We start from the raw sequence: 72,089 nt of genomic DNA on the forward strand, positions 1-72,089 counted from the left end.
CTCTTAGAAGAACATACCTCCCAAAATTTTAAAGAAGGAAAAGCTTATATATATATATATATAAATAATGGTAAAAATGATGAAGGCATGGAATATGACTGTAAAGACAAAAATTTTTTAAAAATTCTAAAAAAGGAATTGATAAGATAAGTTGGTTGGAGAAAGAAAAAAAAAGTGGAGAGAATTTGCTCAGGCTGGAGACTAGAACAAAGCCCTGTGCTAGATTTAGGGTATATTTAGATCTATTAGAAGAAATTGAATCCCAAAAATTTTTAGATGAAAAAACAGTATATGTATACAAAAAATAAAGTTAGATACAATGAACGATAAAATATGATTATAATAATGAAGGTTTATAAGGTTTTTTTTAAAAAAAGGTATTGTTAAGATAAACTAGTTAAAAAACATTAGAAGAGGAAAAGGGAAAAGTAAAAAAAATAAGAAAAAAATAAAATTAAAAAAATTTTTTTAATTAACTTTGCAAGACTAAAGAATCATGGGGAGAAAGCCATGAATTTCAGGCTTTGCTTTCCCTTCCTCTGGAATTCCACTGTTCTCCTTGATCAGTGAGCTTGGTCTTGGCTGGATGTTCTTGCTGATCTTCTGGGGGATGGGCCTGTTGTAGTGATTCTCAAATGTCTTTGCCTGAGGCAGAATTCCACCAGGAATTCCACCTTGCCCAGGGCAATGCTAAGTAATCTGCACAGTTTTGGTCTCAGGAGCTTTTGTTCCCTGAACATATTTCGTAGAGCTCTGGAGGATGGGAATGGAAATGGTGGCATCCTAATCTCCAGCCGGGAGGAGGCAGGAGCTCAGGGACCCACCTTGGAGCTCAGTGTGCCCTTGGAGAAAAGCGGTCAATCACTCCTGTCTCCCTAGTCTCTGGCCATGCTCTGGGCTCACCTGGCCTGTGATCGAGTGTTGCGGTCTCTGGCACACAACCCCATTTGGAGTCTCCAAACCCAGCAGATTCTTGCCCTGCCACTCTTCCAGTGGAGAAAGGTGTGTCTCCCCAAATCTTCCACTTGTGGAGTCCCTGATCAATGAGCAGTGGCCTGACTCTGCTGTGGATCAGAGTTTAAGGCAAGCTCGAGCTGAGAGCTCACTCCTCCGCTCCATCTCTGTAGTCGGCTTCCCTGCTCTGCTACCTGCGAGTTCTGCTATACTCAGACACCCCCAATCCTTCTGTGACTATGCAGGACTTGGGACCACACTGTCCCTGCGAGGGCTCCACCACCACATAGCCTCTGGAGCGATGTCCCTCAGTGGAGCAGACTTCTAAATGTTCGGATTTTGTGCTCTGTTGCTCTGCTGCTTGCCGGGAGCTGGCTCCTCCCCGCCGTGGTCTATCTTCCTGTCACTTTGGATTCACTTCTCCGCCCGTCCTACCTTTCAGAAAGTGGTCTATTTTCTGTTTCCAGAATTGTTGCATTTCTTCTCTTCAATCTCCTATTGGGTTTGTAAGTGTTCGGAATTGTTTGGTAACTATCTAGCTGAACTCCTGCGACCTGATATCATCTCCGTCTTCTACTACTCCACCATCTTGACTCTCCCATTCTGTACTACAAGTTTTTTTCTTTTTTAATATCTTTTACCAGCTATGGTTTCTGCCTCTAATCTGGTCAATAAATTTCTATTTCCAAAATGGATTTTTTCCTCACTTTTAAATATATTTTTATTTTTTTATTTCTCATAATTCTCTAAAGGAAGTAGGTGTTCAATAAATGCTTGTTGAATATATTTGGACAAAATAAACAGAAATATTAGTATTCTATGTGTCTGTAGCACTTTTAAAATTGTTAAAGCTCTTTGTATTAAGGAATTCATTTGATTCTCACAGCATCTTTTTTAACAAAGGAGGGCTAGCTTTGTTAACATTTGACAGATGAGAAACCCAAGGCACAGAGACAGTAAATGAGTTGCTCCAAGTAACATATTTTATTGGGAATATAAATGAACACAGCTATTGTGTAATTTTACCATGTTTATTTCTTACCTTTCTTCCTCCCTTTTTACTTTCCTTCATTCTTCTCTATCTAGAATCTTAAAAATATTATTACTTTTGTCTCAGTGAGTCCAATGATAGGAATCCACCCTAAGGAAGTAATCTGAAATAGAGGAGTTTTTATGGAGGGATGCTCATCACAATGTTACTTGTAATAGTGAAAATGTGGAAACAGCTTAAAATATCCAACTACAGGGAAGTAGTTAAGTACTAATGGTACAGCTGTACAATAGAATATTTTATTTTTAATAATTTGATGTATTTTTTTCAGATTGTTTTTCTCTTCATATGTATATATGGTTAGCAATAGTAACTCAATATTGTGCCAGCACAGGATAGCGATTTAGATAAATGGAATAGAATTGAGAATCCATAAAATTACCTTAATATTTATAATGAATTGATGTTTGACAAGGGAGCCATGACCATTTTCTGGTAAAGAATATTCTTTTCAACCAATAGTGATAAACAGCTGGATATCCGCATACAAAAGAATGAACTTAGACCCCCTACATTACACCGTTCATAAAAGCTAACTCATAATGGATCATAGATTTAAATGTAAGAGCTGAAAGTATGAAACTCTTAGAAGACATAGGAGTAAATGTTTGTGACCCTTGGTTAGGTGGTGTTTTGTTGCATATGATACCAAAAACACCAGCCATAAGAGGAAAAGACAATCCACAGACTGGAAGAAAATATTTGTGGAGTCATATATATTACAAGGAACTTATATATAGAACATACAAAGAACTCTCAAAATTCAATGATAAAAAATATGAATAATGCATATAGAAATGGCTAATAAACACACGAAAAGATGTTCAATGTTCAATATCATTAGTAAAAAAAAAAAAGAAATACAAATCAAAGTCACAGAGTTGCTTCATACATAGTGGAATGGCTATAATAAGAAAGATAGACAATAAGTATTGGTGAAGATATGAAAAAATTGGAAACCTTATACATTGCTGGTACATATGTAGAATGGTGCAGCCTCTATGGAAAACACTTTGATAGCTTTTCAAAATGTTAAACACAGTTTAAACATAGGATTTAGCAATTCTCTCCCTGTTACCTACTCAAGATAGATGAAAACCTATGTCCACACAAAATCTTGCACATGACCATGTTATTCATAATAACTAAGAAATGTAAAGAAGTCAAATGTCCATCAACTGATGAATGGATAAACAAAGTGGTATATCCATGCAATAGAATATTATTCAGTCATAAAAGGAATAAATTGCTGGTGATAAAAGTGTTCCAAAATTAGAATGTGGTGATAGTTGCACAACTCTGAAAATATACCAAAACCTATGGAACTGTACTTCAAATGGGCGAACTTTATGGCATGTAAATTGTATCTTATTAAAGCTGTTAATGATAGGATAATACATGCTTTCTATAAATGATTTTATTCAACTACCAATTTATTGTTGATATATTTCATGTTAATAAATATATTTCTACATTAAAAAAATCTTTATTCCCTAGTAAATATAGAAATAACACACATTCATTGGGAAAAAAAAGCTTTAAAGAATACAGAAATGTCAAACACAGAAAATCAAAATTTTCACATAGTCTTATTATTTCCTTAGAATTCTATTAATAGTTAATACAACAGTGTAGCTAATCACTGCTTAGTATTCTGTTGTATGGCTGTACCATAATTTACTGAGTTAATCCCATGTTATATTTATTTAGCAGTAAATTAGAAATATTTTCTAATAAATCACCCTGCTATTAAACATCTTTGTACATACATGGTGGTGCAATTGTTGTTATCTTTAGAATAAATTCCTACAAGTGTATTTCCTGGTTAAAGTGCATGTGTATATTTTTAAAGATTTTATTTATTTATTTGACAGAGAGAGAGAGATCACAAGTAGACAGAGAGGCAGGCAGAGAGAGAGGGGAGAAGCAGGCTCCCTGCTGAGCAGAGAGCTCAGCAAAGCAGAGAGCAAAGAGCTCTGGGGCTCTATTCCAGGACCCTGAGACCAAAAACTAAGCTGAAGGCAGAGGCTTAACCCTCTGAGCCAACCAGGCACCCCATGTATATGTATTTTTAAGGTTTTAAAAATATATACTACTAAATTTTAGCCCCCCATTATACTAATTTGCACATTAATCACCAATGTTTGTGGATTATCTTTTCTCTTGTATTTTTTCCCAGCCTGGGTTGTTATTTTTTTCTTAAAACATTTTTAATTTCATATGTGAAAATGGTGTGTTATTTAATTTGAAATTATTTTTGATTACTAGTTAATTTGTATCCTTTTATGAATTATCCGTTTAACCCTTTGTTCACTTAAAAAATGAAAGTGTTTGTTTTTCTTTAAGATTATATCCAATACAATAATATGCAGCCAATAAAAATGTTTTATGAAGAATTTTAATTCTTCTTTTCAATGTTAAATAAAATACAGGATAGAATATTGTATGTATTTTATCAGCTCAATGATATAAAATATACTATACATTGGACATACTAAAAAATGAAATCATCTCTAGATGGTAAGTTTAGATACTTTTTTTCTTTAAATCTTGTATTATTCTTATTTTCTACAATGAGCATATATTACTTTGATAATTAAAGAAAATGTTTTTCTTTTTTCTTTCAAAGCAGAGCTAGTTTGTGGCAGAACCAGGACCAGACTTTTCATGTCCCCTTGCCCTCTTCCTTGTGCATCTAGAAAGGTATGGTCAGAGGTAGATGGAGAGCCAAGGGAGGGGAAGGAGAGCTAAGAGTTTCATGGAGAGTGTCAAAGGAAGATAATCTTATTCTTAGGAGATGCATGTTAAAAAAACCTAGAATTCAAATGGAATGATATCTGCAACTTAGAAAACATGTGTTGGAGTATTTAGAGTGTCATGATGTCTAGAGAGAAACCAGGAGGGGTAGAAGTTGACAGGGGGAGGCAGAAGGGGGAGACGAAGGAGGGATGATGAAAACGTAGTGAAATGTTAATCTTTGAAGCTAAGTAAAAGCTATATGGCTGCTTATTGTAGTAGTCTTTAAACTTATATATTTTAAATTTTGTAAGGAACTTGGGGAAATAGGAAAAATAGGAGGAGGTAATTACCTTGTAAATGTTTCAGAGAAATAAGTTAGGATGAGTCCTGAGAAGAAGCATTTGAATGTAGGGACCAGGAGGCCACAGGAGATCTTAAAGAAATAATGATTTCAGAAGGGTTGAGTGGGAGGGGACAAAGTCAGACTGCAAAGGTTGGCAAATTGAGTGAGAGGTAAGATAAGGCAGTAGAGTCTATCGTTGGGACTGCAATTCTGAGAAATTGGACAATGGAAAAAAAGAGAGATGTGAAACTGGCTTGAGAAGCAATAGAATTATGGAAATTTTCTAACATCGTTATTAATTTTCACTTTGCATGGATACCTATTGATATATGACCTTTTATATCCCCTCTGCACATAGGCCTTTCCTGATGTATTAAATGATGAATTAGGGAACCAATAAAAAGAAGTAAAATGATAATATGCACAATGCTACCATCTAGAGTGTTCACGGAAAATCACACCCAGTGTTTGTTATTCATTCGGGAGGCTAGTTTAGAGTCTCTGGGTTCACGCATATGTTTGTGTGTTTTTTGCTTTGTGTTAGACATGTAGAAGGGTGCAAAGTACTCTTAGTCTAGTCCGTTGTTTGTGGACTGATAGTTTGATCCTGAGTGAAACATATAAAATTTCTGTGAAATCTTAAAATTTGATTTCAAACTAGGAGAGATATTTTGGCAATACTTTACCTCAGTAGTGTTTTGGAAATGAAATAAAACATTTAGAAGGAGAAGAGGAGGTCAAAAACAACCCTAAGTTCAAGAATTAAGGGGGTTATTGTGTTTAGCTGGGAGAAAGTTGAAATTGCACTTGAAATTTCTTTTATTCTCCAGAAGGCTTCATCAATCTTTACAGCTAGTCTGAAGCCAAGTGTTACTGGATAATGGTGAAGGTGCACATATGGGAAATCACTCTTGGGGAACAGTAGACAAGAGTAATTTAGGGTAGGCAGGCCTGAGCTCTTGACATGTGTGTAGGATTTCAACTATCGAAGATGTGCGTGGACAGCAAAAGTTCCAGGCAGAGGGAACAGAGACAATCAAAGACACAAAAGCACAAGGCACGTTTAGAGAACAGAGGTCAGTCCTAGAGTAGAGCTGTACTCTAACCTAGAGTAGAGAACAGGCTACGGTATGAAATGCATTAGGGAAAGGAGTGGGAGAGAAGGTGGGAAAGGAGATGGATTGGCACTTATATGCATCTCCTCTCTCTTCAACCAGAGGATTTACTCCTAAGAATATGGAGGGGGTGTCCTTGTTTTCTGTTCCTTTCTAAGGGCCTGACACTTGGCTAGGTACACAGTAAGGGTACACTTATAGCTCCTTAGAGTTTGGCTGTCAGAACTAAGAATGAGGGTGGATGCTGAGATTTAGCTACTAAAAACATGATTATGGTGCTTGAAATTGGGCAAGTCAAACTCCCAACTAACAACCAGAGCAGCACTTCTCAGGCTTTAATATGAATCACCTAAGGATCTTGCTTATGTGCACAGTCTGACTCCATTCAGCAGGCTGACATGGGGCCTGTGAGCTTGCATTTCTAATAATCTCTCAGTGATGTCTGTGTTGCTAGTCGGGGAACCAAACATTGAGTAGCAAGGATTTGAAGACTTTCCACCCCCAATTCCTTGACCTTTGCAGACTCCACACTCCTAAATCATTGAGCACAACTAAAGATTCTTCACTTAGTGTAGCTGATGGAAAAGCTCAAATTTAAAGTACCTTGTGAAGATTTTCTGCCACTAGAGTTGTTGAGGTGTATTGGTACTGATGTCATCTACTTCATGCCATTAGAAACATTTTTTTAGATGATTCTGGGCACTGGGGTGGCTAGTCAGTTAAGCGTTTGTCTCTTGATTTCCACTCTGGTCATGATCTCAGGCTTGTGAGATTGAGCCCTGCCTTGGGCTCCATGCTTGGTGAGTGGGGAGTCTGCTAGAGATTCTCTCTCTTCTCCCTTTGCCCCTCTCCCCTGCTTGCATGTGTGGGTGCTCTTTCTCTCTCAAATAAATAAATCTTTTAAAAAAATAGATGAAGGAGAGGAGAAGTGATTTGGGGGAAATCGGAGGGGGAGATGAGCCATGAGAGACTGTGGACTCTGAGAAACAAACTGAGGGTTATGGAGGGGAGGGACATGGGGGGATGGGAGAGCCTGCTGGTGCTTTTTAAGGAGGGCATGTATTGCATGCATCACTGGGTGTGGTGCAAAAACAATGAATCTTGAAACATTGACTAAATTAAATTAAAAATAAATAGATGCATATGGTTCTACGTGGTTGGACTCAGAGTGTAATTGAGTCCATTTTTGAAAAGGGTAAGCCGTTTTTCTCCAAGTACACTTATTTATTGATTGAACATCCCTTCTGTCTATATTTCATGTCTGTTTCCCCCTTAATAATCACAAGCCTATGTTTCTCAGTCTAATAGCTCACACAGGGACAGTCAAACTCTAGTCACTGCTATTTTGAAAATGATTATTGTTATATAAATAAATATGGCTGCAACAATGTAAGCTGTGCTTTTTCTCGGTGCTTTTTATTTTTATTTTCCTCATCCTTTGAGCAGGCTAAGCTGTACAAGCTTAATATTGACTCTTATTGAGTCTTCTTTCCCATCCTGCAAGATGGCCAGTGAAAAAGCTGAGAAGCCAGATACTAAGGAGAAGAAACCTGAAGCCAAGAAGGCTATGCTGGTGGCAAAGTTAAGGAGGGTAAGCTCAAGGCTAAAATGCCAAAGAAGGGGAAGCTCCACTGCAGTAGAAACCCTGTCTAGTCAGAGGAATTAGCAGATAATCCCCATCAGTTATGCATTCTAGAAAGGCCATGTACAAAAGGAAGTATTCAACAGCTAAATCCAGGGTTGAAAAGAAGAAAGAGAAGGTTCTTGTTACTATCACAAAACCAGTTCATTGTGATAAGAAATGGCATTAGGGAATTTGGGTAAATTGGAAGGGGAGGTGAACCATGTGAGACTATGGACTCTGAAAAACAATCTGAGGGGTTTGAAGTGGCGGGGGGGTGGTGGGAGGTTGGGGTACCAGGTGGTGGGTATTATAGAGGGCACGGCTTGCATGGAGCACTGGGTGTGGTGAAAAAATAATGAATAATGTTTTTCTGAAAATAAATAAATTGGAAAAAAAAAGAAAGAAATGACGTTAGCGTAGTTAAACTTCCCCCAAATGCCTACGTATTACCCTACTGAAGATGTACCCTGAAACTGTTGAGCCATGGCAAAAAACCTTTCAGTCAGCATGTGAGAAAACTTTGAACTAGCCTCACTCCTGGCCATTTTGATAGTCCTCACTGGGTGCCACAAAGGCAAGATTGTGGTTTTCCTGAAGCAATGGAGCAGTGGCTTGTTACTTGTGCCATGGCTTGTTACTTGTGACTGGATGTCTGGCCCTCAATTGAGTTCCTTTACATACAAAAATTCATCATTGCCACCTCCACCAAAATTGATACCAGCAATGTGAAAAATCCCAACATCTCACTGATGCTTATTTCAAGAAGAAGAGGACTTGTAAACCCAGACACCAGGAAGGTGAGATCTTCAACACTGAGAAGGAGAAATATGAGATTACAGAACAGTGCAAGATTGATCAGAAAGCTGTGAACTTACAAATTCTGTCAGTAGTCAAAGCTGTTCTTCAGCTTTAGGGCTACCTCTGCTCTGTGTTTTCTTCCACAAATGGAATTAATCCTCACAAATTGGTATTCTAAATTTCTTACAAGAAACCACAATTTGTATGGAGTCACAAAAAGCCCCAAATAGTTAAAGCAATTCTGAAAAATGAAAAACAAAACTGGAGGCATCATGATTCCAGATTTCAAGCTCTATTATAAAACTGCAGTCATCAAGACAGTATGGTATGGTATTGGCAAAAAGAGACACAAAGATCAGTGGAATAGAAAAAAGAATCCAGAAATGGACCCACAACTATATGGCCAGCTAATCTTCAACAAAGCAGAAAAGAATGTCCAATGGAAAAAAGACAGTCTCTTCAACAAATGGTGTTGGGAAAACTGGAGAGCCACATGCAGAAGACTAAAGCTGAACCACTTTCTTACACCATGCAAAAAAAGAAATAAAAAATGAATGACAGACCTAAATGTGAGACAGGAAACCATCAAATCCAAGAGGAGAACACAGGCGAAACCTCTTTGACCTTGGCTATAGCAACTTCTTACTAGACACGTCTCTAGAGGCAAGGGTAACAGAAGCAAAAATGAACTATTGGGACTTCATCAAGATAAAAAACTCCTGCACAGTGAAGAAACAATCAATAAAACTAAAAGGGAGACTACAGAATGGGAGAACATATTTGCAAACAACCTATCTGGTAAAAGGTTAATATCCAAAGTCAATAAAGAACATTTCAAACTCAACACCCAATAAAACCAAATAATCCAGTTAAGAAATGGGCAGCAGAATACTGTTATGCTGAAAATAAATTTAAAAAATTAAAAAAAGAGAAATGGGCAGTAAACATGAATAGACACCTTCCAAAGAAGACACCCAGATGACTAACAGACACATAAAAAGATGCTCAACATCACTGAAATACAAATCAAAACCACAATGAGATACTACCCCACACCGTCAGAATGCTAAAAATAACAATACAAGAAACAACAGGTGTTGGTGAGGTTGCAGAGAAAAGGGAACCCTTGTGAAGTGTTAGTGCAGCCACTCTGGAGAACAGTATGGAGGTGTCTCAAAAAGTTCAAAATAGAACTACTGTATAATCTAGCAATTGTACTACTAGATATTTACCCAAAGGATACAAAAATACAGATTCAAAGGGGTACATGCATCCTGATGTTTATAGCAGCAAGGTCAACAATAACCAAACTAGAGAGAGCCCACATGTCCATCAACTGATGAATGAATAAAGAAGATGTGATATATACATATATATGTATATATGTAACACTGTATATTTATTAATAATATATATATGTATTACTCAGTCCAAAAAAATTGAAATCTTGCCATTTGCAATGACATGGATGGAGCTAAAGTGTATTACATTAAGTGAGATAGTCAAAGAAAGACAAATACCATATGATCTCATTCATATGTGGAATTTTTAAAAAAGATTTATTTATTTATTTATTTGACAGACAGAGATCACAAGTAGGCAGAGAGGCAGGCAGAGAGACAGGAGGAAGCAGGCTCCCTGCTGAGCAGAGAGCCCCATGCGGGGCTTGATCCCAGGACGCTGGGATCATGACCTGAGCCAAAGGTAGACGCTTTAACCCACTGAGCCACCCAGGTGCCCCTCATATGTGGAATTTAAGGAACAAAACAGATGAACATGTGGGAAGTGGGAAAAGAAAAAAGAGAGGGAAACAAACCATAAGAGACTCTCTTAACAATAGAAAACAAACAGGGTTGTTGGAGGGAGGTAGGGGATGGGCTAGATGGGTGATAGGTTTTAAACAGGGCACTTGTGAAGAGCACTGGGTGTTGTAAGTGATGAATCACTGAATTCTTTTTTTATAAAAGATTTTATTTATTTATTTGAGAGAGAGAGAGAGCATGCGCATGAGAATGGGGAGTGCCAGAGGGAGGAGCAGATTCCCCACTGAGCAGGGAACCTGATGAGGGGACTCAATCCTGGGACTCCAGGATCATGAGCTGAAGGCAGTCATTTAACTGACTGAGTCACCCGGGTGCCCCAAATCACTCCAGAAACCAATATTGCACTGTATGTCAACTAACTAACATTTAAAATAAATAAATACTTTTCAAAGAACCTAATTAAATAACTGACCCATTAAAAAATATTGATTCTTAAAAAAATATTTTAAAATATTGATTCTTATCACTGAGAATGCCAGGATTGGTAAGAGTGGTCTACATGATGAAAATGAAAGTTATGGTAAATTGTTGCACATATCAATTGACTTCCAGTTAACTATACAACACCACATAGCCACATTTCAGCTGTGCTGAAGGGAGAAAAGCCTAAGTACGTGATTATAGTCTTATCGAAAAAGATGTCAGTCTTTAGGATAAGATCAGAATTTTTTCTCCAAAACATATATATATGGGAAACTTAGGCCTAACAGTGAGATATTCATACAGTCTGAAATCCGCAAGCAAACAGAGGCTATCAATTTGACCTTCTACCTGAACCCTTGTCTATTCTCTTCTCTCAGTGTTTGGGATACCAATCTGCTGAGATATTCAGTATGAATTTACAATTCCTCATCCACCTAAATTTAATCTCTGAGAACAGCAAGATCTGTTCAGCAACCTTTAACCACCTGGAGGACCACTTTCAAGTGTAGCTGAGGGAAGAGATTTTCTGTTGATATATACATGTATGTAGTTTTATATATTAAAATTAAAAGCATAGGAGAAAATGAGTGAATTTTGCTTTTGCATTTAAATCAATTTTTCCTTAAAGGCTAGAGCAATTGTCACACTTTCTTTTCTGCCTAAAGGGTGTAGACTGCCCTAATCACTAGCACAGCCACCTAAAACCACACCAGTTTTCTGTGAGGAGGAACTGAGCTTTTACTAAGAAGTTTCCCAAAGTGTCCTAGTGCGCTTTCTCTGTAAGTTCAAGTCTAGAGGAAGTCAACTAAAACAAGGACCTTCTGATTCCTGGCTATTTTTAAATTCCATTTTCATTTGAATGAGGATTCCAAGTGAATGTTAATCCTCCTTCTTTCCTCTCTTTCTGCCTTCCTTTTTTCTTTTTTTGATTCCACATACACACATCTAAAAATTACAAAAGAGCTTCTATGTTGAAAAAAATTCAAATGTGATAGAAGCGAAGTTTCACCATCCCCCCATTTTTAATTGCCACAATAAATTTGGTTAATATCCATCACATTACATAGTTACATTTTTTTGTGTGTTTGTGATGAGAACTTTTAAGATGTACTCTGTTAGCAACTTTCAAATATACAATACAGTGTTAACTATTGTCACCATGCTATACATGACATTCCCAAAACTTATTTATCTTATAACTGGAAGTTTGTACCCTTTGACTCCCTTCACCCATTTCCCCCACCCTTATCCCCCACTTCTGGCAACCACCAATCTGTTCTGCTTAATCCCACTCTTCAGAGGTAACAGTTGTTAACAGATTGGTATAAATTCAGAATTTTAATATGCATACATAAAGGTATACAATCAGATCTATAAATTATATTGATTCATAAAAATTGGATGATATTTTGTATACATTTCTATGTTTTCTTATTTATCAATATGTCATGACTACTTTTCTACATAAATACTTAGAGATTTCCCTCACTGCATGATTCTGTAGTATCCCATTGTCAATCTATTTAACCAGTCCCCATTAACAGAAATTTCATTTATTCTAGTTTTTTTCCTCTATGAATTTATGCCACAACAAATATACTTGTACAACACAAAGGTTTTTTGGTAACATAAATTATTAGAAATAGTAATCCTGGGTCAAAATGTCTACATATTTAAATGTTGATAGATTTTGTCAAATTTCCTTTTAAAAAGAGTGCTCCAGTTTAAACTCTCATACCAACATATAAGAGAGCCCATTTCCTAGAACCCTTACCAATACTGTGTATTTTAATTCTTCAATTTTTTTGCTGGTTTGAAAATTTCTTTTGCCCATTCCTTGTTGTTTTAATGTGTATTTCATTTACAGTTGGTAGGACCTATTTCCACCAGAAATTACAGAGGGAAAACAAGACAGCTTTTGTGGCAGAGCTCTGATAACGAGAAAGGCATGTCACCTATACTTATGCAGAAAAATAAAAAGATGTGTTTCTTTTTATTAGAAGGACAAATATACCTTTTTAAATAATAAAGGCTGAAAGGAAAGTAGAATGCCTCACTCTGTAAAAGATACACAGATAGGCTTCACACTATATTTCAGAGACACTAGAGAAATTGAACAGAGGAAAACATAGAAGAAATAAGGCTGCTGAGGAAACTAGCAGTATACTTCCAACCATTCATCTATTTGTTCATTAATTGAAAAACAGTCAATAAATATTTTTGAGTACCTACAATATGCTAATCCCTGGTGGTGAAAAAGATCTTAGTCTCTGGAGTAAGATCGACTGGGTTTGAATTTTGACTCCATCTCTTACACTGTGATCTAAAGGACACAACTTAATGTCCTTGTGCTGCAGTTTCCTGACCGGTAAAATGGGTATAATAAAAGTATGTACTACATAGGAATGTTGAAAGGATTAAATGAGATTAATGCAAGTAAGGTTCTATGCACAGAGTGAGTACCTAATAAGAGTTATAGTTCCTGACAAATGGATTTTTGCTTCCAACCCCAAATCAATTCTGGAGATAGAAGCCAGAGGGAAGTCTGCAGGGAAAATAACAACCACTGCAACAGTACCACTGTGAAAAGCCCTGGAGATACTGAAAGTGGCCTTGAACTGATGTGTGTAAAAGGTAGATGGTTGTAGCCTAGTGCAAGGAATGGCCAGAGGCATTGGTGATGGGATAGGGCAGAACACAACTTCTATATTATGCAGCCATCAGAAAGGATGAATACCCAACTTTTGTATTAACATGAACGGGACTGGAGGAGATTATGCTGAGTGAAATAAGTCAAGCAGAGAAAGTCAATTATATGGTTTAGTTTACTTGTGGAGCATAAGGAATAACATGGAATACATTAGGAGAAGGAAAGAAAAAGTGAATTCGGGGGAAATTGGAGGGGGACATGAAAGATGAGAGACTGTGGATTCTAGGATACAAACTGAGGGTTATGGAGGGGAGGGATGTGGGGGGATGGGTGAGCCTGGTGGTGGGTTTTAAGGAGGGCACGTATTGCATGGAGCACTGGCTGTGGTGCATAAACAATGAATCTTGGAACACTGAAAAAAATAAAGACGTTAAAAAAAATGAACACAACTTCTAGAGCCCTATTTCTTTTGCTCCCTTGTGGAACCTTAGTATAATTACTGCTTATCTCATTCATTGCAGAAATCCAGAGCAATAGCCCAAATAGCCTGTGTCAGCAGACTATGAGTAGATGGGCAATGCAAAAGTCTTACTCATGTGAGTTGATGAGTATAAGGATGGACTAATGGGTTGTCCTCTGACATTCATTTCTCCATTTCCACACACCCCCACCACAAATTCTTAGAACTGTTGGTTTGCAACTCAAGGTGACTGACCAGACAAGTTGCCTCATAAGGTGTGAAAGATATAGGAGTAACAGTAGTTCTGTGGTATCTGGGACTCTTGACTGGGACTAGACTAGGGCCTGGCCTTTGGCCCTTTTTTGATATACATTTATTAGATGCAGTAGATGATACCCCCAGGAAACAAGAATAAGCATACCTAGACTTCCAAGAAGGATGAATGACTACTATAGAAAAGGACAACAGTTTGAAAATATATACCATTCAATGCAGAATTATTGGAATGGATGGGCTAATAATTTAAAATATACAAAGTAAATATAGTTAAAGATTTAAGGTAATAAGTAATATGAAATAAGATAATTTAAAGGATCAATGGAAAATATTAGCCATAAAATATATATTGATCTACATATTTACCATTTCTGACACTCTTCATTCCTTTGTATGACCTCATTCTCCATTTCATAACATTTTACTTCAGCCTAAAAATATTCCCTTATCATTTCTTTTCAAATATATTTTTATTTTAGAATAGATTCAGATTTATAAAAAGTTGCAAAGAGAGTATGGAGAGTTTACATATACCTTGCATTCTGTTTACCCCACTGTTAACCTTTTACATCAGTTTGGTACATTTGTCACAACTAATAAACTAATATTGATACATTATTGATAATTAAAATTTATACTTTTTTTGTTTCCTTAGTTTTTAATCTAATGCTTTTTTTTTTCATTCCCAGAAACACATTCAAGCTACCACATTACATTTAGCTATCATGTCTTTTAGGTCCCTCTTGGTTGTGATTGTTTCTCAGACTTTATTTTTTTGTTTGTTTGTCAAATGACTTTGACAGTTTTGAGGAATATTGGTCAGGTATTTTGTAGATTGTCCCCCATTTGAATTTGTATGGTGTTTTTCTCATGATTAGACTGGGTTATGTATTTTTGGGAGGAAGTCACAAAGTGCCCTTCTTGTCACATCATATCATGGGTACATGCTATCAGCATGATTTATCACTGATGATATGAACCTTGATTATCTGTCTCAGGTTGTGTTTGTCAGGTTTCTCCACTATAAAGTTATTCTTTCTCCTTTTTCCATACTGTTATCTTTAGAAGGAAGTTATTTTCTGCAGCCCAGCTTTGAAGAGTGGGGAATTATGCTTCACCTCTTTGATGGGAGACTACATAAATTATTTGGAATTCTTTTATACGGGAGGTTTATTATGGGTATATCATCATCTATTTATTTATTTTCTATATCTTTTACTTACACCAATATGGACTTATAGATACTTATTTTATGTTTTGGGTTATAATCTAATACTACTTTATTTTCTTTCTCACATCACTTCAACTTTGGCCACTGGGAGCTCTTTCAATTGATTGCTGTGTCTCTTTGACATGACCTCATCATTTTTTTTTTTAACACTTCCTTACTTTCTGGTATTACAAGATGCTCCAGGCTCATTTTGTCTATTTCCATTTTCAGCCTTTGAGTCTGTCATTTCTCCAAGGAGCCCTGGTTCCTTTTATTGCAGAATGATATTAGAAACCAAGATCTGGGTACTGGGTATAGCATTTCTTTTTGTGTAGGTTTCCTGGTGACAAATTCTTTCAGCTTTTTTTTTTTTGCCTGATAAAGTTATTTATTTGGTCTTTATTTTTGGAGTCCCCCTGACTTCAATATAGAATTCTTCTCTGGCCTATATTTATTCTGACAAGAAGTACTCATTTTTATCTTTATTCCTGTATATATAAGGTATTCTTTTTCTTCCTCCAGCTGCATTTAGGAAACTTTTTTTCCCTGTATCAATTATAGCATCTTGATTATTATGTGGCTATACATGGCTTTCTTTGTCCTTATACTGCTTGGGTTTGTGGAAATTTTTTGAATCTGTGAACTCACAGTTATTATCAAATCAGAAAACTTTCAGCCATTATTTCTTCAAATATTTTCTCTGAACTTCCATCCTGGGACTCTAATTACTTCTAGGTTAGACTACTTGATATTGACTCACATGTCACTGAGGCCTTGTTCATCTTTTTTCACTTTCCACCCCTTCTTGTGCTTCAATTTGGATAGTTTCCACTGCTGCATCTAAAAATGTACTCATTTTCTACAACATCTAATTTGCTGTCAATCCTACTCAGTGAAATTTCCATTTCAAATATTATATTTTCACCTCTAATACTTTCATTTGTTCTTTCTTATAGTTTCCATTTCTTTCCTCATTATGACAATATTTTCTTTAAACTTTGACCTTTCCTTCAACTTTTTTTTTAAAGATTTTATTTATTTATTTGACAGAGAGAGATCACAAGTAGACGGAGAGGCAGGCAGAGAGACAGAGATAGAGGGAAGCAGGCTCCCTGCTGAGCAGAGAGCCCGACGCGGGGACTCGATCCCAGGACCCTGAGATCATGACCCGAGCCTAAGGCAGCGGCCCAACCCACTGAGCCACCCGGGCACTACTTTAATAGGTATTCTAAATTTTTCATCTGCTAATTCCATCCTCTCTATAATTTCTGTGTCTTTTTATGTAGTCTGATATTTCTCCTGGATATGGGTCATATTTTCTCACATCTTCACATGTATAATAGTTGTTTATTAGATGCTGGATATTGTGAATGTTTTGTTGTTGAGTGAGTGCCTGGATTTTACTGTTTTACTTTAAAGAATGTTGAGTTTTATTTTGGGAGGTAGTTAAATCACTTCCAGATCAGCTTTAAGCTTTCAAGGCTTGTTTGTAAGTTTTGTTACGGCAGGCCTAGGATATCCTTACTATAGGGCTAGGTTAGCTCTACTACTAATATGTGATCATTCTGGGGTCTCTACTTATATGTCTGGGTACTCTACAACATTTCTCTGCTCTGGCTGGCTGGAATGCAAACACTTAGACCTGTATGAGCTCTGGGAATTGTCTACCTTACAGCTCCCCAGCAGTTGTTCTTTGCCTATTCTCACTGGAATTTCACACTCTGCATGCACAACTCAGCATGTATCAAAGAATAAATGTAATCCCTGTGCCAATTTCTATAGTTCTTTCTTTGTATAGCTCTCCTCTCTAGTACTCTGCTCCACTAATTATAGCTGCCTCAGTCTCACTGAATTTTGATCTCTGACCAAATCAGCAAGATCACTCTGTTCTGCTTAGGCTTCCCATCCCTATGTTGTTGTCCAAAATTGCTTCTAGGCAGCAAGCTGAGACAATCATAGAGATTACCTCATTTGTTTCTCTTTCAAAAATCACAGTCCTGGGGCACCTGGGTGGCTCAGTGGGTTAAAGCCTCTGCCTTCAGCTCAGGTCATGATCCCAGGGTTCTGGGATCGAGCCCCGCGTCAGGCTCTCTGCTCCGCGGGGAGCCTGCTTCCTCCTCTCTCTCTGCCTGCCTCTCTGCCTACTGGTGATTTCTCTCTGTCAGATAAATAAAATCTTAAAAAAAAAATCACAGTCCTGCATTGCCTGTTGTCTATTGTCTGAAAAAAATTGTCTCCTATATTTTGTTTAGTTTTCTAGTTATTTGTGGTAGGAGGGCAAGTCCAGTGACAGTTACTCTATCATGAATGTAAGTGGAAATTCTGTTCATAAAAATGTAATAATTAAAATAAAAAATATGACTGATGGAATCAATACCAAGATAAATTTAGCTAAAGAACAAATTAGTGAGTTAAAGATAAAATTGAAGAACTTTCCCAGAAGGTAGTAGGAAAGGATAAAGAAATAGAAAATGTAAAAGAAAAGCTATAGGATATGGAAAATGAAAGTAAAATACCAACATCAAATAAAAGGAGTCCAAGAAATAGACAAAATAAAAAATAGGAAGAAGTAGCTACTTTAAGAAATAATGGAAATAAATTTTCTGGAATTGAAAAATAATGAAAGACTTCATGTAGTAGAGTCATAGAGTGTCAAATAGGAGAGAAAAGGAAAACCTATACTAGATACTCTATAGTGAACATTAAGAGCATCACAGAGAAAATTCTGAGTGTCCTGAAAGAACAAATAGTGCATCTACAAAGGATCAAAAATCAGGCTGATCTCAGGCTTTTCAATAACAGCATTCATTGTAAGAAGAAAATGAAGTGTCATTGGGGGAGATTAATAGGTGAGCTTCAGAGAAAAAGCCTGGAAGGGAGGGGAAACCAGAGGAAGAACTAAATTAATTGGTAAATGATTAAAAGCCTTCACAGCTATAGTTTAATGGTACAAAAGTTCTTGTGCATGTCTTCCAGGACAGAAAATTAGGCATGATTTTCCTGCACTGGGTGATCTTTCTTCTCTGGAGTTGAAAAGAATAATTTCATCTTGCATTTGTATTAAATTTTATACATTTAAAATTATATTAGTATTTACTACCACATTTGAACTTTTTTGGAACAGAAAGCTCAAGTGGTACTGTGTTCAAATAGCACTGTTTGCCTTATTGTATAGACTATTAAGGGAAAACCCATTAAAGTCATGCCATGGATTGCTCAAAGAGCCAAACCTAAACCCCTACATCTCTAACTCCCAAATTTCTGCTGTTTCTTCAGCATAGTGAAGGAGCATGAAATCTCAGTTGAGCTGGGTGGATTGTGAACTAATTTGTCAAATGGACCTTGCTTGGCCCTTTTGGGAAGGAGTGGGCATTCTTAAATGAAAAAGTAATTGTGCCATCCATGAGAAGGCTGTATTTGGCTTGTGTATCATGATTGCCCTGAGATATGATCCAATAATGAAAAAGCATCTCTTTTCCCACTTGGAGTTCTTGTTAGTAATTTATGTGGATAAGGTTTTATTGGGATAATTATTGTGAATGCAGCACACATGAGGAGTGGTTCCAATTGCATTTTAGAGCATAAATGTATGATAATGAATTTCATGGCCACTCATACAAATCTCCTGGTCTTGAAAGCTACCAGCAGGAGAAACATTACTGTCTTGTCAGAGAAATGACAGAGAGGAAGAAACCCTTTTTATAATTTTTCCTTCCTAAATATGAAGTGTCTCTTTCCCATGGAGCTCATAAAGGCCTTTCATGTTGTCAGCTATACATAAGCATTCTTTTTACCAACTATGCTAAGGTTCTAAAAGTTCCAGTGAAGGAACAAAGAGATCATAATTTCTCAGAAGCTGATGGAAAACTACAATATCAACACCTCCTAATTAGGAGGGGAATAGAATCATGAATGCAACAGTGTGTCAGCTCTGTAGCTAGTCTCCTCTTTGGTAGGGTGATGAGCTTCAGAAAGCCTGTTTCATCGATGTAGAATGTGGTCTCCTGCTTTGTGCTTATGCTTTTATTTTTGTCTCCATTTGAAAGATGTACTCTGTGAGAATCTGGAAACCCTTGTCTTCACTAGACACACATACTTATACACATACACACACTCCCTCTCTAACAGAATCCTCATGCTATGAAAGCACAGCCCTTGCATAGACCATTGAAAATTAAAACAGAAATAAGGATGGATGGGGTCTGAACTGTATGTTAGAAAATTTCATAGTCCTATGTATCAAAATTGTAAACAAAACAAATACAAAACCTGATCTAATAGGGAAATCTAAAATGGGAGTTCCAGAGTGCCCTTCCAAAGATTAGGAGCCACTCAACTTGCCCCTAGAAGGTGCCCCAGAAGAACCCTGCTCAGAAGAATGCTCCCACATAACTCCACCCAATCTCATTCAGAGAATAAATGCTCCAGAACATCCCAGAAGATGCCAAGGAAGATGGTGGCAATCGACTGGGAGATAGTGGGCACAAGACCCAAGGGGCATGTCAGTTCCTTGGCTTGATGTAGCATTGTCAGCTACCACGGAGATAAGCTTTGTGATGAGTACATTCTCCCCCTGCCCCCACCCATTTCTAGACTACTGGACCAGATAGAGGGTCATCTGGAAGTAGTACATGATGAATGCCCTGAGCCAAATCTTAAAGATACTCACAGGGAAGACAGAGGGGGCATGCCACCTACAACTTTAAAGCCCTTCAATACTTCCACTCCAAGTCTCTGACCCACAACCCCTTCCATATCTGCCCCCTCCCCAACCAGAAGGCTGACTGCATGAAGAATGTCATCATGCCTCTGAAATGTCTCACCAAGAAGCTTCTGAACCAGGACATGCAGACTGGGAAAAAGTGGACATTCTTCTGTGGAAGATGCTCAAGCCACCATGGAGCTGTACAGCTTGGCTGAAGTGAAATGGGAACAGCACCTGGCCCACAATCCCCCAAAAGACAAGCAGCAGTGGGGACACTGGTGATGTGGGGAGGCAGAGGGAGCATTGCACCCAGGAGAAACAGGGCTGTGGACCAGTGGACAGCTCTAATAGCTCCACTCCTTTGCAAGCTTGAGGTGTGAGGGAGAGAGAGGCTCCACCCTAGACTTAATTTCCATTGAGATTTCACCTCAGGTATTGTTTTCTGTGTCTGATTAAGTATCCTATGGAAGCAGTAAGCCTCTATGTCAGACTCAGCCCTATACTGTTTATGTCTTAAATGGTGCCAAACACAGATCCTAGGGTGCTTTGCTCCAGTCAGGACTTTTGACTCTCAAGGGGCAGGGCATACTGGGAAATGCAGTTTCTCCAACTGCCTTATCAGTAGGGTGCCTGATGTCTCATTTTATGCCTTTTGTTCTAAGTAATTAGCAGCACCTTTTCAGTCTCAAAAGTACCTGGTTGGTTGATCACACTCTGCATCACAGACACTGCTTTTGGCTCAGAGTCTCCACCTAGTCTGTTTTGGGATATCACCTATTCTTCTCACCTTGACTTACAGAAGAACCATCCCTGGTAAGGTTCAGTTCTCCTTCATGTTACAAGGCAGTAAAGGTAAGAGAGCATGATTTGGAAATCAGCTTCTCTGGTTTAGGAAAACAGTCTGTTTCCTAAAGTAACAGAGGATTTATTTAATTTTCATCCTACTTGGTAGGTTAAAAAAGAATTTAAAGTGTTTTCATGGTTTTTGGTCTTTTATTTTGCTAAACCAAACCTCTAAAAACTCAAATTATTCCCTTGATAAATTTTTATAATGGAAAATAAAGTGAAATAAAATAAAATAAAATGGAGCTGCTAATTTAAAAGGTAATTAAAGTAGGCCAAAGAAAATGAGTCATATGCACAGGTGAGTCTGAAAATCTTTTAGGAATAACTAATTTATATGTTAATACCCTTTGCAATTTTAAGATTTGAATTTTATTCTGCTTTACACTTGCAGCAGTGTTTTTTATTTCAATCAGGACCCTTTGGGTATATAATTTATTACTGGGGGATTTAGAAGAAAATGTAAAACTCTTGCAGAATCTGGTAGCACCAGCTGAATTTTGTACTCTTCTTTTTAAACTCCAGAGTTGCTTACTTGAGTTACATGCTGGATTGCCTTTGGTAAGACACTGTAGTTGGCAAAGTTAGCTTTTGGGCCCCCTCCCCCAGCTATCTTACTGTCTCTAATGTTCTCTTTGTGTTATCTGTCCTCCTCCTTCCTTGCCTTCACCCCAACCTTCCCCTCACATCTGGTACTGCCTGTTCTCTTTCTTCCTTCCTATTAAAATCTGTTCTGAGGAGTCACTCTAATATCAATCATTTATGACTTAGTACGGAATCAACTTTCCTCCCTTTCATACAAAGCATCCTGCTAAGCTTATCTCCACTTATGGAATTAAAGACTTTGCCTCTTATTTAAGAGGTTTCACATTTCATCCAGCTTGTAGGGAAGGTAGATTTTTGGCCATCAGACCTTAGGTATTTCAGGAATTGTTGGGTGATTGCACCACTTCAAATACTTTACAGTGGCTAGTACACCTACTAGCAGTTCAGTGAGAATTTGCTAATTGGATAAGTGGTTATCTATTCCCCCTACCAATGAGGCTTTGGCCATTAGGTCTTTTCTTTGGATTTTCAATGTGTCCAGATTGGTATTGTGGGGCTTGGGCACATTGTGCATCCTGATATTACGCTGGAGTTTGATAATGAAGAAGGTTACAATATTTGAGAAGATTGAATATTGAAGGATAATTCAAATGAGCAGTCACAGGACAGAATCAGAAAGTTAAACAGACATATATGAACCTTTGAGAATTGAAAACTGTTGAAATTGCTGGAAGATTAGATCATACTAGTCATTTGTTGTAAACCTGCTTGGCCTATACCTTCAAAGAACAATTTATTTCCTGACTGTCAGTCAACTTTGCCTTGATTAGAGGGAGCAGGATCTGAGGAGGTCAGAGTCTGGGCTCTGGAATCATTTTTGATGATTTTTTTTTTTTTTTGCCTGAAACACAGCAGGAAAAGCAAATGCAAGGTAGAGAGGAGATTTACATGTTTTTCCTTATTGCTCACATTAAGCTTATATTTCCATTTAAAATCTTTTCTCAGAAAGCTCTTGGAAAAATTGGCCTCTGAAGCAAGCATTATTTAGAGTTTGGAATGTGGCTTTCTGGCAAGGTGTAGGTTTGAATGTGATTAGCAGACAAGCCCTGTGCTGGGCCTCTTGGCTTCTGCTGGCTGGCATTCATCCATATACCACCCAACCTTTTCTGTGCTACTGCTAGAAATGTCCCTGCTACCGTTCATTCTCTAGTACATTCCCAAACCTTCCTTAATTGTCATCTCAGAGTGGCCCACCTTCTATGCATACAAATCAATCATTGTAATTTTCCCTAAGAAATCCTGGGACGAGGAAGTGGTGGTTGAGCTGGATGAGAATATTTCTGCTCCAATCACCAAGCCTGTCTTACTGATGTAGGGACAATTTCTACCAGATTTGGGGGAGGAAATGAGGAGAAAAAAAGGAATACTTTGCTTTCCCCTTGACAGAGGTAATTTCCTTAACTGCTATGCAACTTTTCATTCTCAACCTCTTACACTCCCATTCCTAAGAAAACCCCCGAGTTGCTCTCTTTTTTGGCCTCATATTGGTTTTCAATAGATTAAGTTTACAACTGTTAATAAGCTAGGGCTTTTGCTCCAGGGCTGTCAAACTAGCCCTTTTCAAGTCTGTAAAATTTGTTTAACAATTAAAATATGAAATCCCATATTTTCCTATTTCATTTCATTATAATATTTCATATTAATATATGAAATCCAATATATTCATGTAAGTAGCTCTTCCTTTCATGTTTATGCCTAGCTATAACTGGAGATGCTCTTAAACTACAAGCTTTTCATTAAGTAGAAAATATAATTATTGAGGGGAAGGGCAAGATGCTCCTAGTGACCTAAAGAATCCCTTTAATGACAGCTTCTCTCAAATGAGAGCAAGAATTATACTGATTCTGAACAATATGAGGGTGGGACAATAAAATCAGGAAAATTTTTAGAGTAACATCACTGCCCTAATAAGTAGTTTTCTGCTGTGAAAGCTTGTAAGCCCTTTATTTAAGGCTTATTTGGAAGTATAAAAGCCATTGCATTCTAGGCTCAGTAAGGCAAAATGATAATGGTGAATAATCTTTAAGATCTTTCTGTAAGAAGAAAGCTTACTGGAATTCTAAAAATTTTGCAACATCATTTGAAATAAAATTTCATTTAATATAGTTCAAAATCTCATTCCAATGAGCTTCAAATAAGTATCCAAGTGAGTAATACAACGTTCTTTAGTATATGTGCTGCTGAAGCAAGCACTAATACAACTTTCTTTAACCATACTCTTAATTATCTGAACGTTTTTCTAAATTATATTTTTGCAGAAAGAGGTGTATCAATAGATAATCGTGTTCTAGTCTTTTAAAAATAGTATTTCTAGTACATTGTGGGTTCACTTTGAGTTAAACACAATCTCTAAGTCTTTTATAGCTACATCACTGGTCTGGGCTGATGCCATTGATAGTTGGAAAGATGACTCCGAGACCCAGCAATATCTTCAATCTTCAAATATTAAATTTTGTTCACTAATGTAACTTACTATACTCTACTCAGTAAGGCAGGAAATTGAACTCATAGGATTTCCAGCCATAAATTGTGAAAAATAATAGGGTTTCAGTTTAACCCCTAGGTACCCAGACAAAAAACAGCCACAATATTCTATTCTAAGACCCAATGAAAAAAGGATTGGCCATGATGATGCATTACTGCATTGAAAGTTGCCAAAAATGATTGTCCATGGCTTGGAAATGGTTTTGTTTTATAGTAAATTTGTGGTATTAGAAACTGATCTGGAGTGTTTGTTGTTACTTACTATATGCTGCCACCCACACCAGTCAGTGACAGTAACATGGTAAATGCTTTAAAATAATTTTTTGTCTAAAAAGAAGAGTTAGCTGTATCCTATATATTTTCTTAGAGATATATTTAGGGAGTGATGTACTTACTCTTAAGATGCTGATCCCAGGGGCGCCTGGGTGGCTAAGTGGGTCATGATCTCAGGGTCCTGGGATCGAGTCCTGCATCGGGCTCTCTGCTCAGCAGGGAGCCTTCTTCCTCCTCTCTCTCTCTCTCTCTGCCTGCCTCTCTGCCTACTTGTGATTTCTCTCTGTCAAATAAATAAATAAAATCTTTAAAAAAAAGATACTGATCCCACACTCTGGGCCACAGAAAGGGCTGGTATTGCTTTTTCTGTTCATAAGTCTTGGAAGGGATCACATGGTGCCCTGTATCAACACACAGTAGCCATGGCTGAGTAGAAATGGCACCATGGCATGATAAAACAAAGAGGTCTGGAGATAGTGTACATGGTCTTCAAGGGCTGTAAAATAGATCTTAAGTTCTCATGTGCCCTGGTGGAGAACACTAGAGTAAAGAAATTATAGGTGGCTCAGAAGAGAACTGGGGTTAAAACAAGTGGATGCTGAGTGTAAGAATCTTGCCATCAGAGTAATGGCAAGGTTCATGGTCATTAGCAGTATCTCCTCTCATGATTCCTCAGAAGCCAGGTGGCCCTGAGACACTACACAGTGGTCACTTATGCAAGACACACAATGATCAGGTATGGTTAGAGGCAAACTCAGTAGAAGTCAGAAAGGAACAAGGTTCAACATGCAATACTGAGGTTCCTTCTCCAGTGCAAAGAGATTATATAAGCTTTCCTCTGCACCCCAATGCCATCTTGAGGAAGGGGAAGAGAAGATATTTTGAGAAAACAGAGGCAGCCCTAATGGGAAGTTTGAACTTTAAATTGATTGAATATTAACTTGACAGATACTGGGAGAATTTGGGCTCCAAAACAAGATGAAGTCAGATATAGAACATTAGGTTGATTTTTTTTTGTACTTGAGTCATTGTGTAAATTTATACTTCCTGTGACAAATGCATTCTCTAACTCTTTATTGACTAAGGCAAGACTCATCCACCTCTCCAACTCAGCAGTAAGTCTTTATTTTCCAGGTTTTCCTTTATATTTATTTTTTCCAGCTCTATTGAGGTGTAACTGGCAAATAAAAATATATATACATTTAAGGTGTACAATATAATGGTTTGATATATGTATACATTGTGAAATGATTACCACAATCAAACTAATTAACACATCCATCACCTCACATAATTACTGTTTTGTGTGAAAACACTTAAGATCTACCTTCTTAGCAAATTTCAGACATACAATACCATATTATTAACCATGTTGTGTATATACAGTCACCATGCTATATACTAGATCTCCAGAACTAATTAACTTTATAGCTGAAATTTTTACCCTTTGACCAAGATCTCCCATTTACCATGTTTCCCCTAGTCTTTGGCAACCACCATTCTTCTGTGTGCTTTTGTGAGTTCAAAAGTCTTCCTTCATATATAGTTACTCTGGGGGATGTATGAAGGGAAATGAAATGACAAGAGGTAGGTTCTTTTTTTTTAAGATTTTATTTATTTATTTGACAGAGACATAGAGAGAGAGAGAGAGAGAGAGATCACAAGTAGGCAGAGAGGTAGGCAGAGAGAGAGGGGGAAGCATTTTAGCCTCATTTTTCTCATCTGTAAAATGGGGAAAATATTACTTATGGCAAAGTTTTGTTGTTAGGAAAAAGTGCAATCTGAAAACTTCTAAGAATAATATCTACAATGTAATAGTTGCTCAGTAAGTGTTCCCAGATATCCCTGGTAAAACTGTGTTGGACATCTTCTCTTTGCCTCTTTATCTTTTTCTGTCCTACTCTGTGCTCTGGAAGACTGATCTGTATAGATTCCATCACTGGATTTCCTTGTTCTCTGCCTTCCTGGTGGGTTAGAGCAATAGAGAATACTAGTAGGAGACCAGAGGGAGGAAAGTTAAGTTGGGGGTATTTTTTCAATTAGCTTCCATCCTTCAGGATGCCATGGGCTGATTAGGTTCTTCAAGGAGGGGTCACAACTCCAGTCAGGAAGCCCTCTCCATGGAAACCTTTCTTTTTCCTTTTGTTGCTTTTTCAGGCCTGAGGAGATAACTCCCCTCTAATATCTCCCAATATTTTGTTATCTCTTTATGTTGTTTACCACACCTTTGTAAATAATTCCTTTATTAAACTTCCCTTAAATTATTTAGTTTGAGCATGCCTGCCTATTTCTTGCTGAGACCCTGACTGGTACATTCTCTTACCATTTCTAAATATCTATGACAAATAGAAGGAAGACACATATACTGAGTCTGTCTATAAAGGCCTGAATTACCTGCCCCAGTCCTTCCTTTTAGATGCTGAACTCCAATAAGGGTACAGTTTTGTCTAGTGAAAGAACACAAAGCAAAGGGTCAGAAGACTTAGAGCTTTGCTTTGGTTCTGCCCTCAATTCTCTGAGCTTGGGCAAGTGACAGGGCTCCTCTGTAAGTCTCAATTCTTCTATGAAATGAAGGGATTGAATCAGATGACTTCTACAGTACTTCTGGTGCTTACTCCACAGTAACTGAAGTTTTACATGGCAGAATTGTAGCAGACAATTTTTTTGTTCAAAGATTTTTTTTCATTTATTAGAGAGAGAGAGAGAGAGAGCAAGCACAAGTTGGGGGGGAGGGGTAGAAGAAGAGGGAGAGGCAGGCTTCCCACTGAGCAGGGAGCCCAATAGGGGTTGATCCCAGGACCCTGGAAAGGAGACTGATGCGTCTCCCAATCTTCCTTAGGAAAGAAAAGAAGAACAAAACAAACAAAACTAAACTAAAATTTAAAAAAAAAAAAGGAGAAGAAAGAGCGGGGGATGAGAGGAGGAAGGAGAATGAACAAAGTTTTACAAATGATAAGTGAAGCTTTTAAGCCTTCTAATCAATCTCCCTGCCCTCAGATTGGCAGATTAGGACTCCTGACATCTGAATGATTTATTATGACTTGAAGTCCATACTTACAGCACTTCAGCTTGATTTCTTCACAACAGGAGGCAGTGGAAGGAGACAGATGATAGGCAGGAAACAAGACCAGTCACTGCAGAAATGCGAACTTAAATGGTGCTTCTTCTATGTGGTCTTGGCAGACATCAGAATTTTTTGTTGTTGCTATGGTTGTTTGGTTTGGACAGTTTGTGAGAGTAAGGGGAGGAGAGAGGGAGGTGAATATTTATACACACTTAGACAAAAAGAACAATCAGGGCATATGGAGAGGCATATAACAGCAAGGAGTGGTTTGGGAGAAAGCAGGGAGACTGTGCATTGAGATCTATCATGTTCTAGCTCACTGTGTTGTGGGCTTTATATATGTTACAACATTTATTCACTACAACAGCTATGTGAGGCAGAGATTATGATAATTTTAAAGAAGAGGAAACAGGCTCAGAGAGGTTAAGAATCTTGCTCAAGTTCACTCAGGTTTATCAGTAAAGGGAAAAACCAGTAATATTTGAGCCTAGGTTTGGCTGGTTTCAAAGTCTCTACTTTTCAGAGACTGCTAAAAAATAATGTCACAAATTATATCTCATGATTTCAGGGCATACAGATAGTTTAAAACAATTCATGCATTCATTCAAGAAATATTTATTGTATATTTACTATGTTCCAAGCAATGTTCTATATACTGGGATACAGTGATGAACAAGTCAGATGAAATCCCTACTCTTACCTCCTAGGACCCTACCTCCTAGTGAGGGAGATAGATAATTAACAAGTATACAAGTAGCAAGATATAATTTTCTGGTCACCATAAGTGTTTTGAAGAAAATTAAATAGAAGAAATTGATTGGGAGGTGGTCATTTGTGTTTTCTCTGAGAAAGTGACACTGAAGTTAATTCTAGAATGGCTCAGGAACTGGCCTGCAAAGACCAGGTAATAAGGAAATTTCAGACAGAGGTATAGCAAAGAATAGAAGGGGAGCCAGTTTAACTGGAGAGTGAAAGAAAGAGGGAGGGTGGTATAGATAACTGTAGATCATAATGAAGGATTTGGTTTTTATTCTAAGAATGATGGTGTGCCACTAGGATCCTCAACTACTTTCTCCACCCAGGTCTCAATGGAAGGATTTCCTGAGAATAAACCTGATGATTTAGGATTCCTAATGTAAATCTTAGCTACCTCTCAGATAGAATTAATCAATATCCTTCATGACAAAAACACTTATTAATTGTCAATTTGCATATGGCACAAGGTTCTGGTTTAGTGGTTGCCACCCCATCTCTCTCTCTCTCTCTCTCTTTCTCTCTCTCTCTCTCTCTCTCTCTCTGTGTGTGTGTGTGTGTGTGTGTGTGTGTGTGGAGTGTGGAGGTAAGGGTGGTATGCATTACTACAAGATCTGGAAGGTCAAGGAGGTGGGTGGGCGTACCCACAGATCTCAGCAGTCCTCAGCCCATCTCCTCTCCAGCTAAAGAACATAACCTCTTTTCCTTAGAGCTTGTGCCTATTTCTTGGTCTACCTGCTTGAGTCCCTCCTGAATGAAACACAGCTTCCAATGAAAATGAAAGGAATATGTTTGCATGGCTTTGAATCTTGCATTGACAATTGCAGCAAATGCATAGGATGTATTTACATGATGCTGGAAACATTTACGTGGTATTCAAATTACATAGGTTGTGGAGAGGAGATTGTTTAACAAAGATTGAGAGGCCTGATTTGATTTCTTAATTCAACCCAAGACTATGTGATGGTAGGATATGAAAATAATTTGCTCAGTGATGGAATATTTCATCTTTCTATTAAAAAAATAGAAGGAAATAAGGGGGTGGTACCTAGAGGGGTCAGTAAGAGGGCTTCTGCTACAGTAGTTATTGATCTGGGTGCTGGTTACATGAATATGTTCAATTTGTGAAAATTCAGTGAGCTGTACACTCGTGATTTGTGCTTTTAATGTATATTTTATACCTCAGTAAAATTTTACAAAATGCGAACTAAGTGAAATGCAACTCTGAAGGCATTTTCAATATAATAAATCCAGGATAATTAATAAATACTGGAGTAGGAGTTTAGAGACTTAGGTTCAGTATAAGCTCTTCCACTAACTCACCTGAATAATAATAAAAATGCAGAGGTTTGAGGTAGCCCAATAAATGACATCTTTTCTTTTCTTTCTCTGGTTCTAAAGTGTTAGAGACAAAGAAGTAAAGCAGGCAGAGCTCAAAGAGCTTTATTTCTTTTTTTTTTTTTTTTTTTTTTATTTCTGATGGAAGTGCTAGAGGAAGTGATTTAGATATGCTTACCAAGTAGCCTTCTTAATTCTGAACTTCAGAATTTGGCAGAGGTACCTATCTAGGATCAAGAAATTCAAGAAAACTGTAGGTCTTGCCCAGAAAGGGGATTTTATGGCAGTAAATAGAAGAGAGTTCATCCCCTCTAAGAGCAGATAGATCTCTACTGGCTACACATGGCCTGTTCCTCCTCCCAAATCACCCAATCAGAATTCCCTCCTCCTGAGAGAGAAAAAAAATGAGAGGCTGAAGAGAAGTCATCTGTGTTATGCTAGATATTTCTCCACTTGGGAACATGAAGCCAAAAGAAAGGGTGTCCCTAGTCTTCCTTAACTGGCAACAAAAACAACTCCAGCCATGAAGATGATAGCAACTGCCATTTATTGATCACTTACTATGGTGAGGCACAGGGCAAAATGTTCACCCATGTGTATTTTTACGCATAGTATCTAATTGCACTCTCACAATAATCTCAGGAAATAGGTATGATTACTACCTCCATTTAATATATGGAGTAAGCTACCCAAAGTCATATAGCTAGGAAATGGTAGAGCCAAGATTCAAACATAGACTCCAAAAGCCATAACCTTAGACATAGCATTAGCATAATGAAATGTAGAGACTAGCATTGGGCTGCCACATTTTAAGTTAGTACCACTTCCTGGTTGTGTATCCTTGGGCAGGTAACTTAATTGCTTATCGTTTTCCCATCAGTAAAGTGAAGATGTTCTTTCCCTTCTCTGGGACTCAGTGTCCTTACCTGTGACATGTATAGAGTAGATGAACACCGTAGTTCTTAGAGTTTGACTTCTGGGCTAGGAGCATCAATATCATTAGGAAGCTTATTCAAAATGATGATTGTGCTGAATCTGAAACTTTAGTTTGGGGCCCAGAAATTTGTGTTTCGGTGAGTCTTCCAGGTGATTCTGATACATGCCAAGGTTTAAGATCTGCTGATCTAGATGATCTCAAAATTTTCTTCTAGTTCTGTCCTTCTGACTTCTAACATCAATGTTACTTGTTACTCTTTCTTTTTGTTAGGTGTCCACCCACTAGAGAAGACTTTGCTTTACCCTGAAGAAGCCCTCACTGTCAGACTGGTGTTGGTGGTGTTGGGGAAGGGGCATAGAGATGCCTTGAGGAATGCTCTTTTTGATGGGGGAAAACACACTATTTTAGTGTCTTGGGAAGGCCTGATGGTAGGGCTTCAGTTAGGTCTGCCTCTTTGCCTCAGACTGTGCTAGTGATAGGAGAGGGGATAGAGATTAAAGCCAAATCCTTCGCCTGAGGTGAGAGTTGGTATGGGCTGCAGCAGCTGCCAGGGTGGCTGGGCTAGAGATATGGCACGAGGTTCAGACCCTTACAGAATTAAACTGTGGGACATGGTTAGGAGACCATGTTTTTAACATTTCTTCTGACTTTCCTGGGCTTCTTACTGCCTTTGCTCTCCTCCCCAACCCCCAAACTCTAGGTGGCCTGAGCATTCTGACTTCCAATGTCAGTGAGGCAGAATTTGTCAGAACAGAGCCAGGACCTCAGAAGAAACAACAGGTAATTTGGAATAGTTAAAGGGCAGCTTTTAACTAAAAACATGCCTTTGTATTATATGGCAGTGGATAAAGTCCTCTTTATCACCTCAACACAGCTAAGGGATAATATTCGGTAATTATGTGAAAGGTCTTTGACAAGCTTTAGAAATAGAGGATATTATTATTATGAAGAACACTGAATTGGATTCTTGAGCAAACCATAGTTTTCCAATAAAGCCAACACAGGGGTTGGGTTTAGAAATGTCTACATAGTGTGCTTCTAGGGGTGTCATTTAACATCTTAGCGCAAATTTATTTGTCAGATAAGTAGCTGTTACCTTGGCAATTCAAGCAGTGCCCTGACAGCATGGAACATGGGATAGGAAAGTTTTGCCTGGATGCTGGGGGTGAGGGCAGGAATCCTAGAGGGAATTGCAGGGATTAAGTGATATACCATGTACAAAGTACCTGGCATGGAAAAAGTACTTAATAAAATAAATTAAAGTAGGAATGTTTGGAATAGTTGGGAGGATGGGGTACTGTCTAGGGAGAGCAGTTTGGAGGAAGACAGGAGCACTGAGCAAGTGGTGGCCTGGGGAATATTGGAAAGGAGGGGAAATAAGAATGGGGTACAAAGGGGAAAGGAGGGAACAAGTCAATTTGGCTGACTTGTTGAGGACTGTAAGGGCTATTCAAAAGTCCTTGGCGTCCTCAGGCTGAAAGGCCTAGGAAGGCAATTAAAAAAGGACAGGTTTGTTTTGCAGCTGAGAGTGTTATTTTAAATCTTTTGAATTTTACTCTAAGCCACCTTTGAAATGTCTATGCCACACAGGTCAGTAACCTGTTGGCATGAGAAATTACATTCTTTTCTCTGGAGCCTCCTGACAGAATAATAATATATTATAGCAAAATCAAGAGAATTAACATGAATCATGCAGCTTCCTTCTTAAAAGTTGTGCTTAGCTGTCTTAATGAAGCGAATTTTCAGGCCAATGCTTCCCTCAGATGGAACAAAACACTGGTTGAAATCGGATCAGGGGTCTGTCACTAACTGTGTAACTTTGGGAACTCACATGGCCATTCCAGGTGTACCTTCCTTCCTTAAATACCAAATGGCTTCTAAGATCCTGTTTTGGATTTTCAAATCTTTGGTTCTCAGTAAGCTTGCATGCTTTTTCCTTCCTCCACACCATGGCTCACAGCTCCTCTAGCTGCTTTCAGACGGTGAGGGAATGCTATAAAGTTTGCATACAGACAGTAATCATGAATGCATAAAAAGCAAGACAGGCCCTAAACACCAGTTGTCATCATCATCAAACCCTGTCACATCCCAGGGAAATAGAGCGAAGACTCCAGGAAGAAATTATGTCCTGATTCTAGATACCAAAATGTCATATTGTGTTGGCCAATTCCTGCAGATGTTGTCAAGCAAGAGGCATCATGAGACATTAAAAATTCTCTTTGTGAGCTTAGACTGCCAAACATCAGACTTGCCTCTCTTCAGTTACAAACTGGGCTGCAGGCTGGTCCCTTCCTTTTCCCCTTCAACTCTCTGATGTGGGCTGAGGCCAAGGGCAGGGATCCTTGGCCCACTGGCAGTCTTTCATCTGGCTCATTCACAGGACTCTTCCAGAAATGTCTCTACAAAAGTTACAGCCACAACACAGTGGTTTGTTCTCTGCAGGCTGCCTGCATGGCAAATGCGATTTAAAGGAACTCTTCAAATGATTGCTAGGACTTTGTCTGGGAAACTGTATATAAAGCTGGTTTAATTGCGAATGCATACTTCGAAGAGTTTTAAATTCACTTTATGTTTGTTCTGTTTCTACCTCTCTTCGTCTTTTCTCCATCAGCCCCAACTGTCTTAACTCAGTAGTAGTTCTCTCCCTCCTTTGGGACTCTGGTGTCCTCTCTGGCTCTCTCCTTGTCCTCCTGAGCCACCTTCCCAGCCGCAAGGCACTTGGAAAGAGACCAATGTGTATAGGATATGCTTATTTATGCCCTGCCTTTTTTCTATGCCCACCAGCCTATCCAGAGCTCCCACTTCTGCCTCTCCCTTCGGTCTCATTTTATATATCTTTGGGATTCTGGATCCACATGATTTATATGACAGCTCTTTTAGCTTAGAGGAAGAACAGAGTTCCCAGTGTCACATTTCTGAATAAATTGTGATTGGGCTGATAAGCCTGAAATAGGCTGGCAGGAAAAGGGCCTTTGAATGTGTTTTCCTCTACCTGGAGTGCCTTTCCTAGCCTTCTAAACCTAGCTGACCACTATATCTAGTATTTCTGCAAAGCTCAGCTCAGATTTTACCTTATCTGGGAAAGTTTCATTGAACCCTGCTTTGCTGGTCTTGTCCCCTCTCTTATACACCTCTAACAACAGCTAACATTTATTAAGTAGCTCTTATGTGCCAGGCATTTACATGTTTTAACTCATGTAATCCTCATAATCATTTTTTAAGATAGGTATTCTATTATTATTCCCATTTTGCTGATAAAGAAACTGAGGCATTGGCTTAAACAACTTGTCAAAAGCAACAAAGAAAGTGGCAGAACTAGAATTCAAACCCAGGCCTCTGGTCTCCAAAGCCTTTACTTTACTATCTCCCCCTTCCCTAGTATAGCTAATGTAGCATTTATTGCTACTAGTATAATTATCTGGTTACTTGTCTATATCCACAACTAGATTGAAAATTCTGTGCAAGGCAGGGGTGGTGTTTCATTCATTTCCGTGTCCCCAGAACCTGGCACAGTGTTTGATGCAAAATAGATGTTCAGTAACTGTTGAATGAATGAATAAACAAATTTTGCTCAAAGAGAAAGCACAAAACTTTTAGAATTAGAAAACTTGGATTTGTATCCTGGCCCTGCCTAGCTGTGTGATCCTGGGAGTTATACAATTTTCTTGAGTCTTAGTTTCTTCTTTCGTGCAGTAAAAATAAGAGATACTTCAAAGTCTTATCTTGATCATTGAATAAAATTATGTTTTTAAAGTACCTATAACAGTAAAAGCACTCAATACATGGTTTCATTCATTCATTCATTGATCCATCCATTCATTCACTCAGCAAATAGTTTTTGTACAACTGATATGTGGCAGACACTACAATATTTTTGGGGTATACACAGTGAAGAAAACAAAGTTCTCACCTTGTGTAGTTATATTCTAGTGTTGAAGAGGAATGAAATAAAGGAATAAACAAGTTAAAAATATGTATATAACATTTATACAGTGAATAAATAGAGTAACTGGAAGGCTGTTTGATATAGAAAGGATAGTCCAGAGAGGCATCTGAAGACTGCTGCTGATGTTGAGGCTTGAAATATGAGGAGGAGCTAGTCCTGTGAAGAGCCAAGGATGGCTATTCTAGTATGAAGGAAAATATAAGTGACTTGAGTTTAGAAAGAGATGAAATTATTCAAAGGAGAGAAAGGTGGGTAAGATGGTTGGCATCTAGAGAGTGAGGAGCAGAGAGATAGAAAATGAGGTTGGACAGACAGGCACAGATAGATCCTTAAAGTTCTTTCTGTCCCTGTTGAAGGATTTCAGATTAATCCAAATGCAATGGGAAGCTTATAACTAGGTTGTAAGTGAGGGAGTGGCTTAGTGTGATTTATATTTTTAACAGCCCACTTTGGCTGTTGTGTGACATGTAGATTAGCATCCTATTGAAGTAGTTAGGTCAAAAGTTCCAGTACTGGAACTAGCGTGGTAGCAGTGGAAATGGAGAGGAATGGTCATATTTGAGATATCTTCCAGTTGTAGGACCATTATAACTGGCTAACGGATTGGATATTAGGGACAATGAAAATGGAGGAATTAAGGATGATTCCTATCTTTGGATTTGAACAACTGGGTAGATGGTGACATAGGAATGTCTGGGAAAGGAGCACATTTGGGGGGAAAAACAAGAGTTATACTTTAGCCATGTTATGTACTGAATGTTTATATCCCTTCAAATTTATACATTGAAGCATTAGTGGCCAATATGATGGTATTTGGAGTTAGGGTCTTTGGGAGGTGATTAACTTTAGCTGAAGTCATCAGGGTGGGGCCTAAGAAAAGGAAGAGAGGCCAGAGCTCTCTTTCATGCTCTTTTTCTCCGCCATGTGAGAACACATTGAGGAGGCAGCCAACTGCAAGCTAGGAAGAAAATCTTTGCCAGGAGCAGAATCTGCTGGCATCTTGATCTTAGACTTCCCAGTATGCGGATTTCTCCAGAACTGTGAGATATAAATGTTGTTTAAACCATCAGTCTATAGTATTTTGTTATAGCAGCCTGAGCTAAGACACATGTTAAATTTAAAATGCCTACTATATATCAGAAGAAATATCAAATACAAAGACTTATGAGTTCGGATGTCATAGGAGAGGTCAGAGTTGTGGGCTATGAATTTAAGAGTCATTTGCCTTGTATAGTATTTAAGATAATGAGAATGGGTGAGATTACTGAAGGAAGAGTATAGATAAGGACAATAACAAATAATAGTAATGGTGATAATGATAATAACAAATATGTATAGGGTTTATTATGTTTTAGAAACTATTCTAAGTGTTTTATATACATATATACATATATATATGTGTATATACACACACACACACACACACATATACATTCATTTGATCTTTAAAACACCATGAAATAGGTGCTGTGATTATTTCTACTTTGCAGATGAAGATGGATTAGGCCAATTGCATAATTTCACACTAAGTAATAACAGATAGGATTCAAAACCAGGAAGTTTAGCTTCCAAGTCCATTGTCTTAACTACTATGCTATTATTTTCTCTCAAAAGAAGAGAACCAGAAGTCTGCACCAGGGCTCAATCACATTTAGAGGGTAGGGAGAGGAGTACCCAGTGAAGGAGACTGATGAGGAATAACTAGAGAGTATGGTGTCAAAGAAGAGAAGAGAAAGAAGGTTATCAACAAGAAGGAAGTGTTAAACCATGTTAAATATTTTTGAGTAGTTCAGAAGAGAATAGAGAAGTTTCCACTGGATTTGTCAATATAGAAGTCACTGGTGCCCCGAAAAGAGCTATTCCTCCCTTATTTATTTTCCACTTTCTGAAAGATTCCCCTCTTCAGTTACCACTCTCTTCGTCAACATTTATGATACCCTTTAATACTGTTACTGACCTCTAGCCATGAATTTCATCTGCCACTAGGTATGTGCAATCGGAACATTTCATTTCCTATGGGATGATTCTAAGTGATGTTTTATATTCAGACTTTTATCTCACTGTCTTATTTTGGGGTGAAATGGTCTATTTCCTTGATTTTTTTGTTTAATTTCTTCTGGAGATATTTTCCCATGTCATCAAAAGGATTACATAAAAGATTCTCTCCTTAGTCCTACTGTTCCCACTTGCTCAGCTACTTCACTCAGAGTGAAAAAGGGGACAAGATTCCTGGCTGTTTCTGAATGGCAAACTGAGAGCTGTGTCACTAGGCAATTCTGTTGTATAGCACTCCCTCCCTACTGTTCGTATGCTTGAGTAATCAAGGGACAGTATCTGAAGGCTAAATCTCCCTCCAGCAAGGATAATGATTCCTGCTAGGCAGTTCAGAGTAAGGACAGGTCACATGACCAGTGCCTCTAATTCACCTCTTGGCAGGCTCTAGTCTAGATTTCTTATTTAGGGCACAATGGTACTTACATAGGGTGTGATTCATTTCTGCTGGTGTGTCTGAACACATCTGAATACATCAAAAGGAAACATTTCAAGATGGAGTCCTCTTGAACACTGCTGCCTGGGGAGGGTGAGCAATGCCACACCTCAGCCTCAACAGGACAAAGCACTTGGAGAAAGAGCTTCCCCTTGCTCTCTGATGAGAAGAAGCAGTGCCCTAAATAGGATGTCATAAACCTGTGATTTCTCCCTCAAGCTCAAGAGAGCAGATGGCAGGAGAACAGCAGGGGATTGACAAATGCTTATCACTACTTTGCATTAACTTTCTCAAAACATGTCAACACTGGCCTTCCCTGGAGCTCTCAGTCAAGGCATTGCTTTAAAAGGGAGCATTCATGAAGTTAAGTTCCTCAGTGAGCAAGTGCCCCATTGCCATTCCACACAGATTCGGAGCTCTTAGGGATCAACAAGTCAAGGCACTTAGCTTTCCCTCACAAAAAATATCTTCTTCCTGTAGAAATGATTCATCCTAAGTAGTTACCCCAAAGCACTGAGATATTTAATTTTCTTTGTACTTTGTTTAGTTTTCTTTGTACTTCTTTGATCCTTCAGAATCATGGAAACCCCAGAGCATAGATGGAGGAAGGATTATCATCGGTGTTAAATATGCCAGAGAAAAAGAACGGATTATAGGAGAACCTATGATCCTAGAATAGTAGAACTGACTTACAGCCTGGTGGGAGGGTCAAGACGATGGGAAAGGAGAGATTGTAAAAGCAACTTGAAAAAGGGAAATTGAAATGGTGAGAGGAAATGTGGGACAAAAGTACCTTCTAGGACAAGAGATGAGGCAGAGGGAAGATGGCCTGTGAGATGATGTAGGCCCACATGATTAAGAACAAGTAAGACACTCTCTACCACCATCCCTCCTATAGATCTAAAGATGGACAAGGAGAGATCTTCTGTAATTTTATTCCACCCACAACTTAAAGCAAAGGAGTGCATGAAGGGAACAGAAAGGAAGGCGAAGGAGCCTTGCCATTAGATCAGAAATAGAAACATCTGAAACTTTCCACTGGAAAAACTTGGCAAGATCAGACCCTCGTGGGACCTTAAAGGAATCTCAGTTTAACTCTTATTGGCCTACATAGTGCAAGGGTGTGGTGTGCTTGGAAGAGCCTGTAGTCCCGGGAGAGAAACGTGACCATGAAAAGTTTCCTATGTGGGAGTTTAACATGAAATATTCCTTTTTGTAAACTACTTCAGACTGGCTGGAAACTTGTGATCACAGTGAAACCTGTCTCAAGGTCTGCTCTTCACCTCTACCAAGTCCCACCCTGTCAATGATGACTTTACCTTCTTTTGAGTTTCCAGGGAGAATATCTTTTTAAGGCCAAGCAATCAATTTTTATGGGCATCTGCCTGGAATTTAAGTTTAGAGTTAGATTCTTTACAATAAGGACAGTTTATGGGCTGAAGTTAGACCCAAATCATCACCAATAGATTAGCCAATGTAACAGTTTCAGACGGATAAACACAAGGAGTAATCGACCATGATTTTCCAGAACTCCATCAGTGGGTCTGAGCCTCACCCAAAAGGAAGTAGGAGATGAAATACTGCTGGAAAATTTTGTCTGGGACCTAGCGGCTTTGTGCCTGCAAAATTAGTCAAGCCTCAAAATTTGCTCTAGACAGAAAAGTAGAAACCCAAGGAGTAGGATTTCAGGGGTCACATTCCTAAAAATATATCACTTCTCCCACCTACTGGCAGATGAGTAAAATTATTTTAGAAGGTGACAGAGCTTTTCATTCCATAATCCAATCTTCTCAACAGAGGCCATGGCCACAGTTACACAGTTACACCTTTTTGAGAGCAGATTTTCTTAGTAGAAAGGACAGAGTCCAAGAGTTTTGCCTGCTTGAAAGTAAGAGTGGTGGGCACTGGCAGGGTGATAAAGGGAAGTCTGGAAATGTGGAAGCCAAATTACTGACTTTACAGTTTTGCTAAGGATGACTAGCCCTTTTCAAGTGGGAATTTTAGGAGAATGCATCCCAAGGTGATGGCAAGATTCTTCTTCAAGTAGCTAATGCTTTCAGTTATTTGACATGTCATTACTGTGCCTTTGGAAAGTACTAGAAGGACCTCAGATATTTTACGTGCAAGTTATAACACTTCTGACTTAGCAGTTCTTTGAATTTCCCCAAAAGCTTCATGAACCCTAGAATATTTTTCTTCTTTCAAAAATGCCAATTTCTTAATGAATACTGTTTTTCTGAAAATAAATAAATTGAAAAAATTTTAAAAAATGCCAATTTCTGATCAGACTGTTTTGATCAGATGTTCTTTTTTCAAATTATTGTATTACTTCAAATAACCCATAGCTTATTCCCCCCAAATCAACCTATTTGGGGTAATTGCTAGTAGGGACATAGCTAGAGTTCTACACAGAAACACTTTCTATTAAAGAGACATCTTTGCCTTTCCTTTGAGGGGGGTAAGAATTATAGAAAAGGATAGCTGATCTCCAGCTCCAGGATCTAGCGCACGCTGGATCTCTTGGGCTGCCATCCATCTGAGCTCCTCCTCAGCCTCAACAGAGAAGATTTACTGTTGCAGCTGGCCAGTGTCCTTGCTTTGCAGCAGAACAGCAGTCACACAATGAAGATGCAAACCAGAAAGATATCTGAAGTTCCTTTTCTTGTTCAAGTAGACATCACAGACACCTCTATTATTATCTTTCCAGCTTGTTTCACGCAAGAAGGTTTTGTCAATTTTCATTTCAGATGAGCTGGGATGTACCAGTACCAGAGGTTGAGGAAGAACAGATGGTTGGTCAGAGTTCACATGGGTTCAGGGAAAATTAGGGTGTGTTTGCAGCATTCTACACTGTATGGAGTGCTTGTGTGGAGAAACATATGTTGCCAGGAGTGAGACTTATGTACTCTTCTCCAAGTAAAACACTCTTCGTCTATTGTGCGTCCTGCTAATGGCCAGCGGTGCAAAAGAATATGCCAATGACAAAATCCCATCACCAGCTCCCAGAGGACACTTAGCAATCCTGCATCATCTCTTTTATTAACTTTTAAACAGCCCTGAGCTGTTAGCTGAACTGTAGTAGTAAGAAGAAAAGGAGATAGATGAAAATGGCCGGGTTACTCAAAAGACAGTTTGTACGGTATTTAACTCATCACCGGCAATGCTTCTTCCTGTCCTTTGAGTAATCCTTCCATTAACCTGATAGAGTGGTTCAAGAATAAACTGAGTTGGAGAATAAACTCAAAACATTTTAGATTGTAGGCCATGACATAGCTGATCCAGAAAAATCTCATACACAGTTGAGGCATAAATTGTAGTGTAATAAACACTAGAAAGTGTAAATATTTGAAGATAAGGTATTAGATTAAAAATTACATGTCATGGGGGCGCCTGGGTGGCTCAGTGGATTAAAGCCTCTGCCTTTGGCTCAGGTCGTGATCCCAGGGTCCTGCGATAGAGCCCCACATAGCGCTCTCTGCTCAGCAGGGAGCCTGATTCCCCCTCTCTCTATGCCTGCCTCTCTGCCTACTTGTGATCTCTTGTCTGTCAAATAAATAAGTAAAAAATCTTAAAAAAATAGATTTTTTTCTTTGATGAGAAATTTTAAGATCTAATCTCTTAGCAACTTGCAAATATACAACACAGTATTGTTAACTATAGTCACTGTAGTGTACATTACATACCCATTACTTATTTATTTTATAACTGGAAGTTTATAATTTTTGACCACCTTTACCCATTTCTTCCACCACCGCCACCCTATTCTTGCCCCCCAACCCCTGCCTCTGGCAATAACAAATCTGGTCTCTATTTCTATGAATTTTTTTTATATTCCACATATGGTAGGAGATTGGAAGGAAGGATAGAGAAGCCAGGGCATTGAGGATCTGTTTCCTTCTTGCCTCTGTATCTTATCTTTGATAATAGCTGCATCCCTTTAAAAATTTAACCCCTTTCAGGAGGCCTTTCTTTCACACTTCCACTTTTCTCATTGAAATAATCTCGAGCTACTTCTGACCTTTTCCTAGATCCTGCCATGAATGTGATGATCAGAGTCACTGCAGGAAAGAGATAGAATTCTCAAATGGTTCAGCTAGGGATATAGTTTAATGATGAGACTATTTACAGAATTATGGGTGGAGTTAAGGAACCTGCAAAGGGTAGTGAGACACCAAAGTGTAGCAACAGCAGGAAACTGTTACTATTGATAGGCCTGAAAGCACAGAGAAAGAATGGTAACTAGAACCAGGTGAAACCAGTAACTTTGAGAGGGGGTTTTCAGATAAGATCATCACAGGTAGAAAAACATATGCATTATTAATCTATATGTCTGGGGAGAGGAGAGAGTTGGAGAAGAATAAGTAGCTTGACCTTACTCTCATTCTAACCTCAGATGTCCTGCCATTTCCTCCCATTTTCAAAACCTAACTGAAAACTGGAAATCACAGAAGCACAGGTGATACAGTCTATGTAGGTCACCCTCCCACAATGCTGCTGGGAAGATAGGAGATAGATGTGGAGAGACAGATGGAGATTATCAAGCAAAATGGGTTACTATATACATTTAATGTTCTTGTTAAGTCTGAGGTTTGTTCCTTTGAAATTAACTCATTTTTCTGCTTTGATGCTTATGGGATTTCTTTTTCTTGAAAATTAAAAACTTTGCTAAGTCTTTGCTAAGTTTAGAAGTGAGGATCTCTCAAATACAGGAAACTTTCAATACTTGACTTGAATTATTTTTTTAGTTCAGCCTAATGGGCAGTTAGATAGACATATCAAGATGCATAGAGTTTTAGAGTACTTTTTAGAATTAGAACATAAACTGGAGGTGTAGCCAGAGATCCAGGAGCTGGATAGTCTGTGGTAGAAAAATGTCTCTACTATCTGGTATAATGATAGCAATTGTAAACATGTTTGAACACTTAAGGGCCAAGAACTTGGGTAATTGTTTTTGTTTTTGTTTTGTTTTGTATTGGCTTATTTAATGCTCATAAAACCCTCAGGAAGTAGGCATTATTATTTTCTTATTTCACAGGTTGAGCAACTGTTTTCCAGGAACCTAAGTAATTTATTCAAGGTCCAACCGTTGGGAAGTGATAAACAACATCAAGTTGCTGATCTTCTCAAAGTAGTATTTCTGCTACTTAAAGGTGGTCTCAATATATAGCAATTCCCATTCCTAAGCAAAATAGCTGAATTTGACTGGATCCATCTTTGAGAAGAAGTTGTAAGAGTGGAAGTAAACTATATTTTGGAACTCTCTGATTCAGGATAGCCCTCATTATGTTATTGGAGGGTAGTATAGTGGTTAATAGCATAGGTTTTTTAAATCAGACTGATCTAATTCAGAAATTTGGCTTTGCTACTTATTAGTTCTCTAAACTTGGGAAAGTTGCTTAATCTTTATGCCCCTGAATTTTCTTGTATGTAAAATTGTGGTTTTACATAGTGTTGCTTTGAAGATTAAAGGAGTGCTCATATGTAATAAGCATTTAAGAATTATTGTTATTAATTCTGTATGGCTGTGATGATCCAGGATAAACCAGTGTGGGAATAGAATTGAAATCTTTAACATTTGAATGTCGCTGCAACAGCAGGGAACCAGATACATTTTTTTCCCCTAAGGAGGATAATTAGGAATAGTCTGGAAGGAAAAACTAGATGTAATTTGCTGGGATCCTTCTAGTTCAGAACAACTGTTAACTTTTTTGATGTCATGAGAATCCATTAGATGGACAAAATATGACTCAGACATTTCAGCTCTGGGTTCAGAAAATCCATTTCTCAAGGTTAACCTAACGAACTACTTGAGACAGGGACTTATTTAAAGAATTTTTGATATGGTATGATTTTTGAATTTGATATGAAGAACTTATCCAAGTGAAGAGTGATGACATAGAGGTCAATCTTATTTATTACTATAGATACAAAAAGCCCCAAGTGAAATATTAGTAAACTAAATGTAGTAGTGTATTAAAAAAAAAGAAAGCATTGTTATTAGTAGACTTAACTATGGGAAGGGAAGAATGGTTCAACGTTGCAATATCTATAAATGTAATTCACAATATTAACATAGTAAAGGAGAGAAAACATGATAATTGCAATAGGTGTTTAAAAAAAAGCCTTAGATCAAATTCAATACTCATTCTACATTAAAAAAAAATAACATGATGGAAAGAAATTTCCTTAACTTTCAAATAGGGTGTCTACTAAAAATATATAGCACATATGATTCTTAATGATCAAATATTAGACACATTCTCATTAAAGTCAGGAAGAACCCAGAGATGCTTGCTTTCACCTCTACTAATCAATACTACTCTGGAGAACTTAGCCAATACAATTTGGAGAAAAAAGAGAAGGAAGAGGTGGGGGAGAGGAGAAAAGAAAGATAATTAGGAAGTATTAATAATAGAAAGAATGGAAAGGTCAGTCATTAATTGCTGATAATAAGATCACATATTTAGAAAAATCCATGAGAATCAACGGGCAAACTATAAGAGTTTAGCACAGTGGCTAGATATAATATTGATATACAAATGTCACTATCTTTCCAGTAAAAACCAATTAGAAAATGTCATAAAGTGTCTAATGCACATTAGCAATGAGACTAAAATAACACAGAGTAACCTAGTAAAATATGGAATAATTCTATATAGTAATACTTATTAAAATTTTTAAATTACATAATAACATATAAATAAATGGGGAAGAATTGGAAGGTGCAGAATTTTAAAGATGTAAATATTCTCCAAATTAATGCAGAATTTCAAAAGGATATTAGAAAAAACTTGAATGAAATTCTTTTGGAAAAGAAAATGAGTAATGACTCTACCTCCCTACTTGATATTAAAATACTGTATAAATTTATAATAATCAAAACAATGTGGATGTAGTTTAAGAATGCAATAACAGGGGCGCCTGTGTGGCCCAGTGGGTTAAGCCTCTGCCTTCGGCTCAGGTCGTGATCTCAGGGTCCTGGGATCGAGCCCCAAGTCGGGCTCTCTGCTCAGCGGGGAGCCTGCTTCCCCCTCTCTCTCTCTGCCTGCTTCTCTACCTACTTGTGATCTCTCTCTCTCTGTCAAATAAATAAATAAAATCTTTTAAAAAAAAAGAATGCAATAACAGACTAATAGAATTCCAAAATAGCCTGTATTTTAAAATTGGAATTTAGCATGTGATAAAATGTGACATTTAAAATAAGGGGAACATGATGGACTCTTTAGTGAAAGATTTTTTGGGACAAAAGTAATAATTTTTTAAAAAAATATTTTATTTATTTATTTGACAGAGAGAGAAATCACAAGCAGACAGAGAGGCAGGCAGAGAGGGGGGAAGCAGGCTCCCTGCTGAGCAGAGAGCCTGGTGCAGGGCTCCATCCCAGGACCCTGAGGTCATGAACTGAGCCAAAGGCAGAGGCTTAACCCACTGAGCCACCCAGGTGTTCCCAAAACAAAGCTTTTATGAGCAAAATACTAAAGTTAACCTAAAAACCACAGTGGAAACGGACAAATTTAAAAACATAAAATAAATTAAAAATGAAAAACTAAAAACAAAACAAAAACCTCTGAACATCTCAACAACAACAAAACAATAATAATAAAATCTCACTGAAATCTAGGTCTCAAACTCATGGCTCATACATTAAAAGTACTTTCCTGCACAGAATTTCAAGTAATTTTTTGGAATGTTACTTTAAATACTTTTTGTAGAATGTTAATACTTCTAGGCGGTCATTGTTGCTTTGTTCCTTAATGTCTTATACTTGGTAAGCATCATACAATTACACTACCTTCCTGGCTTTGTAATTGTTTCAGTTTGTGACCTGTGAAACAAAATGAAAAGAAAAAGAAAAAGAAAACACTGGAGAAAAAAAAAAGACTGGAAAAAAAAATTTACAACATATGTAAAAGACAACTGATTAATACTCATAATATACCAACTGGTATACAAATCAGTAAGAAAACAAATCGTTAGGAAATGAACAAGGTTATGAATAGGCAATTCACTGAAGAGATACTAATGGCCAAAAAGCATATGAAGAGATATTCTTCGGTAATGAGGATAATGAAAAATGGAACAAAAATCATTTTCTTTGCTCATTATGTTGGCAAAAAATTAAAAAGATTGATAATGTATAGTGTGATTAGGGTGTGGAAAACTGATACTCTCACACACTATTGGTGGGATCCATATGGCCATTCTGTTAGATAATTTAGCACTTACATATCAAACTTTAAAATGCAAATATACTTTGATGCAGCAAATTCACTTATAAAAATGCTTGCGGGGCACCTGGGTGGCTCAGTGCCTTAAGCCTCTGCCTTCGGCTCAGGTCATGATCTCAGGGTCCTGGGATCAAGTCCCACATCGGGCTCTCTGCTCGGCAAGGAGCCTGCTTCCTCGTCTCTGTCTCTCTGCCTGTCCCTCTGCCTACTTACGATCTTTCTCTGTCAAATAAATAAAAATCTTAAAAAATAAAAAAAAAATGCTTGCACATCTGTACAAGGAGACTTATACAAGGATGTTTATAGTTTTAAAGGACTGTAAACTATCTAATGGTCCATCTGTAGTGGAAAGATTAAATAAATTATGGTACCTCCTTGCTATGAACTACTATTGTGCAGCTGTACACAAAATGGAACAGACCTATCTGTACTGACATAGAGGGATCACCAAGGCATATTTTAAGATGAAAGAAATAAGTAGCATAAAAATGTATATAGTATGGTCCAATTTTTGTGAAAAAAATATCCAAAATTCTATGTAGAATGGAGAGTGCTGGTGAAAACAGGCTTTTATTTTTACTTTATATACTTCTGTATCGTTAACATTTTGAAAATTTTTATTGAGACATAGTTTGTGGACATTTCATGATGAGAATGCATTCTGTTTTTGGGTTACCTGAGTAATTAAAAATATTTTCAAAAAGAGTAAAGTTAAAGAATGTATTTGAAAGCTTTTCATATTCCTTTCCATTGGGAGATGAGAAAGTACAGATGGAAGATTCGGGAAGTAGAGGAAGTGAAAGTAAGACAAAGTGAGATCACTCTAATTCTACTTTGGCACCATATATTTTTTAAAAGTCAATGGTACTTCAATTCAGTAGTTTGTTTAGGATCATTTATCAGCCAGAGTTCAATCAGGAGTGCAGTTCTATAGTATAAGAAACTAATGTAATAATTAGAACTAAAAAAAAATTAAAAGGAATTAAACTGCTTACAATTGTGGGAGGAACATATTGCCAGACAGAAATAAAGGTTCAAAAAGAATAGTTCAAAGATCACTGTAAAGGCCACTAATCAGTTCCATTGCATGTGCAAGAGTTGGAAATTGGAGGGAAATCTGAAAGGTAGGTGTGTCAGGCTGTGAGAGTTGGGCTGTGAAGGGGGATGATGCAGAAGACTGTGGAAGGTTGTTGGTTATGTTTGGTTATACTGTCTCGGTGAGGTTGCAGTGAAGCATCTGGTGGTGAGCCTTGTATAGGGAAGAAAAACTCGAGATGGAGCAGGAAAACATGAGGACAAATTGGAACCTACTTATACCTCTGTTTCTTACTGCTTCTAACCAAAGATGACATTTTTAGTGTAATGGCTATTGCTTTACTTCTGTCTCTGAAATCTCTCACAATCTCCCTTTTGCCCACTCTAAGAAAACACTATCCAAGGAAAAGGATTCTAGGAAATATATCCAAGTTGACAAGAGAACAAAATACCATAGACTTTATTCAATAATCACTAAAAGATAATAGGGGCATTACATCAACTGAAAGAAGGATTGTGTATTCATACTTGTGTTGGATCAGAAAGATGTCTCTATTTTGTAGCCCTCTTTGAATTGGTCCATGCTGTAAAGCCCTTTTGGTTTTGCTTTGTGAATATATGGGCTGCAGGGTTGTTTCCAGAGGTCCAAGTTTAGCAGGAAGTGATCCGTATTAATAATTCACTCATGTCATTCAGTCAGTGAATATTTATCAGATACCTAATATGCAGTTGGTGCTGTCCTGGTATTGGGGATATAGAGTGAGCAAAACTAGATATGGTCTGCCTCTGTATAGTTCCCATCCATGTGGTCGAATCACAAACATGTGGGTGTACAAGTGCAAGATATAAAAATTATAAGTTTGGTAAATGTTATTATGAATGAGTGTATTATGGCGGGATAAAGAGGAGATTTAACTGGTCAAGGAAGATTTGAGCTACAATTGAATGACAAGTAAGAGTTAAATAGGTGATAGACAATGCTGGTGGTCACAGTGGGGAATAAAGTTCAGAGTGTATGTAATTTTCTATGCAAGAGAAGGCATGGATATTCACTGAACAGAAGCTGAGAATGAAGAGAAACTGGGAGATTTTTTCGTTTTTGTTTTCTTTTTTTTTTTTTTTAAGTTGGCTCCATGCCCAGCATGGAACCCAATGTGGGGCTTGAACTCATGACTCTGAGATCAAAAACTGAGCCGAAATCAAGAATAGAGACACTTAACTGACTGAGCCACCCAGGTACCCCCTGAGGAGAAAGTGGAAGATTTTGATGGCCAATGACTGCAGTTCTGTGGGAAGTGGTACTCAATGGGTTTCTAGGCTTCTCATTCACTTGGCAGATAGTTTAGTTGGATTTTCAACAGCTTTTTGGAACAGGAATAAACTGGAGGTTAGAGACTCCGACCTACAGTTCCATGGGAACTTAGAATTTCTCCCTCTCCGTAATTGGGGTTGAAATGTAGGTCAAACCCCAATCATTTCTACAATTTCAAGCAGACCAAGCAGTTTCAGTGGGTGTCATGTAGCTGCCTCCTTGGTGGAACACATTCAAAGTGTATGTTAGCAAAGCTTCTTTTTAAATATTAACTTGAGGAGGTGTTAGGTTGCAGGTAGAGCAGAGTCCCCAGCTGCATCCTTAACTTGACACACAAATCTACAGGTCCTTGACTCTGTGTGGGTGAGAGGGGGTCAGAGAAATCATGGGCTCTACGTAAGATCCTTTAAACCCTCAGTCTCTGATGGGGAGTCTGGATGAGGTATAGATTGGGATCCATGGTGCAAGGACAGGAGTGGAGTTGCCAAAACCAAAAATATGAACAGAGCTAAAAATTGTGCACAAAAGTCAAGTTTCCAGAGCTAAGAGGGGAATAGTCTGGAGGGTCACCAAATGCTCATAGCCAGGTATGCAGTTCTGTGCATAGATACAGGGACCTCGGGCCTATGTGGTGATAGTATCAGAAATAGAGGCTAAGGATAGTAGTAGTGATGGTGGTGGGAGTGTCTGTGACACTTGTCTAGAAAGACAGATGTTGTCTGCTAGGTGTTTTTTCTTCACTGATGGGAATATCAGGTGTTTATGGAATATCCACTTAGAAATATCTTTGCAACTCCATGTGTGTCTGCAAACCCTTTGTTAGTTGTTGGTGTATGAAGAGATAAGGAACTTGAACTAGACTGCAATCAACTATCTTACTGTGCATACTTTTATTTAGTCCAACTGATTTTTTTTTAATAGAAAGACTTTCTCAAGGAAGGAGGTGGTATGTTTATATGTGTGCTTCTGGACAAGCTCCTTATCTTATAGCTGACTAGCATTTTGAATCACTCCAGCAATAACTCTGGGCTAGAGCAAACTCTAGGAGTCATCAATATATTTGCAGTATTTGAAAGTATGGAGTAGATAAGACTTCCCAGGGAGCATACAAAAAATGTGAATACAGCCAACAACAAGACCCAGAAGGATATTAATATTTTTTATTGTTCATTTATTGAACATATACTGTGCTAAGCACTCTACATGCATTTCTTCATTCAATCTTTATGAGAACCCCAGAAAGTAAGGTAAGTATGATAATTCCTATTAAATATAGGAGTAAACTAAGGTTTATGGTTACTAATATTCTGTACCCAATGTCAATGTATGTGGGTTTCTCCACACCACCAAGCAATTCTGTGACACCAGCTGGGTTTCCTACAAATCAGCTCAGTTCTGACCCTATCTACCTGGAGATAGCATCAGATCAGGTTAAGAGCCCAGTCCCACAAGACTTCCCCCTTACCACATTCAGATCCCAATTGAAAGTCCAGGTTGTCACCTGTGCTTCTAAACCACTGACTATAGATTGGAGACTACAATGGCCAAGGGCTCTCCTTGGGCTTGATTAATTTGCTAGGGCTTCTCATAGAACACAGAGAAACATTTTACTTACTAGATTATTACCAATTTATTATAAAAGTCTATAACTCAGGGATAGCCAGGTAGAAGGTATGGGGAAGGGGCATGGAGCTTCCATACCTTCTCCCAGCCCACCACTCTTTTAGTACTTTCATATGTCCATCAACCCAGAACTTTGAACCTGTCCTTTTGGTTTTTTATGGAGGTTTGATTACATAGGCATGATTGATGAAACCACTGGCCATTGGTGATTGACAACCTCATCCCCACCCCTCCCCAAAGGTCAGAGGAGTGTGACTGAAATTTACACCTCTAATCACATGGTTGGTTCTCCTGGCAACCAGCCCCCTTCCTTAGGTATGGTCCAAAAGTCACCTTGTTAATGTAGCAAATGACACCTTTATTGGTCTTATCACTTAGGAAATTCCAAGGATTTTAGGAGCTCTGTATCAGAAAAAGAACAAATACCAATTCTGTATTTCTTTTTTTTTAAGATTTTTTAAATTTATTTGTTTGACAGATAGAGATCACAGGTAGGCAGAGAGAGAGAGAGAGAGAGAGAGAGAGAGAGAGAGAGAGAAGCAGGTTCCCTGCTGAGCAGAGAGCCCAATGTGGGGCTCGATCCCAGAACCCTGGGACCATGACCTGAGCCGAAGGCAGAGGCTTTAACCCACTGAGCCACCCAGGTGCCCCCAATTCTGTATTTCTTATTTTAAATCACAGTTTCACAATTACAGAGTCAGGAAGTGGCAGGACTGGGAATCTAACCCACGCTCTCTGATTCTAGAACCTACATAAGCCCCCATGTTGCATCACCACTTCCTCATATCAGGGATATCATATGATAGTTGTCTTTCTCCGCTTGACTTATTTCGCTGAGCATGATACGCTCTAGTTCCATCCATGTTGTCGCAAATGGCAAGATCTCATTTCTTTTGATGGCTGCATAGTATTCCATTGTGTATATACTCCTAATTGCTAGAAACTACCAGGAAGCTGGCTGGAATGAGAGACCTCCCCAGAGCCTTTTATTAGCAGCAGTTTATGAGAGGGAAGGTGTTTGGGGGTAGAATCAGATGGAGGTCCAAAATGGTTCCCCGGATCAGGGTCTGAAAACAACAAAAAGGGAATTGAAATGGGCTCATAGGAGTTAGTGTCTGGGCATCCACCAGTTCCTAATACCTGAAGTGGGCTATTTAGTTTGTTTGATGAGGTGGGTTTGTTGCACAAATTCTCTTGATTTGTTATTATGTCTTATGTGACTGAATAAGGATACCTCATTTAGAATGGAGCTGGTAGGCCAGAAGGGAAAACTCTCATGCTTTACTGAGACAGGGAAACTAAAGGGACACCATGAAATACTCCTTTCTTTGCTCCTTTTCCTGTTTCTGCTGCTAGTACCTACATGCATGCCTTAAGCACACATTATAGGACAGATGATGTATGTCCTCCTTACAGAAGTGAAGGACTTAATGATCTCTTTGGAGTCTCCCAGCACAATAGATGATATCTAAGGAGTCACCAGGTGGTGTCATCATTTTCCAAGATCACTGACTCAGCAAGACCCCTGGCCCAAGGACATAAGTGACTTATGGAGAAACTCATCTTTGTTTCTGGGTTACTGAGAAGAAGTGTGCACTGACTATCATTAATAAAAACCACAGGGCCCAAGCAAAGAAGCAAACTCCCTCTTCTTTCCTGAGTCTCCTAGATGCTCTGTCCACATCTATACTCTCTATGTCTTCAATTGCAATTCCTCTGTTATTCCTGAATAAACCCATTTTGCTGGTAAAATAGCCAGCTGATTTACTTTTAAGCTTGGCATTATGATGCATGGTGCCTGGCAGAGTGCCCTGCCTTAAAGGGCCAGAAGTGGAACAGATGGTTATTAGATGCTGGAAATATTTTGGTCATGTCAGACTGGCTTGGTTAGAATGTTGCAAGATCATCCACTTGTGGTAGGACTGGGAAGAGAGTTTCTAAGACCTGGGAAGAGCTGAGAACCTGAGCTAGGAGAGACCTGAGCTTTCTCCAGCTTCAGAGTATCTTTGTTCTGTAAATGGACTGAGAAAGATTTGGGCCCTATGAAATAGGAATAAGTGGGCAGGCTCATTAGGTGTTTGAGCTTCTGAAAGAGAATAAACTGCACCTTTCTGCTATCTCAGCAGGCAAGAGGGAATGAGATGAGGAAAAAGCTGTCATAGAAGCCACATGCTTGGGGCGCCTGGGTGGTTCAGTGGGTTAAAGCCTCTGCCTTTGCTCAGGTCATGATCTCAGGGTCCTGGGATCAAGCCCAGCATCAGGATCTCTGCTCAGCAAGGAGCCTGCTTCCTCCTGTCTCTCTGCCTGCCTCTCTGCCTACTTGTGATCTCTGTCTGTCAAATAAATAAATAAAATATTAAAAAAAAGAAGCCACATGCCTTCCTGTGAGCCTAGAACAATAGGCAGCAAACCTGACTTTCTTCAAAGAGAAGAAACTGCCTTAATTTGCAACTAGTGACTGGTTCAGACAAAGTGAATAAAACTCATCTCGACTTTATTTACTTCATACTTGTAAAACTACATGATACTGTATTATAGAGTGATATTCTCTCATTACTCTTCACATGCTGTACCCCACTAGATACTTTATTGTTATAGCATTATGCCTAGAATAGTGCCTAGCACATTGTAGGTCTTCAATAAGTATCTGTTGAATGAATGAAGAAACAGAGAAATGGATCTTAGAGGAAGGAGGTCATAGAGATACTTATGAGAAATAAAGAACAGTTAGAAACACAGAATTGCACTAAACTATTTTGTCTCAAATCCCATCTCTGCCACTTATTCGCTATGTGATCTTGGGCAAGTTGTTTAACTTGTGCCTTAAATTCCTAATCTGGAAACTGGGGGAAAATTAGTATCTATTTCATGGGTTTTTTTGTAAGATTGAATCAGCTTGTAGGTGTAAAACACTTAGAATAGTGTGCCCAACACATAATAAAAGCAATATAAATATTTGCTGTAATAACTATTATTATTTTGAAAAGGTTACTACAGGGAATACTGAGTACATGGAAGGAGACAGGTTAACATTCTCCAAGTAGTTGCTATATTGCAGGAAATATGTTCCATGAATTACTTGTACTATTTTTTTGATTCTTCACTATAACTTTGTGAGCTCAGTAGCATTATTATCATGTTAAAGATGAGGACACTGCATCCCAAGTCAGGCAAAGCTGAAACTGAAACTTGGTACTGTGTCCAAAATCTTCCCACTTTAGAGTACTAACTACAAGCTCCAGATCATAAGAAAGGGCTACATCTGTTTTTATTTATAATTTTATTGTCAGCTGCTAGCAAATAGTGGGTACTCAAAAATGGTTCATGGATTTGAATGAATGTTAGAGAAATAAATTCTTTGAAGAGCAGCAGAAAGGGAAATTCTAACTAAAAACTGGGGAAGAAACTAGGAAAGCTGTGGAGGCTGCTGGTCAGAAGTAGGACCAGAGCAGACCAGAGTGGGCAATCAGAACCTTTCCACACTGTAATTAATACAGCTCTTGGCTGTTACAGTGCCCATAGGGAGCCACTTTGAGTTCTTGATCTGTGGCTAGAGATTACAATTATTTTTTAAAATTAAAAAGAAAAATATAAATATACAAAATACATTGTAATTGTAAAAATACACACAAGAAGATTCAAGGGAAATGGCAGAGTAGGAGGATCCTATGCTCACCTCATCCCACAGACACAACTATATAACACATCAGTGTAAATAACCCAAGAAAACAACCCAAAGACTGGCAGAACAAACTCCATAACTAAAGGTAGATAAGAGGCCACATAGAAGAAGTTATGAAGGGTGGAGATACAGTTTGGGAGAAAAATGGACTGTACCCAACTGAGATCAGGAGGGAGCTGGGGGTGTGGTGAAGGTCAAGAAATAGACTATCACATAGGCAGCCTTCTCAGGGAAGACAAATCCCCATAATATTTGGCCTTGAAAGAAAGAGGGGCCAAATTTTGTGAGTTATTACAAGCACCTTGATTTAAAGCCTGGAATTTAAAAAAAATCACCAGGCTCAGCTCCTGGAGAGCCAAGAGAGTATTAGGAAGCTGAGTCTTCACCCTTAAAAAGAGATCATGACAAACACTGCAAATGCAGCATAGACGCAGCAGATTGAAAATGCCTAGGGCACACTGGAGGGAGAGTTATTTGCTCACCTCAGAGCAGGGCCCAGAGAGGCAAGAATCACAGGGAAATGCCACCAGGAACAAAGGAGCTGGCAGGTGCCATTTCCCTCCCAGAATCCCCAGCATAAATACATGGTCACCTGTGGGAACCAACCGGGACAGTTCTGACACTTGCTACCTAACTTGTTTGCACCAAGTCCTGCCCCACATACTTCAGTGGATCCACACTTTCTAGTCATGCTTGCCTTAGTCTCAGCACTGCAGGTCCCCTCCTCCAGGAGACTGGCATGTACTCTGCCTACACCTTGTCTCCCAACCCAAGGCCTCAATTCTGGCAGTGGGGGTGGGGTGTCAGGTCTCATTTTGCAAGCAGAACAGGGCACACATTATTAAAATGAGCCCCACCTGGCCAGGGACCAAACACTGTCCACAAGAGACAAGAGCCTCTCCAGGTATCTGGATTGAAGGAAAAAGTGGCCAGGACACAACAGCAAAACACATATAACACATATAGGAGACACTCCCTGAAGCACCAAGTCCTGGAGAATAAGGGACACTGCACTGCTGGGCACTACAGGACCTCTCCTTCGTAAGGCCATTACCTTCAAGAGCCAGAGAGGTAGCTAACTTTCCTAATACACAGAAACAGACACAGAGAGTTAAGCAAAATGAGGAGACTAAGAAATATATCCCAAATAAAAAAAAAGAGGATAAAATCACAGCAAGAGAACTAAGTAAATCAGAGAGATAAGTAATATGTCTGATAGAAAATTTAAAATAATGATCATAAAGATGCTTACTGGACTGGATAAAAAAGTGGAAGACAGTAGTGAGACCCTAACCACAGAGAATAAAAGAACCAATTAGATATGAAGAACATAATATTAAAATTAAAAATTCACTAGATGGAATAAATAGTAGGCTAGAAGGATCAGACGACCAACTCAATGACCTGAAGGACAGAATAATGGAAAGTAATCAAACTTAGTAGGTGAGAGGGAAAAAATTATGCAAAATGAGAATAAACCTTGGGAATTCAGGGACTCCATCAAGTGTAATAACATTCACATTATAGGGATCCCAGAAGAAGAAGAGAGAAAAGGGGGCAGGAAATTTATTAAATAAATAATAGCTGAAAACATTACTAATCTTGGGAAGGAAACAGATATCCATATCCAGGAGGCACAGATATCCCCCAACAAAATCAACCCAAGGAGAGCCACACCAAGACACACACTAATTAAAATCTCAAAAAGTGGAGATAAAGAAAAACATTTTAAAAGCATCAAGAGAAAAGAAGACAGTTACATACAAGGGAAATCCCATAAGGCCGTCAGGGGATATTTTAGCAGAAACTTTGCAGGCCAAAAGATAGTGGCATGATATATTCAAAGTGCTGAAAGGTAAAAATTTGCAGCCAAAAGTACTCTATCCAGCAAGGCTATCGTTCAGAATAGAAGGAGAGATAAAAAGTTTCTCAGATTAAAAAAAAAAAATCAACAAAAACTAAAGGAGTTCATGACCAGTAACCCTACAAACAATACTACAGAGGACTCTGAGTGGAAAGGAAAGAACACAAGTGAGAGTATGAAAAGTAAGAAACACAAAAGCAATAAAAATAAGTATTTCTATAAAAATCAGTCAAGGGATTCACAAAATAAAATGATGTAAAATATGGCATCATTTACCTAAAACTTCTGTGGGAGGGAGAGGAACAAAGAATAGGTTCAAACTTATTTGACCATCAGGTTAATATAAACTGCTATATGCAGAAGATGTTAGGTACAAAACTAATGGTAACCACAAATCAAAAACCAGTAATAGATGCAAAAATAAAAAGAGTGGAATCCAGGTATATCACTGAAGAAAGCCAACAAACAATAAAAGAGAGCAAGAGAAGAAAGGATTAGAGAAACACTACAAAAGCAACCACAAAACAAGTAACAAAATGTCAATAAATTCATATCAGTCAATAATTGCTTTGACTGTAAATGGACTAAAAGTGAAAGAGTGGATGAAAAAATAAGAAAAAATAAGACTCATCTATATGCTGACTGCAAGAGATTCATTTTATTTTTATTTTTTTTTTAATTTTTTTTAAGATTTTATTTATTTATTTGACAGAGATCACAAGTAGGCAGAGAGGCAGGCAGAGAGGAGGAAGCAGGCTCCCCGCAGAGCAGAGAACCCGATGTGGGGCTCGATCCCAGGACCCTGAGATCATGACCTGAGCCGAAGGCAGTGGCTTAACCCACTGAGCCACCCAGGCACCCCAAGAGATTCATTTTAAACCGAAAAACATATGCAGATTCAAAGTGGGGACATAGAGACAATTATCATGCAAATAGATATCAAAGAATGCTGGGGTAGCAATACTTATGTTGGTCAAAATAGTCTTTAAAGCAAAGACTGTAATAAGAGATAAGAAAGACACTATATATAATTATAAAGGGGACAATCAAATAAGAATTATAACAATTGTAAATATTTATGCACCCAAAAAGGGAGCACCCAAATAGATGAAAAATTTAATAACAAATATAAAGGTACTAATCAATAATAATACAATAATACTAGGGGACTTTATCACACCATTAGGTCAATGGGCAGATCATCCAAACAGAAAATCAATAAGAAACAGAGGCTTTGAATGTCACACTGGACTAGTTCGATTTAATAGATATATATAGAGCATTCCATCCTAAAACAATAGAATACACATTGTCTTCAAATGCACATGGAACATTCTCCAGAAAAGATGACATATTAGGCCACAAAATAAGTCTCAACTAATTGAAAGAGAACAAAGTCATAGAGTGCATCTTTTCTGACTACAATGTTATTAAACTAGAAATCAATCACAAGAAAACATCTGGAAAGACCAAAAATACATGGAGGCTAAATAAAATGCTATTAAACAATGAATGAATCAACTAAGAAATTTTTAAAAATTACATGGAAACAAACGAAAATGTAAACACAACAGTCCAAAACTTTTGGGATACAGCAAAAGTGGTTCTGAGAGGGAAGTTTATGGCAATACAGACTTACCTCAAAGGGGAAGAAAAATCTCAAATGGACAACCTAACCTTACACCTAAAGGAACTAGAAAAAGTAGGACAAACAAAACCCAAAACCAGCAGAAGGAAGGCAATAATATAGAATAGAGCAAAAATACATGATATAATAGAAACTAAAAAAAAATTTAAAAAGATTAAAAAAAATAAAAGATAGAACAGATCAATGAAACCAAGAGCTGGTTCTTTGAAGAGATACAACAAAATTGATAAACCTCTAACCAGATTCACTTAGAAAAAAAAAGAGGAGTTAAATAAACAAAATCATTAATGCAAGAGGAGAAATAACAAATAACAACCAATACCGAAGAAATAAAAAGGATTCTAAGAGAATATTATGAAAAATTATATGCCAACAAATTGAACAACCTAGAAGAAATGGATAAATTCCTGGAAAAATACAAATTACTGAAACCGAAGCAGGAAGAAATAGAAAATTTGAACAGACTGATTACCAGTAATGAAATGAAATCAGTAATTAAAACACTCTCAACAAAGAAAAGTCAAGAACCATAGGCTTCACAGGTCAATTGTACCAAACATTTAAAGAAGAGTTAATACTCTTCTCAAACTATTGCAAAAAATAGAAAAGGAAAGAAAACTTCCAAATTCGTTCTAGGAGACCAGTATCACCCTGACACCAAAACCAAATAAAGACACCACAAAAAAGAGAACTACACACCAATATCTCTGATGAACATAAATGCAAAAATCTGCAACAAAATACTAGCAAACTGAATTCAATAATACATTAAAAATCATTCTCCACAATCAAGTTGGATTTTTTTCTGGGTTGCCACGGTGGTATTATATTTACAAGTCAATCAACGTGATATAGCATGGAGCCTGCTTCTCCCTTTTGCTCTGCCAATGGAAGCAAGAATATGAAATGGGAAAAAGAAAGTCTCTTTAGCAAATGATTTTGGGAAAACTGGACAAGCTGTGTGAAAAGAATGAAACTGGACCACTTTCTTATACCATACACAAAAATAAACTCAAAATGGATTGAAGACCTTAATGTGAGACCTGGAACTATAAAAATCCTAGAAGAGAGCACAAGCAGTAATTTTTCTGATATTGGCCATAACTATATTTTTTCTAGATATGTCTCCTGAGACAAGGGAAATAAAGGCAAAATTAAACTACGGGGACTACATCAAGATAAAAACCTCTTCACAGTAAATGAAACAATTAAGAAAACCAGAAGACAACCAGTGGAATGGGAGAAGATATTTGCAAATGACATATCCGATAAAGGGTTAGTATCCACAGTGTATTAAGAACTGATATAACTCAACCCCCAAAGAAGAGCTAATCCAAGTAAAAAATGGGCAGAAGATATGAACAGGTTTTTTTCTCTAAGGAAGACATGCAGATGGCCAACAGATACATGAAAAGATGCTCAACATCACTCATCATCAGGGAAGTGCAAATCAAAACTATAATGAGGTATCACCTCATACCTGTCAGAATGGCTAAAATCAAAAACACAAGAAATGACAATTGTTAGCGAGGATGTGGAGAAAAAAGAATGCTTGTGTACTGGTGGTGGGAATGCAAACTGATGCAGCCACTGTGGAAAACAGTATGGAGGTTCCTCAAAAAGTTAAAGAACTATCCTAGGATCCAGGAATTGCACCACTAGGTATTTACTCCCATAATACAAAAACACTAATTCATAGGGATATATGTAGCCATATGTTTATTGCACTATTATTCACAATATCCAAATACTGAAAACAGCCCAAGTGTCTACCAATTGATGAATGGATAAAGAAGTGATGTATATATACAACAGAATATTTTTAGCTCTAAAAAATGATATCTTGTCATTTGCAACATATGGATGGAGCTAGAGAGTTTAATGCTAACTGAAATAAGTCAGAGAAAGAAATATACCCTATGATTTCACTCATGTGGAATTTAAGAAACAAAGCAAATGAACAAGGGGGAAAAAAGAGAGATACAAACCAAGAAACAGACTCTTTTTTTTTTTTTTTTGAAACAGACTCTTAATTACGGAAAACCAACTGATGGTTACCTGAGGGGAGGTGGGTGAAATAGGTGATAGGGATTAAGGAGTATACGTACCATGATGAACATCCAGTAATGTACAGAACTGTTGAATCACTGTATTGTATACCTGAAACTACTATAACACTGTATGTTAAGTATACTAGAAGTAAAATAAGAAAAAAACTCACACAGTAAAGACAAAGTGAAAATTCTTTGACCATCCTTTAACCATTAGTTTGATGTGCATCCTCTTGGAAATTTTTCTATGACTTCCATTACATATGCAGAAACATTAAATAAGTTTGGTTTTATGGGGTTTTTCCACATAAATAATATCCTACTGTATGCATTGCTGGAGAACTTGCTTCTTTTTCATTCAACAACTTGTTAACATTGTTTTTCTGTGTTAGTCTAGAGAGATCTATCTCATTTTAAAGGGTTGCTCAGTATTCTATGTTGTTCGGATAAAACATAGTTGATACAAATGCTTCTCTTTGTCTTTCCTTATTTTCCTTTTTTTTTTCTTTTTCTTTCTTTGTCTGTCTTCTTCTCTCTTTTACTCCTTCCTTCCTCCCTACCTTCCTTCCTTTCTCTCTTTTTCTTTCTTCTTCCCTCCCTCCCTTCTTTCTTTCTTTCCTTCCTTCCTTTCTTTCTTTCTCTCCCTATCTCTCTCTTTCTCTCTCCCTTTATTCTCTCCCTCCTTTGCTCTCCCCCACCCCTCTTTTCTTTCATTATAAGCAGTTCTAAACTGAACAAACTTGCAAATTTCTGTTTCTGCTCATGTGCAAGATTTTCTCTGAATAGAGATTTGAAAGTGGAATTTTTTAGCTGAAGAATATTTTCATTTCAGATTTAGTAGATAACTGCCAAGTTACATAATTAGAGTTAATACAAAGAGATACAAAAAATTGGTGCTCTCTGAACTCATTGGTCTCTCTACTATTGAATTTTTTTTTCCTTTTTCTGTATTGTTTTTCCTTAGCTTCTCTCTGAAGTCACTTTTCAAAATTTAACCCTATCTCAGCAAAGGTAGGAAGAAAAATTGCTCAGCTTACACCAATCTCCGGGAAATTGAAGGCACAAGAGGTGGCCCTAGGGACTGTATGATAACTGCACAGTCCTGACTGCCTGGGCTCTGCTTGGGAGAGGGTTTGTGAGACCTAACAATGGGATTTGTTTGGGGAGAGTCAAATGTCTGCAGTATTTGTCCCTTCCAGCTTAGAATGTATCTACATACACTTTTTTTGGAGGTCTTGGAGAACCCTTCACCATGGGTAATCCTTTATCATCCAACCCCCAAATCAAGAAAAAGGGAAACTATACATTTTACAGAGAATTGAGACATTATGAAGAACTTGTACCATCTTCAACCCTAAAACCTGACCACAGGGTTTCTTCAAGACTTCTCCACAGATCTCTATTTATTCCTTTTTTTTGCTTCAAATTATATTTGTATTTTCTAGAACTTTGGCAGTCAAAATTATAGTAATAATAAGTAACACATAATTTATAATTCATTGGTGGTATTTTTCTGTTAGAATTTTAAACAGCCTTATAGCAATTTTTATTTCTAGTATTTTTATTTGCATATACCTGACTAAATTAGCATACTTACCATTTCATATACCTCTTAGTGTTTGCTAAGCACTTTCACACCCAACATTTCATTTACTATTTGCAGCAACCACTACTGTCCTTCATTTTATAGAAAATGAGGCTCAGGGAAGGTAAATTAACTTGCAGAAGGTCCCATAGCGTGTGAGTGACAGAGCCATACTTAAACTCAGATCTACCTAGATCTATTTTCCTTGGCCATTATATTACAATATATGGTCCTCCTTTATGAGTTAATTTGATTTTTTTGGCCTGGGAGTATAAATGTAATTTTAGTTATATCCTTTTGATCCTCTAAAGATGAAGCAACTGAGGCTTCCATCTTGAATTTCCTAAGTATGATAAACAAATTTTTGGTGAATAAGAGAAACAAATGGAAGGCAAAGAGTGTCTGGTAGCTTGGTACCTGGATTTTGAAGGGAAGACTCCTCACGTGTGACTGAGAAGACTGAGCTACTATCTAGTAGCACAGTCTGCCACTCACATTGCTGTCAGCATACCAACAGTGCTGCTGGGCAATGCTGCAGCTGTCATTTGTTGAGGCTGGCTCTGGAGGTGGCTGCTGCCTGACTTTCTTGCTCAGAAGGCCTCCCTTTTGAACGGTGGCACACTTGGTGGGGCTGCTGCCTGTGTTTTTGCCACTCAGAATAATGTCAAACTGAGGCTAAACCATAAAGTGTCCCTAAAGTCTTCTTCCCTACATTTATAATACGTATAAGTAATATTTACCAAGTTCTTGCTACATTCTAGGTACTGTAGTAAAATTATTACACTTATTAATTCATGTAATCTTCACAATAGCCCTACAAGGTAAGGATTATTACTATCAAATTCATTTTATAGATAAATATGAGGATTCTCAGAAATGTGAAGTAATGCTGAAATTCACAGAGCTAGTGTGTGGCAGAGTTGGGACAAAATTCCAAGTCCATCTGATTTTAAGGCTTACACTCCTAACAACCTTTGTAAGCTTCTCTAAAATCTCCCCCCTCATTTAAACAACTCCTGAAAGGACAATCAAACTATGACACAAAAGCTAAAATGGAATAGTAACAATGACTCTTTGGCATGAATGTTATCTTTTTGGCCATGTACAAATAGCTTCCCAGTATGGATTATAATATTAATTTGGATTAACCTCAATTTGTGTCCAAATCTCAGTTCTGCATCTTCTCTCTACCTTGCTTCCTTTAGCTGTAAAATTAGGATAAAAATAATAGCTACCTTTTTAGTGTGGTTGTGAAATATAAATGAGTTAATACATGGAAAGCATTTAGAATTCTCCCTGGCCCATAGCCAGAGCTCTGTGAGAAAGCTTTGTTAAGAAGATACGAGAGAAATCTAGATATTTTGTTTCCTTAGGTGAAGACGAGTCTTAGCTAGGTCAAAGGGAGCAGTGGAAATGGCAAAACTTTTTGTCTCCTAGAAAAAGAACTGTTACTCACTTGTGTCTATTGAGGCAACATGGGGTGTATTTGCAGCTATGGCTTGTCAGTTATGGCCTGGAGCAGATTTATGGACCAATTATGTTTGTCCTCAGGCACTCTGTACATCAAACTCTCTTCTTCTCCCCATGCCTCATCTACACCTGTACCTGTGAGGGAACCAAATATCCCTTACTTTCACTGAGGAATCTGACTAGAAAATTTCCTCCATGCAGTTGCTTCCATTTGAACTGAGCCCTAGATGTTCAGTCTAAACTCCTGGTGGTATTTCAGGCATTAATCCCTGGGTGCAAAAGGATTATTTGAACCTCAGGGCTTCCAGGTACCTATCAAACCATAGCAAATGTTCAGTAAGTTGATTCTTTCTTTACTCCAGGCCTGTACACAGTGCAGAGTGGACACACGTATGAGGTCCCCAAGGGCCTCTTCTTCTTGAATAATAAAAAGAGATTTTTCCCTCTTGCTCGTAGATGTGCTTCAGGGAGGTCAGGGTTTGGAAACCCACCCTAATCCATATTATCAGACTGTCAAGAGAATGGGATTACACTTGGCTTTGTAATTGTTTTCTTTTATTAACTTTTTAGTGAAATTTTTCCCTTCATTGTAATTAGACCTAGTGGTTAGAATCTCTAGAGTTTGCTGTTTACCAGCAAGTGTTAAAGTGTTTAGGATTGTGAAGAAAGCTGCAGTTTGAGTTGTTTGTGGAAAGGGAAGGTTTAGACAGGTCCTCAGCCTCTAGGGCTGTTGATTTAGAACAGGCATTAGGTTCCCAGAGAGACTTGGGAGAAAAGGTGTTTATAGGGGCCATTAATGAATCCATAGGGGAGACTGAATTATTTCTCTAATAATGTGGTCCATTTATTTTTAAGATCATTTGTGAGTTCCTTATATCTTCTACTTTGTGGTGGAAAGAAAAGAAAAGGTATATTTCTGCTCTTTGGATTTTGGAAAATTTTGCCCTGAGGAAGACAGAAAGGCTCCAAAATACAGAAGGACTCTAGATATGGAAATGCCTTTAAAGACAAGTACTTATTAATATATAAGGAGCTCTTAGAGATTCGTAAGAAAAATATGAACATCACAATAGACAAAAAGACAAAGGAAATGGACAGTTTACACACACATGCACATACACACACGCAAAGAGAGAAAATAATAAAGAAATAAACATGGCCAATAGTCATAATTTGAAGAACAATGAACTCAAATACTCTAATGATACCTAACACATTGACAACAATTAAAAAATTAAAAACAAATTGTCATAGCCAGCATTGGACAGTTTAAAGGAGAAAGAGTTCTAGAGGAGTTATAAATTGATCTGACCTTTCTGAAGGGCAATTTGAGAATACATAACAAAAACTTTAATATATGCATATCTTTCACTGTTAGGTATTTATCTTAAGGAAATAATTAAGAATCTGCAAAAAGATTAAGCCACAAAAACAGTTGCAGAAGCAAAAATTGGAAACAACTAAAGATCTAAAAATTGGAAACTGGTTAAATGAATTATGGTATAGGCATAGAATAGAAAATTACATGGCTCTCTCAAATCAAGTTTTTGAAATGAGAAAATGCTCATGATATCATATTAAAAAAAGAAAGGAAGATACAAAGCTGTAGATATAGAATGTGATCCCAATTTCATGAACAAAAATATATTAAAAGACAAGAGTAAAATATACTTAAATGTGAACAATGATTATCTCTGGGTGGTGGGATGACAGATAATCTTTACTTTCTTCTTTTTAAGCTTTTATGTCTTTTCCAAGTTTCATACAGTGAGTATGTGCTACTTTTATAATTAGAAAAAATGAGAACAACACAGAAACAGTATTTAAAAAAAGACATTTAAGCTTGTCTCTGAAAGCTAATCTTTTATTTAATTTTTTCTCTTCAAATTTAAAGAGAGTCATTTCCTTTTGGAAATGAGGAAAAACATTTTAACTGGTAGGAAAAATTATATAAAGGCAATTTTTTTTCTGAGGTATGTGGGAAATATCCCAAGATAAAAGTATTCCAGTGGAGTGTATGTATTCCAGACTGACCCTTCTTTGAAAGGCTTTACGTTACTTTTAAAAACTGCTTTATTGAGATGTAATTCACATGCCATAAAATTTACCCATTTAAAGGGTACAATTCAGTGTTTTCTTAGGATATTGGCAGGATTATATAACCATGACCATCTAATTCCCAAACATTTGTATCACCCTAAGAAGAAAACTTACACCTATTAGCAGTCACTCTCCTTCCTTCTTCCCCCCACCAACTGGCAACCACCAATCTACTTTCAGTCTTTACAAATTTGCCTAATGTGCATATTTTTTATAAGTGGAATCACACAATATGTAGGTTTTCATGAGCTCTCATTTAGTATAATGTTTTCAAGTTTCATCCATGTTTTAGCATGCATCAGTACATTGTTCCTTTTATGGATGAATACTATGTAATTTTATGGCAATTCCTGCCAGCTTTTGTTTATCCACTCATCAGTTAATAAACATTTGAGTTTGTTTTCAGTTTTTGGCTCTTATGAGTAATGCTGCTGTGTACATTTGTATACAAGGTTTTGCATAAAAATATGTTTCCATTTCTCTTGGGTAGATAACTAGGTGTGAAATTGCTGCATCTTATGGTAACTCTATGTTTAAACTTTTGAGGAACTATCAAACTATTTTCCAAAGCAACTGCACCATTTAGTATTCCCATGTGTTACCTCCCATCCAACAATTCTTACACATGCCCTAAGAAATACATTCAAAGATGATCATATGTGATAGCATGCACTAAACAACAAAATATCCATAAATGAGGGATCAATTAAATCAATAATGGTACATTTAGATTATGAAAAACTATGTAGCCACTAAAAAGGCTAAGGTTAGATAGATAGATAGATATTCTTACTAGAAAAGATACCCAAGATTTATTAAGTTGAAAAAACAAGTTGTAATATGGTATTATTGACTTGTGTAAAATTCAATTATTACACATGTACTTATATGTGTATAGAAACTTTCTGGAAGTATACTGAGAAATTTGTTAACAGTAGTTATTGCTGGAGAGTGGGACTGGGTATGTTGGTAGTGATGTGAAGTGTGGTGTGGAAAAGAACTTACTTTTCAACTTAAGGTCAACTTAAGGCCACTTCTGTACATTAAAATTTCAAGTAATGTGTATTATTTTATAAAAAGAAGAAAGTCTGCGATAGTAAAATTTAGTGTTTTCATTGGAAGAGATGGTTCCTGCAAGTGCACTGGGGAGGAAGTGCATACTTAGTAGTCCCAATAGCAGTTGATTATAGGGTAAAACCTCCCTATATCAGTAGCCCAGAGTTATTTAATCTCTTATAGGATATTAGGCCAATGTTTAGGAACTAATCCTTTTTCTTTTTCCTGTTACATCCAGATGCATAAATTTATGTTATCATGCAACGTATTTCCAGGCAAAATTTATGCCATAAACATTTCAGTAAAAGCAGAGCCCTCAAAATTAAAGTAGGAAAGATTGAGGAGACAACATTGGGATACATTGGTTGGTGACCATTTTTTTTTTTTTTGGTAAATTGCATTTTATAAAAAGAGGCAGAACAATTTGTTGTATGACAAAAACTTAGAAATTTCTAAAGCCATTTGTGGGTTAGAAAATAATCACTTGAACAATGCTAGACCTGGGACTATACAAAGAGTTTGATCATTTAAAATGAGCCAGCTGTTGACAGAAAACACAGATTTCTGCTTTTTAGAAGTCGTTGCATTAAAATCCCCTTGGTGTGAACCCCTGTGATGGGAGAGGGTAGGCATTAGTGCTTGGAGTAGTTGCCCATTCTTTTAATTGGAAAAAGTGGGTGGCCTTGGCTCTCAAATTAAGAGAGCCACATGAGATCTATAGCTCGGTGTCACAGGTACAGTAAGGATGAAACTTGCTCTGTTAAATATCCTTTACAATGGATTGCCTTCATTAATTCCTTTCATTTTTGTTTACACTTCCTTTTCAATTCAATTATGAGAAAATCGAGTACCTATGGGTGTGTCAGTATTATGTTAATCTTTGTGGTGGATACAGTTATGAAGGAAACCAGGTTTCCATCCCAAAGGAACTCATTTTGGGGGTATTTACAGCTAATTTATTAAAGTTTGCCTTTTTTTAAAATTTGCCTTTTTTATTTTAATTCATATTTTATATGCACAAAAGTTGTTATGTATTTGTTGAGCTTCTAAAGGCTTAAGATGCAAATGGAACACTAATTAAGTGGTCTAATTTGTGCCACGTATAAACTGTTGAATTCACCTGGGAAGTGGTCCAATGCAGAGCTGAAGCATGTATTCAGCCATTGTAGGCAAGAAATTTAAATCTGTGTTCCTCTGTCTCTGGCTTTCCTATGGTAAGACCTGGAATCCTTCATACCTTAGAAGAGTTGTGTTTCAATAAGGTCTTCTAAACATAAAGTTTTATTATGGAGATCCTATAATCCATTGACTTCTTTTTTATATATAAATTATTTTTAAATTTATTTATTTTCAGCATAACAGTATCATTCTTTTTTCACCACACCCAGTGCTCCATGCAATCCGTGCCCTCTATAATACCCACCACCTGGTACCCCAACCTCCCCGCCCCCGCCACTTCAAACCCCTCAGATTGTTTTTCAGAGTCCGTAGTTTCTCATGATTCACCTCCCCTTCCAATTTACCCCAACCCCCTTCTCTCTAACTCCCCATGTCCTCCACGCTTTTTGTTATGCTCCACAAATAAGTGAAACCATATGATAATTGACTCTCTCTGCTTGACTTATTTCACTCAGCATAATCTCTTCCAGTCCCATCCATGTTGCTACAAAAGTTGGGTATTCGTCCTTTCTGATGGAGGCATAATACTCCATAGTGTATATGGACCACATCTTCCTTATCCATTCATCCGTTGAAGGGCATCTTGGTTCTTTCCACAGTTTGGCGACCGTGACCATTGCTGCTATAAACATTGGGGTACAGATGGCCCTTCTTTTCACTACATCTGTATCTTTGGGGTAAATACCCAGGAGTGCAATGGAAGGGTCATAGGGAAGTTCTATTTTTAATTTCTTGAGGAATCTCCACACTGTTCTCCAAAGAGGCTGCACCAACTTGCATTCCCACCAACAGTGTAAGAGGGTTCCCCTTTCTCCACATCCTCTCCAACACATGTTGTTTCCTGTAATCCATTGACTTCTTATAGAAAAGAAGAAGAAGAAGAAGAAGAAGAAGAAGAAGAAGAAGAAGGAGGAGGAGGAGGAGGAGGAAGAGGAGGAGGAGGAGGAGGAAGAGGAGGAGGAGGAGGAAGAAAGAAAGAAAGAAAAGAAATATGTGCATTTTGACTGAAAAAAAATGGCCTTCATCTCTAATATTACAAAAATTAAATAAACCTATGCCAAGGATTACTATTCCTCCCACACCATGTTGGTGCTTCTAATAGCTCTGCCTAAAATCAATTTTGTTTTATAAACAGCAACAATAGCAACAGTGACAAACCCACTGGTAAAAGTTACTTATAGCCAAGAAGAGCACTAGTGCTTTTCTACCCTCCTTTACTTCATACACTATTCCTGCTGTAGGAGTACCAATTCCTAAAACTTTAACACATATGCTGTTTTTCACCAGCTTTGAACATCTTCAGCATTTCTAAATATATATCCAAGATGATTCTATTATTATTTCTGGCACCTTTCACATCACTTGAATTTACAGGCCTCTTTTCAGATGTTTGCTGGTGACACCTGTACAGTTAATTACAGTATTCTTGAGTAAGAGAAACTAACAGCATCCATGGGGTGGGACTGCAGTGTCCCTTCCTTATTTGGCAGTGGTTGCTCAGTTGCAGTTTCTGCTGGAAGACGGTTCCACATTCTATAGCTAATACTGTTAACAAGCTGCTTTATGAGGAGCTGCAAATGCAGCACCTCCAGGCCATGATTTTTAAATTGCATAGTTCAAGAGACTTAAAGATGGATTTGGCCATTAAACAAGGTGTTTAATGGGGACATAGCCAGTTTAAATCAAAATGGAAGAATTTCTCTAGGTGAGCACATTTGACTTGTAACTCTGAGAAAGTAACAACGGCAGCAATTCTCTGGATCTTGTGTATCTTACAGAAGTAATTTTGGGTTAAGAGTCTTGGCCAATAGCAACATGATTTCTGGTAATCAAATCTGTATGAAAGTTGGTGGGGGAAGGGAATGTTGAAAGGGGAAACAATTTTCCTGCCAAGAATTGCTTTCTCTAGGTGTGACACTTCTTAGGTATATAAATTTGAGTAAATTACCTGTCCCCTCTAAGCTCCAGTTTCCTTTTTGTACAGGGAAGATAATAATCCCTATCTTGTAGATAAGACTGGGAAACTGAAAGGACCCCATGAAAAACTTTTTTGTTGTTGTTACCTCTATTCTTGCTAGCCTTATGCATATCTTATAGAACAGATAATGTATTCCTCCTTGTCAAGGAGTTAATGACTTCTTTGGAGTCTTCCAGCACAATAGATAACATTTAAAGAGTAACCAGGTGAGATTGCTATGAATGTTTTCCTAACCCACTGACTCCAGACACCTTGACGCCAAGATCCCTGCCTTAAGTGACTTTGGAATACACCCAAATACTTACTTGCCTTTGTTTTAACCAGTTCTTGTATGCCCAAGAAGACATGCACACCAGGTCACTGTCCTCCAAATAAAAACTCCAAACCCCAAAGACAAGTCTCACTCTTTGTTCTTTTTTGAGTCCCCCAGATGTTCTGTCTGTATCTGCATTAATTCTATGCCTTCAATAAACTCTTTCACTTTCTTTTGGCTCATGTTAGATTTCTATCCTGCACAAAGCCAAGGATCCTCCTGTCAGGTCCTGCGTAACCCACTCTGGGTCTTCAGACCCAGACAGCCTGCATTAGTATCACTTTCACTGATAGCTGTTCAACCATCTCTATGTGTTTTTCCTTATAAATTCTTTATAGTGAGACACCATATTCTAAGCAAGAAAAGGAGGTTTGAAGCCTTAATATTTGCTGTTCCCTTTGTCTAGAATGCAATCCTTTGATCCTCCCTCCTATGCCTGTGAAATAACCATGAAGAAAATGAAACTATAGTTTCTTTCCTAATCCTTATTTCACTTTCTTTTAAAAAAATCATTTTCATTGCTTTTCTTAGGAAAATTTCCTTTAAATCCCAAGCTTCTTAACTTGTCACTCAATGGTCTCTATAATCTCCCCACAACAACTTACCTTTGTACATTTCTAGCTTCTGTTTCCCACTAACTTCCTGCAGACTGAACTCACCTCTGTTTCTGGGACAAGGCATGTTCACTCCTCCATCACCCTTTCCTGATGCCATCCATCCTGCCCTCTTGGCTGCCCTTTCCTCATTCAAATGCTCCCAACTCCTCAAGGAGGAGCTCAAGTGCATGCCCATCTGATGTTTTACTGATCTATCCTAGCTCAGAGTAATTGCTCTATCTTTTGAATTTCTGGTTTTTATGTTCAGACCTATTCATGTTATAAATCCTTGTAAAGCTTCTTGTTTCACTGCCATGCATTGTTATTACATTTACTATGCAGATATGTTTTGAGCATATTCTATGTTCCTGACCTTGTTCAAGGAACTGAGGATACATGAGTGAGCAAAGAGAGGCAAATTGCTGTGCTTAAGGGGAAATATTCTAGTAGGTGGAGATTAACAGATAATTATAAAAGAATAAATGAAATAATTTTAGGTACTGTCAGTACCATGAAAAAAATAAAACAGTGAAATAAGGGATCTCCATAGTTATTACTGTAGGCATGGGGGTATCTAGGGAAAGAGCATTTCAGGCAGAGGAAATAGCCAGTGTTAAGGCCCCAAGCCTCCTGTTTTTGATTAGAGTATGGGGTCTTACTAGTAAAGGGGTTAAAAGGAAAAATACACAGAGAAGGCCACCTAGGTATCTGGCTGTTGGAATAGCTGAACTTTATTTGCAGTGAATACTGCACACATTCCTTCTTTTATTTGCTTTATAAATTGCAAAATGCTAGGCAACAGGTTTCCAAAACATTCCACTTGATTATCATAATAACCCTTCAATTTCGATAAGTTAGGTCTTATTATCCACCCCCCCTTTTTTTAAATGAGAAAACTGAGAGGTTAGATGACTTACTGACAATTGTATATTTAACATGTTTGTTGGGTGTGTTTCATTTTCCCCACCATAACAGAAACACCTGAAGTCAGGGATCTTAAAGGGAAGGTAATGAAAAGATCTCTGGAGGCAACCAGATGAGAGTTCCAGTCCTGGCTCTGCCTTTTACTATCTATGGAGTCTTGGGCAAGTTATTTTACCCTTTGTGCCTCAGTTTCCTTCTTTGTAACATAGGGATAAGAATACCTCATAGGGTTGTGCAGAATGGAAAAGGTAATGCAGGGAAAGCCACTAGCATAGCATTTGGCACATTAATAAATGATCCCACCTGTTATCATTACAATGAATGTAATAGACAATGGTAAAATAGTAGTGTTTCCTAAGATCATAGTTCTCAGGAAGCTCTCTGTTCCATTTACATTACATGTATGGTACCATTAACTATTGACTGATATTTTCCCCTGAACCTAATACAACTTTTATACATCAGTACATACCAGATCAATTAAGTTGTAGTGATTTGGCGTGAGTGATGCAAAAGAACCTGTAAAAGCATTTATCACAGCGCTTGGGATATAGTTGTTCTTTTATTAGTGGTTGCTATTATTACATAAGCCATCATTTTTATATTCCTAGGTTTCCTAGCACTGTGATGAGTGCACAGGTGTTCAAATAGTATCAAGTGAGTGAATTAATAAATTAATTTAAAGTACAAAATGGCTTTGTTTAGTTGCAGCTAAAACAGAGACAAATAAGTTAAAACTAGACTTTGTCTATTGTTTCCTTGTGTTCTCACTGTGGTTTTGACTAACCCAAGAGGATAAAGCATGCCTCCCTTTCCTTTTTGTCCCACTCCCACTCTCAATTCCATTGGTCACTGTGGTTAGTCCAGTTTTTTTTGTACAAAGTGAGCAATTGATAACTACATGTTGAATGTATTACCAGTTAACATAGTCTAGAAGCTCATTTCTTTTTTAAAAGATTTTATTTATTTATTTATTTATTTGCAAGAGAAAGAATATAAGTGACAGGGTGTGGGGAGGAGTAGAGGGAGAGGGACAGGCCGACTCTGTGCTGAGGGAGAAGCTTATTTCTAATTGATCAAATTCCACAGCATCTCAATGACTCACACCTGCATTACTGTCATTTTTGAAGGGAAAACGAAGTCTGAGGGTTCTGGAAATCTGATGAAGGGTCTTCATGATTTGGGTGTAAATTCAATACCTGACATATAGCAGGTACTCAACACAAAGTTATTGAAAAAAATGAGTGACTATTAAATTAATACATCTTTCTCTCTTGTCACTAGATGCTTCTTCTGTCACCATGACAGAGCAGGGAAGTCCAAGATTTTCATTTCTTTGTATTTCTAGTGCTTAGAGCTAAGGCATTGCTTAGGGGCTCCCTTGGGCAATGGCATCCTAGTTGAATGCCATTAGGCAAGTCTCTCAACAGAAGCAATTTGGCCTTTAGGTCATCTGATGCCTTATTTTCCAATGACTGTTCTGCCCAAGGCAGTAAGAAACAATCTGCTCAGCCTTGGTTGAGTGGGCTTTTATGCCTGTGATGCAGCCTACTAGACATCCAGCTGGGTTGGGCCACACTTCCATCTCCAGAGACAGTAGGCTCTGAAAGTGTGCTGTGATTGAAACGGAGATCTTTCTTGAACCAGCAGTGGAACCTGGTCAACCCCATTAGGTCTGCAGTTTGAGAACTATAAATAGAATTTGGGTCCCTCCATCTAAAAGAAAAGCGGCCATTTGTTGTCAGAATAACTATGTGCTAGTGGCCTGAGTAAGGAGGAGGCAATTCTGTTTAAGGATGTTATGCATGATTTAAAGGGTTTTCTATTGCTTATAATAGGTTTTCATTTTTTGCTGATTAGATTTATTTACTTACAAAGCTGGTGTGCAAGTTCCTGGTTGGGAGGGTGTGTGTGTGTGTGTGTGTGTGTGTGACCTTTTTAACTTTACAGCACTTTAATGCAAATGAAATTTTGAGTGTGGGGGAGAAAGCAAAACCAACCTAACGACAATGAAATCATTTTCTAAATATGTTTACAATCAAATATCTCTCTCAATAATTTGATTTGTAGGAAATAGCAGAGTGCAGCCATTTATACAGAAGCTTTTCAATAATTCATCCTCATCTCATTGATGTTCAGGACTTTGACTATGTTGGTAAGTGAAATAGGTGCTCTGGCATGGTGGAGAGATTCATTTGAGCCCTGAAATGTACCCACTGTTTGACCTGCCCATCTAATGTTGCATTGTCCCTGAGACTAAAGGCTTTTCAACCTTATGAGATACCTGTAATTCCTCTTTCCAAGGTACTGAGGATATGTGGAAATTGTGGTTTTTCCTCATTTACTTTTTTGGGGGAATTTATATTTGTGTAATAGTTATTAAGCTACCCAAATGATTAAACCTCTTCAGGAACTTTTGGAAAATTAATACTCTCAAGTATTAGCTTTTGGGAACCTGGGAATATAGGAAAGAGTGGGAAGTAGCAATTCAGGGTCTTCTACTAGTGAAAAGATAAGCCTCTCACAGGTCCACTGCACTTGA

General features: G+C 37.8%; 2 pseudogenes; both read left to right on the forward strand.

The window, feature by feature from the left end:
• The first annotated feature begins 7,706 nt into the window (after window positions 1-7,706).
• On the forward strand, window positions 7,707-8,802 carry LOC122896564 (annotated as a pseudogene).
• Window positions 8,803-13,243: 4,441 nt separating this feature from the next.
• Window positions 13,244-20,453, forward strand: LOC122896565 (annotated as a pseudogene).
• The last annotated feature ends 51,636 nt before the right edge of the window (window positions 20,454-72,089 follow it).

This window comes from Neovison vison, chromosome X (genome assembly GCF_020171115.1).
Source record: "Neovison vison isolate M4711 chromosome X, ASM_NN_V1, whole genome shotgun sequence".
Lineage (NCBI taxonomy): Eukaryota > Metazoa > Chordata > Mammalia > Carnivora > Mustelidae > Neogale > Neogale vison.